General features: G+C 47.5%; 3 protein-coding genes and 1 long non-coding RNA gene across 5 annotated transcripts; 1 reads left to right on the top strand and 3 right to left on the bottom strand.

Moving 5' to 3' along the window:
* Positions 1-5,411: 5,411 nt before the first annotated feature.
* Positions 5,412-35,329, bottom strand: LOC116967496. Its single transcript, XR_004410234.1, has 2 exons — positions 35,041-35,329; positions 5,412-5,727 (listed from the first exon to the last, which is right to left on the bottom strand). It is a non-coding gene; the product is annotated as an uncharacterized LOC116967496 (long non-coding RNA).
* Positions 24,210-24,810, bottom strand: LOC116967495 (coiled-coil-helix-coiled-coil-helix domain-containing protein 2-like). Its single transcript, XM_033014110.1, has one exon. It carries the CDS (start codon positions 24,778-24,780, stop codon positions 24,355-24,357), a length of 426 nt encoding a protein of 141 aa, XP_032870001.1. The 5' UTR covers positions 24,781-24,810; the 3' UTR covers positions 24,210-24,354.
* Positions 35,330-35,343: 14 nt separating the features above from the next.
* Positions 35,344-40,200, top strand: nefm (neurofilament medium chain). Its single transcript, XM_033014109.1, has 3 exons — positions 35,344-36,447; positions 36,880-37,004; positions 38,518-40,200. The coding sequence occupies exons 1-3, from the start codon at positions 35,395-35,397 to the stop codon at positions 39,689-39,691; spliced, it is 2,352 nt and encodes a 783-aa protein (XP_032870000.1). The 5' UTR covers positions 35,344-35,394; the 3' UTR covers positions 39,692-40,200.
* Positions 40,201-61,080: 20,880 nt separating this feature from the next.
* nefl (neurofilament light chain) lies at positions 61,081-65,354 on the bottom strand. Of its 2 annotated transcripts, none has more exons than XM_033013745.1 (4): positions 64,286-65,354; positions 63,853-63,977; positions 62,651-62,912; positions 61,081-61,687 (listed from the first exon to the last, which is right to left on the bottom strand). In XM_033013745.1, the coding sequence occupies exons 1-4, from the start codon at positions 65,327-65,329 to the stop codon at positions 61,487-61,489; spliced, it is 1,632 nt and encodes a 543-aa protein (XP_032869636.1). In that variant the 5' UTR covers positions 65,330-65,354; the 3' UTR covers positions 61,081-61,486. The 2 variants fall into 2 exon arrangements, with proteins under 2 accessions (XP_032869636.1, XP_032869637.1); XM_033013746.1 differs by having other exon boundaries at positions 61,081-61,683; positions 62,653-62,912.
* Between the last annotated feature and the right edge of the window lie 755 nt (positions 65,355-66,109).

Here is a 66,109-nt window from a genome sequence, read left to right as displayed (position 1 = left end):
TTTTCTATGTTTCTATGTTTCTATCTTGGACGAGCCTGTCTCCGTGATACAACACTATGATTCTAGGCCTCTAGTGGGCGGTGGCTGAGTTTGACCCGCTGGTGTTTGACTCTAATGTGATGACTTGGCGTGAGAGCCAGTCTGTGCCCGTGGCATAGTTGAACGTGCTGCCTTCAGGCAAGCTGATGTTGGTGGGACGCCCACTGGCACAGTGGTGCCAATGCCTCGCACCTCCTGTGAACTTGACCTTGTGGCCGCAAGCAGGCGAGATTGAACACCCTTGCTGTGAAGGTGTGCGTTTCCCCAGCTCCTCCCGTTTCATTCCTCACCCCAGGGATGTTCTGGTAGGTCAACTGACCTTTACAAATGACTCCTTTGTGTGAGTAGGGATCAAAGGGAAGGTAATGGATGGACAAGAGAGGATGTTTCCACCAGTGGGAGAGTCTCAGACTAGAGGTCACAGCCTCAGAATGAATGGACGTTCTTTTAGGAAGGAGAAGAGGAGAAATGTATTTAATCAGAGGGTGGTGAATCTGTGGAATTCTTTGCCACAGAAGGCTGTGGAGGTCAAGTCAGTGGATATTTGTAAGGCAGAGATAGATAGAGCTCTATCTGAGTCTGAAGAAGGGTTTCAGCCCGAAACGTCGCCTATTTCCTTCGCTCCATAGATGCTGCTGCACCCGCTGAGTTTCCCCAGCAATTTTGTGTACCTTAGAGATAGATAGATTCTTGATTAGTACGGGTGTCAGAGTTTATGGGGAGAAGGCAGGAGAATAGGGTTAGGAGGGAGAGATAGATCAGCTACGATTGAATGGCGAAGTAGACTTGATAGGCCGAATGGCCTAATTCTACCCCTGTCACAGGATCTTATGAATAGGTTGCAGGTTCCAGGAATGTGGTTCATGGGATTGCTTTGTGAAGGAAGGAACTGCAGATGCTGGTTTAAACCGAAGATGGACACAAAAAAACTGCAGTAACTCAGCGGGTCAGGCAATATCTCTGGATAAAAAGATTAGGTGATGTTTTGGGGTCTCCAGACTGAAGGAGGGTCTCGACCCGAAACATCATCTGTTCCTTTTCTCCAGAGGTGCTGTCTGACCTGCTGAGTTACTCCAGCTTTTTGTGTCTATCTTTGATGAGATTGCTATGTTGGAACTCACATGGACTCAATGGGCCGAATGGCCTCCTTCTGTAGTTTAGTTTGAGATACATCATGGAAACAGTCCCTTCGGCCCATCAAGTCCAAGCCGACCATTCGTATTAGTTCTATGTTATCCCACTTTCTCATCCAACCCTTACACAGTAGGGGCTATTTACAGGGGGCCAACAAACCCACACGTCATTGAGAAGTGGGAGGACACCAGAGCATCCAGAGGAAACCCACGCGGTCTCAAGGAGAATGTGCAAACTCCACACAGACAGCACCCGGGGTCAGCATCAAACCCGTGTCTCTGGCACAGTGAGGCAGACCTCTGTGGCCCCTTTCTGTAATGGGGAGAGTGAACAGTCTCCTATTCGACGATTTGATTTATCTCAATTGCTAATTGCAAAATAAAACCAAGCTGACACACTCAGTCATGTCCTAACAAGTATTTCTGCAGAGTAGGTTATATTAAGATGTATGTACTTGATTCTTACTTGATTGGTTTTGTCCATCAAAGAACAAAATCTAGAAGAGCACAATTCCAAGGTTTGTTTTATTACTGTTCTGCATTTAAATTAATTCACATTAACCAAATCCTCTAAATATTGCACTTGGGATGTTTCATCCATCTGTGGAATTCTGTGTATCGAGGTTAGCATGGAATGCATCAAGAAGCACTGTCGTGAAATCGTCATTCCCTGTTAGTTTCACATCGCCCAGAACTGGAAGCAACCAGGGATGAAGTTAATGACTTTAGACTTTTAGAGATACTTTAGACCAGGGGTGGGGAACCTTTTCATGTTGGAATGCCCCATTATGTGAGCTGTAATCTAATAAGTCCGCATCCAAGAAACTTCAAATAGATATACTTCAAAATGTACATTATTTTGTTAAAATAGTCCTCACGACTAACTAATGTTATAATTTTGGCCGTCAGTCGGGGAGGATTATTTCGTTGAATCTTCTTCTAACTCTTTGGTATTTTAAATACGTTCATTTTAAGGTTAAAATAAAAATAATAAAAGATGAACAAAAACATATTAATAAAAATAAAAGGATTTGTTCTACAAAATTTGGATTCATTCAAAAGGCCGTACTTAATGGCCTAGAAGGCCGCACTTAATGGCCTTAAGTCCGCAGGTTCCCCAGCCCTGCTTTAGACTTTAGAGATACAATGCTGAAACAGGCTCTTCAGCCCACTGGGTCCGCGGGGGCCAGTGATCACCCCGAACACAAACACTACCCACACACTAGGGACAATCTACAGCTTTTATTGAAGCCAATTAACCTACAAACCCACACGTCTTTGGAATGTGGGAGGAAACTGGAGCACCCAGAGAAAGCCCACACGGTCACAGGAAGAACATAAAAACTCCGTACAGACTGCACCCGCAGGATTGAACCCGGGTCCCTGGCGCTGTAAAGCAGCAACTCCACCACAACTCCACGCACCGCGCTGCCCCTAATGTTCCAGCATGAAGGCCATTCATCTGGAGGGTTCTGAAGAAGAATCTATGACCTGAAGCGTTTTAACACCGTATGGCTTCTGAATATTTGCAGCATTTTTCATTTTAATGTTTCATCCATCTAGCATCTGCATTCTTCTCTTGATTTTCTTTCCCTGGAAATTTACCAGAACCTGAATAAGGTTATCACCAAAAGCACAGCACTTAACCTCAAGGCTGGCAGCACTTCAATATTCTGTCCTTAAAGTAACAGATATGTCAAGCATGCTTAGCAGCAACATAACACTCCACGAGATTGCACAGAGTAATGTCCTGCTTAAGAAACGGCTGATGATCCAACTCACTCTGAACAATACCTTAAGATCTTAGTCTACGTGACACTTTGTTGCCTCCTACGTGTAAAATGTGCTTCCGATTTAATGTATTCTGGTTGGGTGAGTCTGTGGTCACAAGATAGGTATTATTGATCAGGGCAGAGAATGAGCTGAATTTCAATGAAAACTATTAAATATTTCTGGAATTAAAATGTAGTCTTTGTAATGATGATAATGAAACTATTGGATTGCTGTTAAAACCCCACATGTCCTTCAAGAATGGTTTGGTTTGGTTTGGTTTGGTTTAGTTTAGTTTAGTTTAGAGATACAGCATGGAAGCAGGCGAGGTTTGGGGAGTCCAGAACCAGGGGTCACAGTTTAAGAATAAGGGGTAGGCCATTTAGGACTGAGATGAGGAAAAACCTTTTCTATGTTTCTAGGTTAGGGTTGTGCAGGGTGATTCAAGAACCGGATCGTTGGGAAGAAGCTGGAGGTTCCGGTTCTCGGGTTTCTGTACATTCTCCCCATGAACCATGAATGGTAAACGGAACTGTCCTATCACCAACTAAAATGCAGTCCTGACCTGCCATCTATTTCAAGGGAGGCCCTCGGACTATCTTTAGAGATAAAATAAGATAAGATAGAATTTATTTGCCACACAGCCAGGGTCGGTGGAATTTGGGTTGTCAGCAGCGATACAATAATAAAGAACACACAACCACAATAAAAATGTAACACAAACATCCACCACAGCATTCATCACTGTGGTGGAAGGCACAACATTTGGCCAGTCCTCCTCCATTTCCCCCCTGTGGACAGGACCAGAGTGCAGAGTCAGTCCAGGATCGGCTCTTCCTCACTTTAATAGGACTTTCCTGGAATTTATCTTGCACTAAACGTTATTCCCTTTATCTTGTACTTGTAAACTGTGGATGGCTCGATTGTAATCATGTATGTGCAGGAAGTATCTGCTGATGCTGGTTTACACCGAAGATAGACGGAAAATGCTCTGGAGTTTGACCCGAAATGTCAACTATTCTTTTTCTCCAGAGATGCTGCCTGACCCACTGAGTTACTCCAGCATTTTGTGTCTATATTTGTTGTAATCAAGCAGTCTTTTCATTGAAGATAGACACAAAAAGCTGGAGTAACTCAGCGGGCCAGACAGCATCTCTGGAGAAAAGTCTCGCCGCAAAGAGGCTTTTCACTCTACCTCGGTACACATGACAATAAACTAAACTAAACTATTCTAAACTAAACTAAATTAAACAAAACTACTTGATGATCCCATTGAAGGGCAGACGAGACTCAATGGGCTGAAGGTCCTCCACCAGATACTAATCTGGTTAGTTACCAGATCAATAATGCTATCAACAATTAGTTATCAAATCAATAAAGTGTGCCAACCCAGTGTATCAGTAAATAAGGCTTGGATCACCTTGCTACAATTTGCATTGCTCAGCTGAATTCAGGATGTGTTTGACTGTTTGGCTGTGAGACAAGAAAGCAGATCTCGTACCTATCAATGTACTTTGATGAATTGATAACCCTGCTAGATTGGCATGCCTTTGTTGCTTGCTATTCTGAAGTACATGTTCCTGCATCATTGCGAACAGAGTGTGGAAATCATTTCCACCTCTGACTGTTGGTTGAATTTCAATGTTGCCTCCTCAAAATCTGGTCTGGTTTCTACCAGGAATGTTTGCGACTTGCTCAGCTGTTTTGTTTTGTTTTTTAAAGAGATGCAGCGCGGAAACAGGCCCTTCGGCCCACTGAGTCTGCGCTGACCAGCGATCCCCACACACTAACAGTATCCGACACACCTACGAGGGACAATTTACAATCATACCAAGCCAACTGGTCTACAAACCTGTACGTCTTTGGAGTGTGGGAGGAAACCAGAGATCCTGGGGAAAACCCACGCAGGTCATGGGGGGGGAACGTACGAACTCCGCGCAGACAGCGTCCGTGGGTCAGGATCAAACCTGGGTCCCTGGCGCTGTAAGGCAGCAACTATACCACTGTTCCACCACGCTGACCTGTTGTTCTTTGACATCAGGACCTCTCAGTTTATGGGAGCTCTGGCCCTCAGCTACCACCAGTGACCCAGTGACATTTTGGCCTCAACCTTCAAACCGTGCCTTCACAGTAATGCCCCTGTCCCACTTAGGAAACCTGAACGGAAACCTCTGGAGACTTTGCGCCCCACCCAAGGTTTCCGTGCGGTTCCCGGAGGTTGCAGGTGGTTGCCGGAGGTTGCAGGTAGTGGAAGCAGGTAGGGAGACTGACAAAAACCTCCGGGAACTGCACGGAAACCTTGGGTGGGGCGCAAAGTCTCCAGAGGTTTCCGTTCAGGTTTCCTAAGTGGGACAGGGGCATAAAGCTGCCAATAAAGCATTACAATGATATTTCCTGGAAAGATAAGGTCCATGGCCTGCTTGCTGCTCCAGGCAACACTGGGAGAGAACTACAAGGACGTTTTGAAAATATATTTCACACATGTTTTATTTTAACCATTTTGCTGATTAGACAGAGAAGTATTTTGGAGTTGTGAAATGCAGCCAGTAAAGGTGTTTCAGTAAAGGAACTCCCACCCACAGATGTAACAATGGGATTGGGGTCATATTAGGTTCCTCAGCCAGGCTGACTCCTTTAAATCCTCCGATATAACAGCTCAGGGTTTCATTCTGGCCTGAAGAAGGGTCCCGACCCGAAACGTCGCCCATCCATGTTCTCCAGAGTTGCTGTCCGACCCGTTGAGTTACTCCAGCTCTTTGTGTCTTCTTTCATTCTGGCCTCTTGGCTGCATAGAATGTTGGAAGAAAATAGTAGTTTAGATTAGTTTAGAGATACAATGCGGAAACAGGCCCCACCGAGTCTGCGCCGACCAGCGATCCCCGCATATTAACACCATCCTACACACATTAGGTACAATTTTTACACTTACCAAGCCAATTTACCTGCATACTGTACCTGTATGTCTTTGGAGTGTGGGAGGAAACCGAAGATCTTGGAGAAAACCCAAGAGGTCACGGGGAGAACATACAAACTCCGTACAGACGGCACCTGTAGTCGGGATCGAACCCGGGTCTCCGGCGCAGCAAGCGCTGTAAGGCATCAACTCTACTGCTGCGCCATCGTGCCGTCCTTAGTAGACTGCATTGAGACTGCATCCTTCTGCAGTTGTACAGAGCCCTAGTGAGACCACACCTGGAGTATTGTGTGCAGTTTTGGTCCCCTAATTTGAGGAAGGACATTCTTTCTATTGAGGGAGTGCAGCGTAGGTTTACAAGGTTAATTCCCGGGATGGCGGGACTGTCATATGCTGAGAGAATGGAGCAGCTGGGCTTGTACACTCTGGAGTTTAGAAGGATGAGAGGTGATCTCATTGAAACATATAAGATTGTTAAGGGCTTGGACACGCTAGAGGCAGGAACATGTTCCCTATCTTGGGGGAGTCCAGAACCAGGGGCCACAGTTTAAGAATAAGGAGTAAGCCATTTACAACGGAGATGAGGAAACACTTTTTCTCACAGAGAGTGGTGAGTCTGTGGAATTCTCTGCCTCAGAGGGCGGTGGAGGCAGGTTCTCTGGATGCTTTCCAGAGTAAGCTAGATAGGGCTCTTAAAAATAGCGGAGTCAGGGGATATGGGGAGAAGGCAGGAACGGGGTACTTATTGGGGATAGAAACATAGAAACATAGAAAATAGGTGCAGGAGTAGGCCATTCGGCCCTTCGAGCCTGCACCGTCATTCAATATGATCATGGCTGATCATCCAACTCAGTATCCTGTACCTGCCTTCTCTCCATACCCCCTGATCCCTTTAGCCACAAGGGCCACATCTAACTCCCTCCTAAATATAGCCAATGAACTGGCCTCAACTACCTTCTGTGGCAGAGAATTCCAGAGATTCACCACTCTCTGTGTGAAAAATGTTTTCCTCATCTCAGTCCTAAAAGATTTCCCCCTTATCCTTAAACTGTGACCCCTTGTTCTGGACTTCCCCAACATCGGGAACAATCTTCCTGCATCTAGCCTGTCCAACCCCTTAAGAATTTTGTAAGTTTCTATAAGATCCCCCCCTCAATCTTCTAAATTCTAGCGAGTACAAACCGAGTCTATCCAGTCTTTCTTCATATGAAAGTCCTGACATCCCAGGAATCAGTCTGGTGAACCTTCTCTGTACTCCCTCTATGGCAAGAATGTCTTTCCTCAGATTAGGAGACCAAAACTGTACGCAATACTCCAGGTGTGGCCTCACCAAGACCCTGTACAACTGCAGTAGAACCTCCCTGCTCCTGGATGATCAGCCATGGATGATCAGTCATGATCACATTGAATGGCGGTGCTGGCTCGAAGGGCCGAATGGCCTACTCCTGCACCTATTGTCTATTGTCTATTGAAACTATTGAGAAGAGGCTTCTGCCCTAGCCCAAATAGTATTAGTGTTGATTTAGTGTAAATTGGTAGTTGATGGGTGGTGCAGACTCGATGGGCCGAAGGGCCTGTTTCCATGTTGTTTCTCTCTATGTTTAGTTTAGTTTTGAGATACTGCGCGGAGAGAGACCCTCCAGGTCAGATTTAACTGTCTGTCTGAAGGAGGGTTCCAACCCAAACTGTCACTCGTTCCTTTTCTCCTGGCCGTTGAGTAAAATTCAAGAGCTCTCCCGAGTTAAAAAAAAATTCAAACTCGTGGTAAGTACGTAGAATGTACGTAGCGGGTACGTTGGAGCTCGGGGACGTCTCTTAGCAGCTAGTAATGCTAACGGCAGATACTTGGTAAACGGGGTAAGCTCGGGAAGACTCGTGAAGATTTTTTAACATGTTGAAAAATGTCCTCGAGAGCCCCGAGTACATACGAGCGACTATTACCGTCATTCTCCGAGTTCGAATTAGGGGAAACTTGGGAGAACTCTTGAATTATATTGTACAGTGGTACAGGCCCATTCGGTATAAACAAGCATTTGCAGTTCCTTCCTACAATCTCCATCTCACCGAGTCCATACCAACCATCAATCACCCATTCACACTGATTCTATGTATTCCCCTTTCTCTTCCACTCCCGACACACTGCGGGCAATGTCCCGACACACTGCGGGCAATGTTACAGAGGGTCAATTGATCTACGGACCCACATGCCTTACAAACAAGACCTACAAAGGGGGCCCTTCGGCCCAACGAGTCCGCACCGACCAGCGATCACCCCATACACTAGCACTATCCTGCACACTACAATTTCACCAATGCCAATTAACCTACAAACCCGCACATCTTTCAAGTGTGGGAGGAAACCAGAGCACCCGGAGGAAACCAATGTGGTCACAGGGAGAACGTGCAAACTCCGCACAGGCATGTGCTATGCCTTTATGACCTACAATCCACAATGTGCACAGTTGGATTTGTGGAGCTATAGATGTCATTTTACAGGTCGGAAGGAGTTCACTTCAGCCCAAGGAGTCTAGATGTACTTCTGGACCAAGTACATATTGGGCTGCAGTTAACTCCTTCTATCCCGTAAAATGACATCTATGGCTTAATTCCCCCATTAATCTCCCCTGAAGCCGTATCCCCCCATTCCCATCATCTCGCCCACTCACCTCCTTCGGAATGAGTGAGGGACCCGGAGCATCCAGGGGAAAACCCACACAGCCGCAGGAGACCATGCGAGTTCCTTGCCCACGGCAGATATATCTCACAAGATGACCTTGATCTGTCTGGTTGGAATGAATCCCTTGGCAACACTAGTATCCAGGGATGATGTAACTCCATGCCAACCAATGTGCGGAAATTTAACAACCTGAATTTTTTTCCTTATCGTGAGAGGCGGCTGCAAGTGCAACTGAAAATGAGAGGAATAGCTTGGAAAATCAGAGCATTCTGTAGGACACAGTGCTGGAGTAACTCAACTCTCTGGAGAACATGGATAGGTGACCTGCCAGGGAGAACATTCCCAGTTTGTCCGAGCTCTCCTTAAAACTAATTCCCTCAAATAATCTGTTCACCTCCCCTCCTCCTCCTCACCTTCAGACTGATTGTACGAGGGAGGGGGGAGGTGAATTGGTTATTTAAGGGTATTAGTGATGAGGAGAGACCCTTCTTCAGACTGATTATAAGGGGGGAAGAAGAGGTGATAGGTTATTTAGGTTATTAGTGTTAAGGAGAGACCCTTCTTCAGACTGATTGGGGTGGGGTGGGGTGGGTGGGGGGTGGTTGGGGTGGGGTGGGAGCGTGACAAGGGTAAAGGTCGACACAGGTGAGGGGGATAGTTTTATGTCAAGCAGATATTTGGAACAAAAGCCAAAGATAAGAACAGTCCACCCTGTCTCAGGCCATCTGTTGCTGGCACCCAATAGTCCTGGTCGCTTCTCACCTCCAGCTCTTCACCCCCTCCCCACCTCTTACTTTCAGTTTGACGATGGGTCCCGACCCAAAGTGTCACCCATCCTTTATCTCCGGAGATGTTGCCTGGCCCTGCTGAGTTAAGGGCCTGCCACACTTGGGCGTCATTTGCGCGTCATTTACGCGACAGGCCGGCAGTGACTGACGCGCGACTGTCGAGCGAAAATCGTCCAGCGGTACGACAGTCGCTCGTCAAGCGATACGTCACGCAGGTGGCGCGCGAGGATTTTGAACATTCCAAAAACCTGGTGCGATCGGGAAGCGCCACGCGTCACTGCATACGTCACCACGCCTCACCACGCGCCAACCAATATTTAGGATCTTGCGTAAAAGACGCGCAAAGTGGGACAGGCACTCTGGCACTTTGCATCCCTTTGGTGTTTATCTTGAGGCAGGTTGGGGGTGGGAAAGGATGGGGGGGGGGGGGGAGGTTATCCGGGGAACAGCTTGTCAACAAGAAATAGCTTGGAGAGTGAGGACTGGAGATCGTAGACCCTAAGACCCAAAATAAAACAGCTCATGGAGTAGTAAGTTGGTTTATTGAAGACCTTAACAATATGCTCTGTCAGAACCCAAAATGTTTCCTGGTGCGCACTGGTAAAGCCGTCAATAAGCCGCCGTGTTCGGTAGATTCACCATTGATCCACATGTTAAGCCAGATACAGTACGGGTGTAGCACAACATAGCACAGAATCCACCACCTACAGAAGGGGCTGTGATGAGAATAACACATCTTCCGACTCAAGGAGTAAGCATTTAACATCGGAAGCAAACATCTTCGCCTGGAGATGGTGCCTCGGCCATTGGGAATAAGCTTGGTGCCGCTGTCAGTGTTACTAATGGATGCTTGCTGGTCCACTTAGACCTCTCTGGAGAGGAAGAACCGTCAGCATTCTGCACCACGCTCTCCAATCTCACGCCGAGCATTGGAGACAAGGAGCCCAATCAATAGTTTGTGATTTACGACAGCCTTATTTTTTTTGAGGAGCTGGGAAGATGTTTCAAAGTGAAGTTCCTATTACCTGCAGGCCGCTCCCCTACACCCGCACCACCAACCCTTTTCTCAATTCCGGAGACCAGCTCGCAAAACTATCATAAGGTCATAAGCAATAGGAGAAGAATTAGGCCATTCAGGCCATCAAGTCTACTCCGCCATTCAATCTATCTCACCCTCCTAACCACATTCTCCTGCCTGCTCCCCATAACCTCTGACACCCGTCCTAATCAATAATCTATCTATCTCTGCCTTAATCTGCCTCTATCGATCACTTCCAGAAGCTGGCTGCGGATTGTGCAAACTATTGGCTGGGACAGCAGGCTGAATATCGTCTTTGCTGGGAGAATTGAAAGCTCATAAGCTCGCAAACCCGTTGCCAAGATTCAGCCATCACATCTGGGCAACTCTGCCTGCGATCTATAACTCAAAGTGGCAAGCAATGCTTTTAGACGCTATGCTGTGCTCCATCTATCCAGTCTCTTGACTTTGAACTGTGAAATAACCGTCTGATTGGTCCTGTTACCCCGGACGCATTTTAGAAGCCTTTTTGTTTTGGAGGGTACAAATCACTCCTGAAGATTTTTGCCGCAGCTGAATTTTTGAGCTCCTTGTTTTTTTGCCGCAGGTGATGTTTTGAGCTCCTTGTTGTACAGTGATTTGATGTGAAGGCAAATCAGTCTTGTGGCCAGTGATCTCCTATCCTGGGAAGTCCAGGGTCTGGATGTGACTGCGCTATCCATCACAGCGCTACCCCTCCCAGGGTCAATGGGAACTCGTGTGGAAAGAGATAGGGAGTACAATTAATCAGATGTCTCTTTCAGAGAGCTAGCATGGGGGCAATAGGCCGAATGGCCCTTTTTGGTGCGATTACAAGAAAAGACAGATTCAATCTTCAGCTGGCTGCCTATGGACATGTGTGTTTGACATCTTCTCTTGCTTTACATTCCCCTCATTGATTCGAATCCTGTGTTTATACCAGTGTCAATCTAAAGCCAGCCTGCCTCGGTGTCTCAGGAAGCGGGTAGTAATGATTGACAGATGCACTGCCTGGAAAGGCAATGGAAGCTGATTGAACAATAATTTGACATCTTCATGAACGGGCACTTAAATAGGGAAAATGTACATAGTAATGTAGCACATGCAGTTTCAGTCGAGCTCTTTCAATGTGCCAGCACAGACAGAATGGGCTGAATGGCCTTAGATGGAGAATCACTTTTATTACGTTAGAGCAAAGGAAAGCTCTTACCCTCTTTGTTGCAAGAGGCAATAATAATAATAAGGAATGATTTGAACTGCCTCATCAACCAAACAATGGAGATCTTCAGGTCAAAATTCAGACTGCCTGACATTCATTTAGTTTAGTTTAGAGATACAACATGGAAACAGGCCCTTCGGCCCACCAAGTCCATGCTGACCACAATCACAAGGTCTATCCAAGACAACACTAGCGACAATTTACAGAAGGCAATCAACCTACAAAGCTCTACGTTTTTGGAGTGTGGGAGGAAACCGGAGCACCCGGAGAAAACCCACAGGGAGAATGCACAAACTCCGTACAGACAGCACCCGCAGTCGGGATCAAACCCAGATCTCTGGCGCTACAAGGCAGCAACTCTGCCACCCTTCACTATTGCAATAATTTAACATGGAGTCTAATCTTTCGATTGTTACTCAATATGCTTTGAGCCAAAGATCCTATAGCGAGCAAGATAGTCCACTCGACGAAAAAGACGTAGTACGGTCATGGGCAGATTCATGGGTAATTCTAGGCCCCATTTCCGTAACCGGCTTCCGTCTCCGCACCAAAGATCCCATAGGATACTAGTGCGGAGACGGAAACCAGTTACGGAAACATCCTCGTAAAAATAAAAGTTATTTGGGAAAAATCATCTCCTCATTTTCAGAATTTTAATTTATTAACACAAACTGTTCCCCCGGCAACGTTGATTACACTGCGAGTTGGGTCGGGTCGGGTTACGGAAATGGATGAAATGGATCCGTTGCGCACTACACATAAGCCCATTGCATTTAGCAGGAGTGGTCTATCTTGCTCCGGTATAGGATCCATGCTTTGAGCTGCAGAGCTGTGGTCACAAAGTGGCTGCAATAATTAATGCAGGGATTTGCAATGAGAAGCCAAGATTGTCGAGACATTGATTGACGATAAGACACACCTTGGATTGTCTTTAACCTAGAATTGATCGACGTAGAGATTAAAGGAAGAAAATTTGCTACATTGTCTAAACCTGAACCATAGAGATGCGATAAGTAAGAGTGAGGCAGCAAGCCAAAGTCAGCCTTGACTCAGCAGTTCGCACTCCCACATCCTCAGGCTGGAGGCTGGAGATGGAGATGCATATCAGAGGGGCTGTGGCACAACAATAGAGCATCTGCCCCACAGCTCCAGTGACCCAGCTTCAATCCTGACCTTGGGCGCTGTCTGTGTGGAGTCTGCATGCTCTCCCCATGACTGTTGTTAATTGGCTCCTGTGAATTGTCCCTAATATTATAAGGTCATATGGTCATAAGTGATAGGAGCAGAAATAGACCATTTCAGGTCAAGACCCTTCTTCAGACTGATGTCGGGGAGGGGGGGGGGGTGTGTGAAAAAACGTATCTAATTTTAAAGAGCCCTTGCTTTCTCCCTCCTTCCCTTCCCCCTTCCCAGTTCTCCCACGAAGCCTACTGTCTCCGCCTCTTCCTTTCTTTTTCCCGCCCCCCGACATCAGTTGTACCTCGAAAGTCTAAAGTATCAAGTTACAGGGATAGGCCCTTTGGTCCATAATCTTGAAGGGCCAAATGGCCTACTCCTGCACCTATTGTCTATTGTCTATAATGTTCACAAAGGTTACACGAGTTGCACTGGCCCTTTGTACATAGAATATATCCACTCAACTCTACAAATGTCTTGACCTAGCCACACTGTACAGTAAATTATTGACTGGGTGACACCATGAATGTATAAAAGCCACGCTCTGTTTTGCATTTCTTGCATATATTTTTAATGAACAAAGTTTACTTTTGAAATAATAAAATCGGTATAGATTTAGGGAGAGGTGAGGGGAGATAAAGGTCATGAAATCGCTGCTTTGTTGAATGCTGATTAGATTAGCCGATGATTCATATCTTACTGTGTGACCTGATAAAGGGCTGGATGCTGGTCATTTAAAATTGAGGTGTATGGTATTTTCTTTTGGCTGAGGGTGTTACATATCTGTAATCCTCTTCCCCGTTTGGGCTTGAAGGTTAGGTCATTGGACGTCTTTCGGTCATTTAAGGGGGGCACAGTGGTGCAGCGGTAGAGTTGCAGCCTTATTATGCCCCTGTCCCACTTAGGAAACCTGAACGGAAACCTCTGGAGACCTTTGCGCCCCACCCAAGGTTTCCGTGTGGTTCCCGGAGGTTGCAGGTGGTTGCCGGAGGTTGCAGGTAGGGGAAGCAGGTAGGGAGACTGACAAAAACCTCCAGGAACCTCCAGGAACCGCACGGAAACCTTGGGTGGGGCGCAAAGTCTCCAGAGGTTTCCATTCAGGTTTCCTAAGTGGGACAGGGGCATAACAGCGCCAGAGAGACCCGAGTTCCATCCTCAACACGGGTGCTGTCTGCACGGAGTTTGTACGTTCTCCCTGTGACCACGTGGGTTTACTCCGGATGCTCCGGTTTCCTCCTGCATTCCAAAGATGTGCAGGTTTGTAGGTTAATTGGCTTTGGTAAAAATTGTGATTTATCCCTAGTGCGTAGGGATAGTGCTGGTGCACGAGGTGATCACTGGTCGGAGTGGGCTCGATGGGCCGAAGGGCCTGTTTCAGTGCTGTATCTGCAAAGTCTGAAGTCTAAAGCAGTGTTTATGTCGGAGGTCGATAACTTTCGGAAAGATTGTAGAATTGAGAACCATCGGGAATGGGCACTGAGGAGTTGAGGGCTCAGGTGGAAGGTCGGCCATTTTGGTATTGAATGTTGGTTCAGGATTGAAGGGCTGAGTGGCCTTCACCTGTTATTCTGCTCAACCTGTTGACAGGGCATCTCTGACCAGACTTCACTTTGGTCACATCATTATGCTTGGCACGGTTTACTTGCATTAAATTCTTCCGTTCTGCCAGAAGCTGATGTTGAAATAATTGTCTCACTGTTTAAGAGTCAGGTTGGATGTTGGGCATGTGGTGAGGATCAAGGAGACGTACCCGTCTGCATAAAGATGAACACACAATGAATCACATTCTCAGAGGCCGCCATTCCCAAGGCCACAGAATAAACCTCATAATTCATAAGGTCGGAAATTTGCGTCCTTAGCAAAACATCCAACATTGCTACGGCTCCAGAAAAACAAACCGGCCTTCAAAATGGATAGTGAGATCAAAACACTGCCCGATCCATCACAGGTACTGATCTCCCCACCCTTGCAGGGATTTACAGGAGTCGCTGCTTCATCAGAGACCCACACCACTCTGACCACGCTCTCATTGCACCCCTGTCATGGGGAAAAAGGTACAGGAGCCTGAAAACTGTAACGTCCAGGTTCTGGAGCAGCTTCCTCCCTACTATTAAACATCAGACTATTAAACACTGCAACCTCCAAATAAGTTCCAAACTACATAGACCTGGGGGCATTGTTTTTGTCTTTGCACTAATGTTGTTTATTTTTTAATTTATCTATCTATCTATCTATCTATCTATCTATCTATCTATCTATCTATCTATCTATCTATCTATCTATCTATCTATCTATCTATCTATCTATCTATCTATCTATCTATCTATCTATCTATCTATCTATCTCTGTGTGTGTGTGTGTGTGTGTGTGTGTGTGTGTGTGTGTGTGTGTGTGCGTGCGTGCGTGTGTGTGTGTGTGTGTGTGTGTAAGTTTGCATGTGTGTGTTTGTTTGACCGTGTGTGTGCGTGTGCCTATATGTATATGTATATATAGGTATGTATGTGTATGTAAACACCTTTGTAATCAAAGACCTTTCCCACCTCAATCATTCCTTCTTCTCCCTGCTCCCACACAGGGAGCAGGGAGAAACAGACCATTTTTCCATAAGGTACCGAGGTTTCGGCCCGAAACGTCGCCTATTTCCTTCGCTCCATAGATGCTGCTGCACCCGCTGAGTTTCCCCAGCAATTTTGTGTACCTTCCATTTTTCCATAAATTTAGTTTCGTTTAGTTTAGAGATACAGCACGGAAACAGGCCCTTCGGCCCACCAAGTCCACGCCGACCAGCGATCCCCACACATTACACTACCCTACACACACTAGGGACAATTTATACATTTATACCAAGCCTATTAATCTACAAACCTGTACGTCTTTGGAGTGTGGGAAGAAACCGAAGATCTCGGAGAAAACCCAGGCAGGTCACGAGGAGAACGTACAAACTCCCTACAGACAGCACCCGTAGTCAGGATCGAACCCGGGTCTCTGGTGCTGTAGGGCAGTAGCTCTATCACTACGCCGCCATGCTGCCCATGGTAAGGGTGCGGTCAAGCTAGGGTACTCCCCCCCTTTGCAGACATTGGACTTTGTCAATGGAATAATTGCACAACAATGCTGAGAACTGCACTCCATATCTTTCCCTTCGCTCTCCCTGTTATACTTGAGTTTGTGTTCGTGTATAGTATCATCTGATTTGATTAGATAGCATGCAATACACAGCTTTTCACTACATCGGTACACTTATCAATAATAAACCTAAACCTCATGTCAATATTTGTAATTATTTAGCAATTGGATGGATATAAGGTTATAAAGTCATAGAGAGACACAGGGTGTAAACACATCCCATAGCCCACTGATTTCATGTCAACAATAAGGCAATTGATCTAAAATAATTCTACCATTACCCATTTTATCCACCCCACATTTGGTTCACTAATTTAGTTTAGTCTAGTTTAGAATACTTTAGTTTAGGGATACAGTGTGGAAAAAGGCCCTTCGGCCCACTGCATCCATGCCGACCATCGATCACCCTTACATAGAAACATAGAAAATAGGTGCAGGAGTAGGCCATTCAGCCATTCGAGCCTGCACCGCCATTCAATATGATCATGGCTGATCATCCAACTCAGTATCCTGTACCTGCCTTCTCTCCGTACCCCCTGATCCCTTTAGCCACAAGGGCCACATCTAGCTCCCTCTTAAATATAGCCAATGAACTGGCCTCAACTACCTTCTGTGGCAGAGAATTCCACAGATTCACCACTCTCTGTGTGAAAAATGTTTTTCTCATCTCGGTCCTAAAAGACTTCCCTCTTTTCCTTAAACTGTGACCCTTTGTTCTGGAATAAGTTTTACACTAGTTTTATCCAACATACTTGGGACAATTTACAGAAACCGATTAACCTACAAACCTGCGCGTCTTTGGAATGAGGGAGGAAACTGGAGCACCCGGAGAAAATCCACGCGGACACAGGGAGAACTTGCAAACTCCATAAAGAGAGCACCAGTAGTCAGAATCTAACACGGGTCTCTGGCAACTCTACTGCTGCTCGACTGCGCTGACCAAGATATTTACTGAGGATAAGCATGCATTAAATCAAGAACCAGAGGGCATAGGTTTAAGGTGAAGGGGAAAAGATTTAATAGGAAACTGAGGGGCAACGTTTTTACACTAGGGTGGGAGGTATATGGAACAAGGTATCAGAAGAGGTAGTTGTGGTAGGTATTAACACAACGTTTAAAAAACATTTGGACAGGTACAAGGATAGAATAGGTTGAGAGGGATATGGGCCACATGCAGGCAGGTGGGACTAGTGTAGATGGGGCATGTTGGCCAGCGTGGGCTGAAGGGCCTGTTTCTACGCTGTCTGATTCTATGACTCTATCTATGACATTTTCCCCCTTCACCTTAAACTTTTGCCCTCTGGTTCTCGATTCCTTTACTCTAGGCCGAGACTGTGTGTGCCTACCCGATCTATTCCTCTCATGATTTTATACACCTCTCTAAGATCATTCATCATCCTCCTGCGCCCCAGGGAATGGAGTCCCAGCCTGCTCAACGTCTCCCTGCAGCTCAGACCCTCGGGTCCTGGCAATGTCCTTGTAAACCTTCTCTGTGAGGCATGATATTTAAAGGGGCCAATCACAGAGACCAGGGTGGACATCTCATCTCTGATGCTGCCCCATTAAATGTTACGGCTTCACAGAAACCGCAAACATAAAAGCGGTTTGGTGGATGAAAATGCCAGACAGTAAAATCCCATGGAAAAGCCAGGAGTCAATGACACTCAGCAATGGCACAAATTTGCTGCAGTCTGCACAAAGCCAATTTTTAACACCACAGCACGCTTTTTTTTAGAGTTGTGCAAATGAAATTCTTGGCTGAATGCGCGACAAACATATATTGGCAAAAACATCTGACTGGGCTAGTGAGAAATCGCAGAGGAACACTTTGCCTGCACACGTTGTGATTCATTTACCAGTTGCTTTAACACTCGGGTACAAAGGCGTCCTTGCAAATTTCATAATTTTAAAGAGCATCAGAGAGACCGCTGCAGCTATTTCTTCACAGCATAAACACCTTCAGAAAGTAGACACCGTATCAGTTAGCAGAAGTCTGTGCACAGCAATGATCAGAGCTTAATCATTGATCATTGATCAGCAACAGGCCCTTCAGCCCACGCTGACCACCAGTTCGGTGATATCCCACTTTCTCTTTTTCCCCTACACATCAGAGGCGATTTTACGGAGGCCCATTAAACCACAACCCCGCATGTCTGTGGCAATTGGGAGGAAACCGGAGCACCTGGAGGAAACCCACTAAACATTATGCACTTTATCCTGTATCTGTACAGTGTGGACGTCATGACTGCCATCATGTATAGTTTTTTTCTTTGACTGGATAACACACATCAAAAAAGCCTTTCACTGTATGATGGTACATGTGACAATAATAAACTAAACTAAGCCTAGAGATGCTTGTGAACTGGAACATGAGATACATCAAGATGTTGCGTGGGATGAAGTATCTAATTTATGAGAGACCAGATAGGTTAGATCTGTTTCCCTTGCATTAGAGGAGGCTAAAGAGGTACCCAATAGTGTGATAAAACCCGATGAAAGACTCAGATTTGGATGTGTTGATGCAGTCTGAGGAAGGGGCCCGACCTGAAATCTCGTCTGTCCATTCACTGCACAAAAGCTGCCTGACCCTCTGAGTTACTCCAGCACTTTGCATTTTGGATGTGGTTTGAATATACTGAGGAGGTTGTTTTTTGCTTCAGGTTTCCTGCACCTACAGTGTTTTGCTTTGGGATGGGTCGGCCATTTTGTTAAAATTATGCACAAAGATTCCTGAGTTATGAGTGGTGTCCATGCATGCGAGAGGGCCGTTTGTGAGCAGAAGTGATGAGTGTATACGTCACTGCATGCACTAATGCACAAACACACACACACAGACAGATATAAAAACGGCCATACATTTTTATATCTGTCTATGTGTGTGTGTGTGTTTGTACGTGCATGTGTGTGTATGTGGGTGTGTGTATGTGTATGAGTGTATGTCTGTGAATGTGCATGTGGGTGTATGTGGGTGTGTGTATGTGTGCATGTGCATGCATGTGTATGTATGTGCGTGTGTGTGCGTATGCGTGTGTACATGTGTGCATGCACGTGTACGTGCAAATGTTTGTGAGTGTATGTGTGTGAGTGCACATGTGCATGCATGTGTATGTTTATGCATGTGTGCGTGTGTACATGTGTGCATGTGAGTGTGTGTGTGTATGTGTACATGTGCATGCATGTGCATGTGTATGCATATGAGTGTGCGTGCATGTATGTGTGTGTGTATACATGTATGTGCATGCGTGTGTACGTATATGCAAGTGTGTGTGTGTGTGTGTGTGTGGGCGTGCATGCTTGCGTGTGTGTGGTCTACCAACAGTTGTCGGGGATTTTAATCCTTGTATTTGACGTGTCGACACGTTTCGATAAAGTGAACACAGTGATTAATTTTTTTTTAAATTCCTCTTTGCCAAAACCACGATAACCCCCTGGATCTATTTACAACAAAACAATTAAATGAGACATTATTGTTCGTGGGATTGCAGTGATGAGCAATAAAACCAGGTTGTTAAAAGTAGTGTCCGACCCGCTGGCCTGGATCCAAGTTGTCTACACTCTTGTTACAAAGTGCTGGTAAAACAGCACTGCGGGTACAAGATGGATGCTGGCGAGGTGCGGAGAGACTAAGGAGGCCACAACCCCCTTGGATAAATGTGTTATAATAGCCACCATCACCCGTGCACTAGTTCTATGTTATCCCACTTTCGCATTCTGTACACTGGCAGCAATTTCCAGGATTGCAGCATCAGTATACAAATCATTAAAATATGAAATCGCTGGCAATTAATGCAATATGTTTATTGAATCTCGGTTGGGTGACAGTGGAAAAATGTAAAGGGCCTTTACATAATGAAAAGGATTCACCAAAGACAAACTACAGTACTTGAATGATACAGCACCTATAGCTTTAACCCTAAAAGTTAAAATTGAATAAACTTATTTTCCACTGGGAAAGTAAAACTGAAGGTGACTCCATTTAGGCTTTATAGATCATGATGAGTTTGAAAGGGTAAGTGTAGAGACTCTGCCTCCTCCTGCAGTTAAGACCAACACTGAGGGCAATAAATGTTTAATAATGATTCATAAATATTTAAGAATATCACTGACAAATTTATTATGAGATGCAAGAGCTACTTCTTAATCCAAGGGCAGTACGGATGTGGAATATGTGTGTATGTGATATGGATATGGATTCCCAGAGGGAATGGTTGAGGTGAATAGCAGGGAAGCATTTAACGGGAAGTTGGGTGAATCCTCATGGGAGATTATGTAACAATAGGTATAAAACTAGCAGAGTCAATATACCTTGATACCATTCAAAGTGAGCTCAGAGTAGAATATTAATTTTAAACAATCGTTAAATTCATCGTCTAATTGCTATCATTATAAGCAGGTAATAATAGTTGGTAATAATAGCAGTCTGAAGAAGGGTTTTGGCCCAAAACGTTGCCCATTTCCTTCGCTCCATAGATGCTGCTGCACCCGCTGAGTTTCTCCAGCATTTTTGTGTACCTTCGATCTTCCAGCATCTGCAGTTCCTTCTTGAACACAATAATAGTTGGTCTCTCGTTTATTGTTTGGAGCCTTCTCGGATGAATGAGCTATGTTACATTATCTTAGGCCGCATTTTTTTGTATGGAATAAATATTTTATCGTTCCATCGACAGTGGGTTTCAAGTTGGGGAATTGAGGTGCGGTTAGGATGTAGCTGTTGAAAACCCGGAAGGATTTGGAATGGGTGAATACGGAGACTATTCCCACTGATTAAAGATCTCACATCCTGAAGCTACACACAAAAAGCTGGAGTAACTCAGTGGGACAGGCAGCATCTCTGGAGAGAAGGAATGGGTGACGTTTCGGGTTAAGACCCTTCTTCAGAGTGGTTAGGGATAAGGGAAACGAGAGATATATGCTATATTTAAGAGGGAGTTAGATGTGGCTCTTGTGGCTAAAGGGATCAGGGGGTATAGAGAGAAGGCAGGTATGGGATACTGAGTTGGATGATCAGCCATGATCATATTGAACGGCGGTGCAGGCTCGAAGGGCCGAATGGCCTACTCCTGCACCTATTTTCTATGTTTCTATGTTTCTATATAGACGGTGATGTAGAGAGATAAAGAACAATGAATGAAATATACGATGATAAAGGAAAGCCTGAAGGCGCAGGTTTAAAACAATTAGGAAAATGCTCTCGGGGAAATACGTTGGATATAATGTATAATGATCCCTGTAAGGGCAGCGGAAATAGATTTAGTAATAAGTTCTGTATTTACAAAGGGAATAAATGGCAAGGGAAGCACATTCACATCCAAATTCTCTGCTCAACAGCTGCACTACCCCACCACATTCTGGTCTGTAAGCCAAACACTTATGAATTCTCCAAGTGCACTTTAGATATCTGCATGCACAATATATAGCAACGCTGCACTTTTCACTCTTGCACTTTATTTTAACATTTTTAATTTATAATATTTTTATTGTCTGCTTCGTATAGTGTTTTTGCCATGTGGGAGCAAGGCACCAAGTCAAATTCCTTGTAGGTGTACATACATAAATTGCTTCTGATTCTGATGGAGCAGTGGTAGAGCTGTTGTCTTACAGCATCAGGTTCGATCCTGACCTCGGGTGATATTTGCACGGAGTTACAATTTGGTTTTATTGTCAAGTGTACCGAGGTACAGTGAGAAACTTTTGTTGCCTGCTGAAAGCGGAAAGTGGTAGGTTTGCTGCCTTACAGCACCAGAGACCCGGGTTCGATCCTGACCATGGGTGCTGTCTGTATGGAGTTTGTGCATTCTCCCTGTGACCACGTGGGTTGTCTCAGGGTGCTCAGGTGCAGTTGGGATCGAACCCGGGTCTCTGACACTGCGAGTGCTGCAAGACAGGATCTCTACCGCTGCACCACCCTCTTCCCTCAAATATCAGGTCATGAACTTTTTCAAAAAACCTATGTAGCTTACATCATACAGGCTGCCCTTATTGATCCTCTTTCTCGCTTCTGCAGACCTTTCAGTTATATTAGTTGGAATCAACCATCCCATAACAAATCCACCCTGACTGCCTGCAGTGTAATGCCCCTGTCCCACTTAGGAAACCTGAACGGAAACCTCTGGAGACTGCGCCCCACCCAAGGTTTCCGTGCAGTTCCCGGAGGTTGCAGGTGGTTGCCGGAGGTTGCAGGTAGCGGAAGCAGAAAGGGAGACTGACAAAAACCTCCGGGAACCGCACGGAAACCTTGGGTGGAGCGCAAAGTCTCCAGAGGTTTCCTAAGTGGGACAGGGGCATTAATGCAGGGACAACTTTCCAATTTGTTCGTGCTGCCCTTAAAAATGGATTCCCATACTTTTTTCACCACTGGAGTTAAATTAAATCTTTGCTGTAATTAGGTGTTTCAGTTTGAAATGATGTATGACATTGGCAGCTCTCCAATCCACCAACACAGCTCATGAGTCAGGTGACCAGCCTCGGTGGATTCATTGTTTTATAGGCTTCCTTGAACAGCCTATAAATCAGATCATGCTAAATGATCTCAATTTCTAGGCATTATTTTAACCTGGAGCAGCACCACATAGAAAGAGGCCCTTTGTCCCACAGTGTCTGGGCTGAATATGATGCCAAGATAAACTAATCTCATCCACCTAAACCTGATCCATACCCCTCCAATCCCAGCATATCCATGTGCCAAATTAAAAGCCTCCTAAATGCCGCGATCATATCTCTCTCCTCCCCCACCCCTGGCAGTACATTCCACACCCACCACCCTCTGTGTAAAAAACTTGCCTCTCACATCTTCATTAAAAATTCCCCTCTCACCTTAAAATTGTGCCCTCTAATCCCTTGACATTCTTAGCTGGGAAAATAGTTATGACTGACTGCCCACCGTATCTCTCATAATGTTATACACTGTTAGGACTGAGATGAGAAACTCTTTTTTTCACCCAGAGAGATGTGAATCTGTGGAATTCTCTGCCACACAAGGCTATGGAGGCCAATTCACTGGATGTTTTCAAGAGAGAGTTAGATTTAGCTCTTAGGGCTAAAGGATTCGAGGAATGTGGGGAAAAAGCAGGAACGGGGAACTGATTTTAGATTATCAGCCATGATCATATTGAATGGCGGTGCTGGCTCGAAGGGCTGAATGGCCTACTCCTGCACCTTGTTTTCTATGTTTCTATACCTCAATTCACTGATTTCAAACCACAGGGCCTGTTTTCATCAAGGCCGGCAGTCACAAGACTCAAGTTTCTTTGCTGCTGGTCATTGTCAAAAACATTCATATGGATGCCACCCACTACATCCCCTTCACTAATCTTGCCTGTGATTATATCCCAAAAAATCAATTAACCAAATCAACGCCATTTGTCTTTGCAAATCCATGTCAGACCTCCTTAATGATCTGAAACCTCTCCAAGAGCCTATTATTTTTTCCTTGCTTATTCAGTGCCTTTACCTTTAGATCCCTCTGGAACGTGAAGAAACCTTCGGCAGTAGCCATCTCATGGAGACCACACTCTCCGCCGGAGGTCTGAGTTTCATTCACCAATGGTTTGATGAAGTCATTCATTAAATGCATTCTGTTGCCAGTGTCAAAGAATGCGTGAGCCAGGAATTCCTTGCCATCTAAGTTTATTTGATCATGGCTTGTGAATACAGCCGTTTGCTTCAAGGTCAGACCTTACAATGAATGGATCAATAAAGGTTTTGACTGAAACGAATAAAAACCCCTTCATTCTGAACTCTAAACTCTAGTTTAGTTTAGTTTGGAGATACAGCATGGAATCAGGCCCTTCGGCCCACCGAGTCTGTGCCGACCAGTGATTGCCGTACACTAGCACTATCCTACATGGTAGGGACAATTTACAATCTTTACCGAAGTCAATTAACCTACGAACCTGTATGTCTTTGGAGTGTGGGAGGAAACCGGAGCACCCGTGGAAATCCCACGTGGTCACGGGGAGAACGTGCGAACTCCGCACGGGCAGCATCCATAGTCTGAAGAAGGGGTTCGGCCCGAAACTTTGCCTATTTCCTTCGCTTCATAGATGCTGCTGCACCCGCTGAGTTTCTCCAGCACTTTTGTCTACCTTCGATTTACCAGCGTCTGCAGTTCCTTCTGAAACAAATCCATAGTCAGGATTGAACCAAGGTCTCTGGCGCTGTAAGGCAGACTCTACCGCTGCGCCACCGTGCCGTCAATGACCAACATGATTGGCCAACCACAATCTTACTGCCGTGCAACCAAGCAGTTCAATTTACCAACACTTGGGGCAGTTTTGACAGCTAATCTGGAGGTGTGTGTTTTCGCACTTCTTTTTTTTTTTTTTTTTTTTAAATCATTACAAGACATTTTATTCACATCTAATGACAATACATTAGTCACAATTGTGACCCCGTCACTGAAAATGTGTGGGGCATAACAGGAATCTTCATAATCTCTTCTCTTCACGCTGCAGTCTTTCAACAGGTAACTTCTACTTTAGTTAATACCATATGCAGACCTGCATTGCTTCAGCACCTCATTGAAACCGTCGCACAGTGTTAGATCGTGCTGGTTCTGGGCACACTCCAGAAACTGTCTCATTTCAAACAGGCAGGGTCTGTTCTCTGGGGCTTGAGCTTGAGTCAGAGGCGTTGCCTGCTGGGGTTCCTGGTAGGTGACATCTGCCCTGGCCGGCTCCGAGCCACTGCCACCGCTGAAGGCTCCGGTTAAGGCGCTCCCCATCACATGGCCCACAGCCGAGCCCACCGCCACTCCGGCCGCTGTAGTGGCCATCTGGGCCATCATGCCGGGTTGCCGGGGCTGGGCCACGGTTGGTGCAACAGCAGTTTGAGGGAGGCGAGCAGGGGGAGGGGCTCGGGCAGGAGCAGGCCGGCTCAGTCGGCTGCGGCTTCCGCGGGGCATGGCGTCGCCGGTCTGGTCTGGAGCTCAATCAGGGAGTGTTTTCGCACTTCTGTGCCTCTTGCCTAATGGGAGAGGAGAGGAGAGGGTGTGTCCAGGTTGAGACTGGTCCTTGTCTATGCTGGTGGCCTTGCTGAGGCAGTATGAAGTGTAGATGGAGTCAATGGAAGGGATGAGCCATGATCAAACCACAGAGTAATAATAATAATAATAATAATTTGTTTATAGGGACAGTGCATATTAATGACCATTTGCATGTAAATATGCGAGATTGTAGCCAACCAGTAGCTAATTTCCGTCTCTAGTCCCAGGCAAAGGTAGGTGAAGTGTCTTGCCCAAGGACACAACGACAGTACACACTCCAAGCAGGATTCGAAGCGGCCACCTTCAGGTTGCCAGCCGAACACTTAGCCCATTGTGCCATCTGTCAGAGTAGACTCAATATGGCTCCTTTGTCTGATGCTCTTATGGTTTCAACGTCCTTGTGCCCTCCCACCCAGCTGCTCTATCTCGTCCAGCTTTTGGTAACAGTAGCAAAACAGCAGCAGTTTGTTTGTTTCATGCATTCTCTCTCAGCAACAGTTCCGTTTAACCGACACATCTACCCAAGTTGCCTGGGGGAGAAAACAGAGCCAATTATACGGCCCTGTAATGTGCAGCACTCCTGACAGGGCCATGTGGGTACTCATCCATACATACAGTAATGTTAGCTAATTGACAAAAAACATCCCTGTAATAGATACAGGATATTGTTCCCAGTGGAGAATTTGAGCCAGTCAACCGTAGCCTAATTACTGAGCAAACTTTTCTGCGTTTTTCAAGGTTTCAGCTGCTCTCCTGTGACCAGGTGCATCTGTGGAGGGGAATGACGAGGGGTCCTGACCCGAAACATCGCCTGTCCGTCCCCTCCACAGATGTGTTTAAGAAGGAACTGCAGATGCTGGAAAATCGAAGGTACACAAAAATGCTGGAGAAACGTTGCCTATTTCGGGACGAAACGTTGCCTATTTCCTTCGCTCCATAGATGCTGCTGCACCCGCTGAGTTTCTCCAGCATTTTTGTGTACCCTCCACAGATGAGAAAAAATATTTTTCACACAGAGTGGTGAACCTGTGGAATTCTATACCACAGAAGGTAGTTGAGGCCAGTTCATTGGCTATATTTAAGAGGGAGTTAGATGTGGCCCTTGTGGCTAAAGGGATCAGGGGATATGGAGAGAAGGCAGGTACAGGATACTGAGTTGGATGATCAGCCATGATCATATTGAATGGTGGTGCAGGCTCGAAGGGCCGAATGGCCTACTCCTGCGCCTATTTTCTATGTTTCTATGCTAGACAGAAAAAGCTGGAGTAAGTAAGCGGGCCAGACAGCATATATAACCATATAACCATATAACAATTACAGCACGGAAACAGGCCATCTCGACCCTTCTAGTCCGTGCCGAACACGTATTCTCCCCTAGTCCCATATACCTGCGCTCAGACCATAACCCTCCATTCCTTTCCCGTCCATATAACTATCCAATTTATTTTTAAATGATAAAAACGAACCTGCCTCCACCACCTTCACTGGAAGCTCATTCCACACAGCCACCACTCTCTGAGTAAAGAAGTTCCCCCTCATATTACCCCTAAACTTCTGTCCCTTAATTCTCAAGTCATGTCCCTTTGTTTGAATCTTCCCTACTCTCAGTGGGAAAAGCTTATCCACGTCAACTCTGTCTATCCCTCTTATCATTTGAAAGACCTCTATCAAGTCCCCCCTTAACCTCTGGAGAAAAAGAATAGGTGACGTTTCGGGTCGAGACCCTTCTTCTGATGCTGCCTGGCCCTCTGAGTAACTCCAGCACTTTTGGTCTACTCCAGCATGAATTAGTTTAGCGATGGAGCATGGCAACAGGCCTGACACCCCACCGCTCACTCCAACGTGACTGCCCAGAGCAGCACTGGGTGAATGCTGCATTGTTGAGCCCGCTCTGTTGCAGACCAGATGATAAACCAAAGCCTTGCTTGCCCTTCTCCAGTGGACCTTTAGGATCCCATTGAAGAGAAGTGGAGGGGAGGGGAGGTGATTTTCTTTGGTGTTCTGTTATCTATCCTCTGACAACAGATTAATATCAGTAATCGATATCTCAGGGGACCTCACTGTGTGTAATTGCCTGCCACATTTCCTGCTTTCGAGGTAATTGGCAGCAAAGTGCTTCGGGACATTCAAGAGTCATGAAAGCCAGGTGTTAAATAAATGGAAGGGCCTTTCCTTCCAGATGCTGAGTCACCAATTGGTTCATCAGCCGGTTTTTTTTCCAGCTCAGAGGAACTATATGAAGGGGTTAATGAATTATTTAGCCTCTTTGTTTGGAGGTCAGCCGAGTTGTTCATCTGACTCCAGCAAGCTTAAGGACTTAATTCCTTGAAGCACAGGAGGATGAGGGGTGACCTTATAGACGTGTGTAAGATCATGAGGTGAATAGATGGGGTGAATACGCTTGTACCCAGTGTAGGGGAACCATGAACCCCATTTAGGTGGTGGTGCCGCATTTATTGATGGCTAGGGGGATGTGGGAATCTCAAGAGGGAAACATTTAATTGCGGGGAACTGCGAAACTGGTTAAATGACTAGGGTGGAGGACTCGATGGGCCGAAGGGTTTGTTTTCCCGCTGTGTGTTTTTTTCCGTGACTCTGACAACAACAAACAACCAGCAATGCATGGTAGACAAAAGTGCTGGAGAAACTCAGCGGGTGCAGCAGCATCTATGGAGCGAAGGGAATAGGCAACGTTTCGTCCCGAAACGTTGCCTATTTCCTTCGCTCCATAGATGCTGCTGCACCCACTGAGTTTCTCCAGCACTTTTTGTCTACCCTCGATTTTCCAGCATCTGCAGTTCCTTCTTAAACAGATAGTTACAATAGATCAAAATGCACCATGATTGCACTTAAGATCTTTTATTTATATATATATATATATTTTAAAGAAAGTAAAGAACGTGAGAAAGAGTCGTGATAGTGCAGGAAAGTGTTGAAAAAAATAAGCCCATTAGATTAGAGAAAGAGTTAGGGAAGAAAGTTAAGAAATAGACCCTAGACAAGAAAGAAAGAAAGATAAATAATTGTTCTATTATGAAAATTATAACGCAAAAAGGGATATACCAACCATATTTTTCATCCCCCATTACCAGATCCTGGCACCATTTATTTTTTAAATTACTGTTGCACCTTATACTTGTAGTAAGTCAATAAATGCAGACCACGTCTTTTGGAAGTGGTCTGATTTGCCTGCAAGGAGGAGTCTCATATCTTCCAGGTGTAATGTTTCGAACATATTTGAGCACTTAAGATCTTACAGCTCATAAAAAAGAATGTTAAATGCAAATTCTTTCGGGGTGTTAGTATTTTGATATTTTGAATAGTTTACTATCAAATGAGCAAACCTCCACATAATCTGTCAGGGTATCTGCAAAGTGAACATACGGGTGTGAGAGAGAGCAGTTAATGCAGTTCTGCAGTTGCAATCATTCACTAATGTCAACATCTTCCTCCCCTTTAGAAAGACATTCAATTCATTTTGAATCCAACCTGCATATTCTATTAATTCAAATCGATTAATGTATGACTTCTGCTTGAAGAAATTACCATAAATGACATCTATGTCCAGAACAAGGGGTCACAGTTTAAGTCCAGAACAAGGGGTCACAGTTTCAGGATAAGGGGGAATTCTTTTAGGACCGAGATGAGAAAAACATTTTTCACACAGAGAGTGGTGAATCTCTGGAATTCTCTGCCACAGAAGGTAGTTGAGGCCAGTTCATTGGCTATATTTAAGAGGGAGTTAGATGTGGCTAAAGTGATCAGGAGGTATGGAGAGAATGCAGGTACAGGATACTGAGTTGGATGATCAGCCATGATCATATGGCGGTGCAGGCTCGAAGGGCCGAATGGCCTACTCCTGCACCTATTTTCTATGTTTCTATGTTTCTATTCCTGTTATTCAAATCAGCACTCCAGTTAATTATGAACGTGGTTTAACTTGTTGAGATTAAAGTCGTGTGCATCAGAATGGTGTGTTGATTTGATGACAATATTCCCCCAACACAGCAGTTGTGCCGTGTTGGGACTGCGAGCTTGCTGACTATTTTTTTCCACAGTATCATATTCCGTTCCATGTTCACCTTGCTGCTTGTCAAGCAAACATTAGTATGCAAAGGCGTAGCTGCCAGCGAACGCTTGCTGCCATCATTCTTCTCTCAGGGGTGGGATCTGAAACCTGAGCTTCATGATGTTTTTGAACCTGACCACAGGGCAGTATAATAGACTCACAGTCTGTCCGCTGTTTCCACAACACGGCGAACCAGCGGCCATGCTTCCTGCATTATAACAACAAGTGGAGCCGCTGCCGTCCCGGCCCCATCCTAACCTCCGGTGCTGTCTCAGTGGAGTCTGCACGTTCTTCCGGCGACCACGTGGGTTTTCACCGGGTCAACTTGTTCCTTCCCACTTCCCCAAGAGGTGTTTTCTCCAGAGATGCTGCCTGGCCCGCTGAGTAACCAGCATTTTGTGTCTATCTTTGGTATAAACCAGAATCTGCAGTTTAATTTTATTACAGGTTGGTAGGTTAACTTGGCATTTTAAATTGCCAGTAGTGTGCAGGTGAGCGGTGGAATCAGGGCTGGGGAGGTTAATTGACTGATTGAAAGATGCAGCATGGATACAGGCCCTTCGGCCCACCAAGTCCATGTCTACCATTCACGCTAGTTCTATGTTATCCAACTTTGCATCCACTATCTACACAGTAGCAGAAATGAACAGTGGTTAATCATCTTACAAACCCGCATGCCTTTGGGATGTGGGATGGGAGGAAAGCGGAGCACCGGGAAGAAACCCATGTGGACACAGGGAGAACTTGCAAACTCCACACAGACAGCAGCTGAGGTCTAGATCGAGCCTGGGCCACTGGCGCTGCGAGGCAGCAGCACTACCCGATGCTGAGCCGAGTTGATGGGAATGTAAGGAGACAGGGGAAATTGGTGGAAGAAAACATGTACTTTGTGAGCGAGCACAGACTCGATGGGCTGAAAGGCCTCCGTCGATGTCGTGAGGAAATATAGAAACACGGTTCAGTGTGAATTGCAGCCGCTAATTTGTACACAGTAGGCTCCCACAGGTGGTAATGTGATAATATCAGACAATAACTAGTCAGAGAGATTTTACCGAGGGATGAACCCCTCTGCCCTTCTTTGAAATAGAAGAATTGGATCTCTTACACCAGTCTGGGAGGGCAGACGGGGCAACAGCTAATGCCTCACTCAAGGGACACTTCTGCTGACAAACCCAGTACACATTGCTGAAAAAAAGTCCACAATGTCAGAAGTACTGTCTTTCAGCGGCAGCTCAGTGGCACAGAGGTGGAGTTGCAGCCTCACAGCACCATAGACCCAGGTTCGATCCTGACTACGGGTGCTGTCTGTATAGAGTTTGGACGTCCTCTCTGTGACGGTTTTGGCCGGGTGCTCCGGTTTCTTCACACACTCCAAAAACGTGCATATTTGAAGGTTCACAAAAATGCTGGAGAAACTCAGCGGGTGCAGCAACATGCGTTGCCTATTTCCTTCGCTCCATAGATGCATGCTGCTGCACCCGCTGAGTTTCTCCAGCATTTGTGTGTACCTTCGATTTTCCAGCATCTGCAGTTCCTTCTTAAACACGTGTTTGAAGGTTAATTGGCTTCTGTAAATTGTCCCGGATAGTGCTAGTGTACGGGCTGATCGCTGGTTGGCGCAAACATGATGGGCCAAAACAGTTCACTTCCACGCTGTATCTGTAGAAGCTTCTCAGATCCCTGCCTGCTCCTATTGATGGGAATTAAAAAAATCTCATGGAACTATTCAAAGAATCGTAGGATGGATTTTAGCAGATGTCCTGATAATGTTAATCCCCCAAAATCAATGATTCCATTGGAAGTTTGTGGAAGATCCTGGGAATATATTATCCATCATATCTCCAGAAGAGAAATTGATCCACAAATCACACAATGGTCATTAAAGATATAAACCATATAACAATTGCAGCACGGAAACAGGCCATCTCGGCCCTTCAAGTCCGTGCCGAACACTTATTCTCCCCTAGTCCCATCTACCTGAACTCAGACCATAACCCTCCATTCCTTTCCCGTCCATATACCCATCCAATTTATTTTTAAATTATAAAATCGAACCTGCCTCCACCACTTCCACTGGAAGCTCATTCCACACAGCTACCACTCTCTGAGTAAAGAAGTTCCCCCTCATGTTACCCCTAAACTTCTGTCACTTAATTCTCAAGTCATGTCCTCTTGTTTGAATCTTCCCTACTCTCAATGTGAAAAGCTTATCCACGTCAACTCTGTCTATCCCTCTCATCATTTTAAAGACCTCTATCAAGTCCCCCTTTAACCTTCTGCGCTCCAAAGAATAATGACCTAACTTGTTCAACCTTTCTCTGTAACTTAGTTGCTGAAACATTCTAGTAAATCTCCTCTGTACTCTCTCTGTTTTGTTGACATCCTTCCTATAATATAGATTGACATGGTTCAGTAAAAGCATTAACTTTTGGCCAGTGTTTAAAGGCCTAATGGCTGTAGGGAAGAAGCTGTTCCTGAACCTGGACTTTACAGTTTTCAGGCTCCTGTACCTTATTTCCGATGGCAGGGGTCAAATTAGTTTGCAGAGTATAGATGGAGTCAGGTGTATGTGAAGAGAGATTGGACAGTAGAGACTTTTGTTCCCTGGCAGAAGCCAGGGTTCCTGTATATCCCTGCATCCTTGCACCATGCAGCTCTGCAGCCCCGTGGCATACACCCTTGCAGCACTGCATCATTCATCACCACGTCCCCTGAATCACTGCACCATACTGCGGTGCATCTGTGTGGTGCACCATACCTCCCTGCACTCCTGCATTATTTATCCCTCTGTCAACAACTGCATCACTGCATCACTGCACCACAACTCCCTGCACCAAGTGGCATCAAAGAGCTTTGGTCTTCAGACACACAGTCTGAAGAAGGGTCTTGACCAGAAACGTCGCCCATTCCTTCTCTCCAGAGATGCTGTCTGTCCCGCTGAGTTATTCCAGCATTTTGTGTCTATCTTCCCTGCTCCATACATCCCTGCAGTTCTGCACCATATATCCCTGCACACCTGCATCCGATATCCCTGCACCAATGCATTCCTGCTCACCTGCACCACTTACTCCTGCACCATACATTGCTGCACCCCTGCAACATATCTCCCCGCAGCTCTGCACCATATATCCTTGCACACCTGTATCCTATGTCCTTGCACCATATATCCCTGCACACCTTCATCCTATATCCCTGCACCAATGCATTCCTGCACCACATACTCCTGCACCATACATTGCTGCACCCCTGCAACATATCTCCCCGCAGCTCTGCACCATATATCCCTGCACACCTGCATCCTATATCCCTGCACCAATGCATTCCTGCTCACCTGCACCACTTACTCCTGCACCATACATTGCTGCACTCCTGCAACCTATGTCCCCGCAGCTCTGCAGCATATCACCCTGCACCATTCTTCCCTGCAGCCCTGCGTCGAGTATCTTTGCACCACACGCCCCAGCAGTCCTGCGTTGTATATCCATACAACCGTGGAAGGGAAGCTGGATAAAGCTGAGGGGGGGGGGGAGGTGGAGATAAGGTGACTCTGAGGGGGATGGGATGGTGGGTCTGGACTGTTCCCTGTCGCCGGCATGTGCCATGCTGCGGAATTCCACTTCCCACAAAACCAGTGCAAACCTCAAACTCAGGCAACGTCTGCATCCGACCCAGGCTTAAAGTGCGAGCATTTACTGCTCTCAAAGTGAGATTAGAGCGTCTTTATATCTCCGAAACTGGATTTGATGATGGGGTTTGCAAAGAAAAGTGCTTCTGCAAAAGTTTATAAAAAGAGGGAAAACTTGCTTTTCGCTGGTGTTAAGATTCAAGCGCACTTCGATACATTTTGTCCCGTTGAGGAGTATTTCCCCATCATAATATCTGACAGTCATATCTCGGTTCGCTACCGTGCCATGTTTAAACACCTCTTTGAGCACCTTGTGATACCACACAATGAACCGGAGTTCATCTCTTATTATCCCGGGGAAGTAGGAATCGGCCGCGTGTCCTCTGACTTACACTAAGACTGATGCCTCAAGCATCCCCGGCCGTCTGAGTTAAGAAATCACAACCGTTCTTGTTCGCCTCTCCATAATAGAATTCTTCCTAAAATCAATCCCAAATTCCCGGGACATGCCACTTGACCCCCAGCTCTGTCAGCCGCAAGGACAATGTTCTGCCCATCTACCCCTCCCGGTCCATCTCCGACCAGTCCCGTACACGCTTCACAAGGTCACCTCACACTTGCCAGCTCATTGCTCTCTCCCGTTAGAACGCCCATATTCCGGGAATCGAGTTCCCATAGCACTGACCCATAGCGCCAATCTGATGCACCAATCTCCCCAACCCTAAGTGGACCAGCTCTCTTGTTCCTCGTGGAGAGAGAGAGAGAGACTGAGACAGACAGAGAGGGAGAGAGAGACAGAGAGAGACAGAGAGAGAGAGACAGAGAGAGACACAGAGAGAGACACTGAGAGAGGCAGAGAGAGACAGAGAGAGAGAGACAGAGAGTGACAGCGAGAGAGGCAGAGAGAGACACAGAGAGAGAGACATAGAGGGAGACAGAGAGAGAGAGAGAGAAAGAGAGAAAGAGAGAAAGACAGACACAGGGAGACAGAGAGAGAGAGACAGACAGAGAGAGAGAGACAGACCGAGAGAGGGACTGAGGGAGAGACAGACAGAGAGAGAGACAGACAGAGAGACAGGGGGACAGAGGGACAGAGAGAGAGAGCGAGACACACACACACAAACGGGGGGGGGGGGGGGGGGGGGGGGGGGGGTGCAGGTGAGCTCTTTGTTGACGGGTTATGGAGATGTTTTCTGCCTCGCCATCCCACTGAGCCCCAGGTTAAAGGCGAATGATTTTGACTGCAGTGTGTGTGTGTGTGTGTGTGTGTGTCTGTGTGTGTGCGTGTGCGTTTGCATTGAGGCGTTTTATCGCCCTCCTTCTCCCCTGCATTGCAACAGATATTGATTTCTCCCCCCATCGCCACACCCTGAGATTTGCAATGAACCAACTCGAAGGCGACAGCAGAAGAAAAGGCAATAACAATCCGTGTCGATTTATCGCCGTCTCACAAGCACGGGCGAAGGGGGAGGGGGGTCGGGGGGGGGGGGGGGGGGGGGGGGGGGGGCGGGGAGGGGCGAGGAATCGCAGGTCTGCTGGGAAGAAAGACGGAGAGGACTTCCAATCGGCCTGTGTGTCCCCTTCAGTACTTTAGCTGAGTACTTGAATTTGATTAAAGACAGAGTCGCGGTTCTGCACGAACCCTGTCAGATCTTGAAGGCACAGACCTTGGGAGGCAGGGAGTGGGGAAGAGAGGATGGTGAAGGGGAGGGGGGTGGGGGGGACGGAGACACTGAAGCCAGATGACATTAGAAGAGTGCCCCACCTTGCTGTTGATGCATCAAGGCCATTTTGTCCACCACCCGCTGTGCTGGTCCTCGGCGCAGACACACACACACTCACAGGCACAGGTTCGCCGCCCAAACTCCCCAATCCTCGCCCCTCTCCCACCCCACACCTGGGACCATGCGCTTTCTGGAGATGAGTTGTCTGCAACTATTGTTTGAAGTTCTCCTTATTGGGGGGGGGGGGGGGGGGGGGGGGGGGGGGTTGAGATAGTTTTAGACAATCCCTATCTGGGACATATTTCCCCAAACACCTATTACACAATTCAGTAAAAACTCATCCCACTGACCCCGCCCTTTGCTCCCCGCAAACCCAGTTCGTTTTGGGTTCGATTCCCTGATTCCCACTTCGCCCATGTGGCAAATCTGTTCAATTCAACCTTCAACGAACTGTCCGACATCCAATTGCTGAAATCTGAACTTCCGACGGGCTTTTCATTGTAACTGCATAGCATTTTAACGCCAGTTATTCCGAGACGGACCCCGCAATTTTTCTTTGTTAAATATCAGTTGCCGGGCGACGTGGAGAATAGAATTGGGCCCATCACCCCGTAAACACATGAAATGTTATAACGAGTGTAATTTGAAGTTGATTTTGCGCGGTTCGCCTCCCCACCCCCGGTTATATTTATGGGGCTGTTTACAAGATTCAACCTGTCGCAGCGCGTTAATGAGATGGGATTTTCATGTATGTGGCTTACCTTAAACGGGATAAAATATCGACATCCCCGTCTCCTACTGCGGGAGGTCGGTCCGGCCCAGTGGGAATGTATTTTAAATTAATTTCACACCCTTATTAATTGGGGTTTATCATGTGAGATTTTAACGCCGGGCCGGGCGGAAAGCGGCCATTCTTTCTTGGCTGCCGCCCAACACACGTGGAGCGTCTGGGAGGGAGGAGGGAACGAGAGAGGAGCCCTCCCCTCTCTGATCCTCAGCAGATCAATGAGCCCCTTTTCTTGCCTGCTTAGCGATTATCGCCGGGGTATATAAAGGCAGGCGCGGCCACACCGAGTCCTCATTGTGAACAGCTCCACTCGTAGCCACTTGTCAAGATGAGCTACATCCTGGAGACGGTCGGCAACCAGCCCTCCTACCGGAGAGTGGATACCAGGAGCCTGAGCAGCCGCGTCAGCGCCTCGCCCTCCAGCGGTTTCCGATCTCAGTCCTGGACCCGGGTTAGCCCGAGCCCTGCGGTCTCCAGCTCGCCTTCCTCCTATCGCCGCATCGCCAGCGTCCACGCTCCCCGGGCTTACAGCTCCTCCGACAGCCTCGACTACAGCCAGGGCAGCGCCCTGAACGGAGATTACAAAGCCATCCGCAGCAATGAGAAAGAGCTCCTGCAGGGACTCAACGACAGGTTCGCCGGCTACATCGACAAGGTACACTACCTGGAACAGCAGAACAAGGAGCTGGAAACCGAGATCCAAGCCCACCGCCAGAAGCAAGAATCCCACTCGCAGCTCGGCGACGTGTACGACCAGGAGATCCGCGAAATGAGGTCGCTGGTCGAGCAGGTGAACCATGAGAAAGCCCAGATCCAGTTGGACTCGGGGCACTTGGACGATGACCTGAACCGCCTCAAGGATCGCTTCGATGAGGAGGCGCGCCTGCGAGACGAGACGGAGGCCACCATCCGCGGGCTGAAGAAGGAGACGGGCGACTCGTCGCTGATGAGGATGGAGATGGAGAAGAAGGCTCAGTCCCTGCAGGACGAGGTGGCCTTCCTGCGGGGCAACCACGAGGAGGAGGTGGGCGACCTCTTCACCCAGATCCAGGCGCCCCAGGTGACGGTGGAGAAGAAGGACTTCCTCAAGTCCGACATCACCTCGGCGCTGAGGGACATCCGCTCGCAGCTCGAGGGCCACTCGACCAGGAACATGCAGCAAGCCGAGGAGTGGTTCAAGTGCCGCTACGTCAAGCTCAACGAGGCGGCCGAGATGAACAAGGACGCCATCCGCGTGTCCCGCGATGAGATCGGCGAGTACCGGCGCCAGCTGCAGTCCAAGAGCATCGAGCTGGAGTCGGCGAGGAGCACCAAGGATTCCCTGGAGAGGCAGCTCACTGACATCGAGGATCGCCACAACTCCGACGTGGCCAACTACCAGGTAGGGAGCCGGGCGAGGGGGGCGAACACAGCGGGAAACCTGTTGCGGATCCTGCGGATATCTATGTACACCCTTTGTCCAGGCAGCCCTTGGATGTACTTATCCTCATGCCCCTGTCCCACTTAGGAAACCTGAACGGAAACCTCTGGAGACTTTGCGCCCCACACAAGGTTTCCGTGCGGTTCCCGGAGGTTTTTGTCAGTCTCCCTACCTGCTTCCACTACCGGCAACCACCTGCAACCTCCGGGAACTGCACGGAAACCTTGGGTGGGGCGCAAAGTCTCCAGAGGTTTCCGTTCAGGTTTCCTAAGTGGGACAGGGGCATTAAGGTAGCATTAGATTCTAAAGTAACGCTGAAGAATATATTTTGACTTGTCTATGTGTGTGTGTGTGTGTGTGTGTGCGTGTGTGTTTTGTGTTTTTCGCGTCCAGGAAACCGTGCAGCAACTGGAGAACGAGCTCCGCGGCACAAAGTGGGAGATGGCTCGTCACTTGAGGGAATACCAGGACCTGTTGAACGTCAAGATGGCTCTTGACATTGAGATCGCTGCCTACAGGTATGGAGGTCACGTCAGGGCGTTCGCTGACGCAGCAGATGGGCTCGGGGTGGGGAGGGGGCGCAAAGATTTTTGCCGGTCAACGGGGAACATGGGACCCCAATCTGTCAAGCATCGCCAACGTTTCTCTAGTCGATGTAACAGCCGCGACCCCCTTAGTATCCATCCCTCGTAGTATTGCGAAAGGTGTCCCTTGTTCGCTTTGTAGTCTTTCAGCACAAAAGGCAGGGGGTTCGATCGAGCAAGGATACAAAGGGGGCACATTATTATCAGCCACGACCACGCCTAGCGAGGGGGAGGGGAAGAAGTGGGGGTGGGGTGGGGGGAGGTGAAACTTCACCATTGCTCATCTGAAGAGAATATTATCAAACCACCCCTCCCTCCCCCGCGTAAAAATCTCCTCCTGACACCCATCCTTCCATTCAAATCCCTCCTCTTTACATCGGAAATAAACCAATGGAATTCCAGCGCGGTCTGCTTTAACTTGACGTTGAAATTTCCGCCTTAACATCCGTGCGGCGAATTTTACCTTTTAAGGTCTGCTTTGGGAATTTGGGTGCGGCGATGTTCTTTTGGGAAAGGGGCGGAATAAATCCACAGGGATTGACTGGGGGGAGGGGACAAGAACCCGCTTATTTTATATGCACTTCATCCGCCAAAGCAATGGAAGAGTAAAAACGCTGCAAGGACAGGGAATGGTTCAGATATGTCCGAATAAAGCGTTCCCGGAATGGATGGGTTAACTCAACAAAGTTTCTTTTGGGAATGTATTTCTCTTTGTCGCATCTTTTCCGCCACTATCCCGGATTACATTACAAGCCATTGCATTCAAATTCTAACAAAAACAAAAGACACACAGTGCTGGAGTAATTCAGCGGGTCAGGCAGGCAGCATCTCTGGAGAACATTGATGGGCATCGGTTCGAGTCGGGACTCTTCTTCGGACTGGTTGTAGTAGCGGGGGAGAAAGCTGGAAGAGAGAGGTGGGGGCGGGGCAAGGTCAGGCAAGTGATAGATGGAAGAGAGGTACAAAAATGCTGAGTAATGTCCCTGTCACACTTAGGAAACCTGAACGGAAACCTCTGGAGACTTTGCGCCCCACCCAAGGTTTCCGGAGGTTTTTGTCAGTCTCCCTACCTGCTTCCACTACCTGCAACCTCCGGCAACCACCTGCAACCTCCGGGAACCGCAAAGTCTCCAGAGGTTTCCGTTCAGGTTTCCTAAGTGGGACAGGGACAGGCAGCATCTCTAGAGAGAATAAACGGATGACATTTCGGGTCGAGCCCCTTCTTCAGATACAGGTGTGTGTGGGGGGAGGGGGGGGGGGGGGTGTGATTCACAGATGGATGGACAATGGCTGGAGCGAAAGGAGCAAAACAGTTCCTTGTGTGTGCATGCAAACTCCACAAAGACTGCTCGGCTGTATTAGCTTGGGTTGTCTCGCCGACCGGACAAGTTGCTGATTCCCGCGTTACCACTCCCATGCTAATCCACATTCAACCTCTCGTTTGCAGAAAGCTTCTGGAGGGCGAGGAATCGAGGTATACCTTCTCCGGCAGCGTTACTGGCCCTTCCATCCCGTACCGATCCCCGTCCACCCCCACGCCCCCTATTAAAGTGCAGAAGACGAAAGAGGCGCCGAAACTGAAAGTCCAGCATAAGTTCGTGGAAGAGATCATAGAAGAGACGAAGGTGGAGGACGAGATGGCGGAGATGGGGGACTTTGACTTGGCCGAGGCGGTGAAAGAGGTCAAGGCTGTAAAGAGCCCAGACGAACAGGAGGAAGAAGAAGTCGAGGAGGTGGTGGAAGAGGTCGTCGTTGCCTCTGTGAAGGCCAGCGTTCAGGCAGAGCCTGAGGGCAAGGTCGAAGAGGAGGAGGAGTCAGAAGAAGCGGAGGAGAAGGAAGAGGGGGGAAAGAAGGAAGATGCCGAAGGCGAGGAGGAAGATAAGAGTGAAGAGAAAGGCGGCGATGGCGAGGATGAAGCCGAGGGGGAAGAAGAGAGTGAGGTCGTGGAGGCGAAGATTGAAAGTGTGAAGGTGGCGGAATCGAAGACTGTCCCGGCGAAGGATGAGATCAAGGAAAAAGCCAAGGATGAGCAGGAAGAGGAGGAAGAAGATAAGGAAGGAGAGGCTAGCGGAGAATCTGACAAAGAGGGCGCCGGCGATGCCGTCAATGGAAAGCAGGAAGTCTCTAAAAAGGAGGAGGTCAAGGCGGATGAGAAGACAGCTGGCCAGAAGGTCGAGAAAGCGGTAGAAGAGAAAATATCACCCAAGGAAGAGAAACCACCGAAGGAAGTAGAAAAAACAGAGATCAAGGAGAAGATAGAGGAGATGAAATCGAAGGATGAAGGCACCATTATCAACGGGGTATCCGATGATAAGGGGGGAGACTCGGATGGCAAAGAGGAAGAGACCCAGGTGATCTCCAACGGGGTGGACAAAAGCCCCACCAAGGAAGACGCCTTTGACGTGGCCATTCGCCACACGAAGACTGGAACGACCACCATCCACAAGATATTGGACGATGGAGACGGGACCACCAAGCAAATCAAGGAAATAACCAAATCTGTCACGGTGACCCAGACGGTGGAGGAGGTGGAAGAGGTCGTTCAAGAGACGATCGTGTCCACCAAGACGGTAGAGAAGACCTCGCACTCTGTGCTGGTGAAGGAACAGGACAGCGAATGAGCGGGTGCCTCATCTGGCGGAGGGATGGGCCCGACAGCTAAAGATGCATGGGTGTGGACAGCTTACATGGCCTCAAGCAGAATGGGTTATCCCGAGGGGGGAGACTCCAGACTACCCGTCTTTTTCCTTTGTGCACTAGAAGAAACTGCATGCAAGTTAACAATGTGCCTCCACAGTGCGGAGAACCTTTAAGGAACACCGGACGAACGATCACAACACAACCGCAAACCGAAAATGCATGGAAGAAGTCTTCACGCGACCAAGATATGTTCTCTCAATCTGTTGGGGGGGCGCTTTGAGAAAGTCTAAAGATGTATTATGCAAAGAATAAACTGAGCCAAACCTTAAAAATCCTTAGCCTTAAACAGCTCATAATGATTAATATATGGTTACCTCACGAGTGCTATTAAAATTGAGGAAGGGTCGGACGATAATTCACCATTATGCCACAGTTTATCACCCCATGTGAAACCACTGCAGTATTTGCTGAATAAAAGACATATTCCAAACCCTTGTGCTTGGTTCATTCAGTTAAAGCGGTTCTGGGACGCGACGGGGGGCAGCTTGCTGCCGGCAATGGGGTGGATTGGGATTCAGGGGGGCAGGGTGATGTCCCACGATCGGACTTTGAGAAAAATCATGCGGTTGGCGCCGCAGTAAACCGAGAGATTGGCAACGTCGAAAGAAGTTAGTGTGCAGTCGAGGAGGATTAAAAAAAAATTTTTTAGCAAGAGGGTGGCGAATCTGTGATACAGATTCATTGATACAGACGGCTGTGGAGAGCTAGACATTGCGGGTTCTTGGTAGTAAGGACCTCAAGGGTTACGGGGGAGAAGGCAGGGGAATGGGGTCGAGTGGCTAAAATAGATCAGCATCGATTAAATGGCGGAGTAGATTCGATGGGCCGATTGGCCTGATTCTGCTCCGTTGTCTTATGGTCTAATGGGCTTCCTTGCTGAAGCAGTCCGAGCTTCCTACCGCACTATAAACAGGAGGATCGGGCATCATTCTCTAAGATGCGCCTGTTTACATTTCGAGACGTCAGTGGATAGTTGATAGAAGAAGCCAATGTACCCCAGGTGCTGAGCAACGCTTAGCCGTTCTCAAATTAAATAATAGTCCAAACGTGTGAAGATCAGCCGGCGGATGGTCAAAATTGTTACGTGAGATTCCTGATTTGGATCTGATATTTTGACTTTGACCCTTGTTAAAAATGTTCAACAATTTGTGTTTCGAAATTCACAAATTGTGTTTCGAGGATAAAATCAAGGGAGGCGGACTTAGCTGAATGAAGCGACGCAGAGGGGGTAGTATTGGGTGATGGCTATTCCACCTCAAAATACACTGGAGCGTTCCATTTCAATGTGAAAATTGATTACATTTCACACCAGGTGAAAGTGGACAAAATCAGTTCCAGTGTTAACACCCACATCCCCATACCTTTTCCTCTCATCCGCGCCCCATCCCTCGGGCCCTGAGCAAAGGTCTGCGCGTCTATGCTTTGAACCGTTGATTGGGTCCAGGAGAATTCCAGTGAATAGCACAAGGAACCAACTTCCCTTCAAAGCAAAGATCCAACTTATCAGTGGGAGCACGGATTGGTATTCATTGATATCTGGATGGTTTCATTCACGCCTAACCCTACTCCAGACCCAAACGCCTTTGTAATGCAGCAGAACCACACATGACGTTCACTTCAATTACGTTCAAGTAAAAAAAATCAAAATTCATAGAAGCTAATACATACCGCTATATCTACCATTATATATTGAAAACTGTATTGCCAATTAGTGAGGTCCAAATAGCGGGATACGGGTAAAACGGGGGCAGGTGAGACTGGTGTACATGAGGCATCTTGGTCGGCATGGGCAAGTTTGACCGAAGGGCCTGTTTCCATGCTGTATGACCATATGACCCTCCTCCTCTCGCCACAGATGCTGCCTGAACTGCCGAGCCCATCTAGCACACTTTTGTTTTACCGACAAATGTAAACGTTGCAATGGCAATCATTATATTTGCAAAGAAAGTATCCCAAAAACTCAAAATGACAGCAATGAATTGTACCTCGGTACACGTGACAATAGCAAATTAAACCGAAATTAAAAGTTCCAATTGCGATATAATTACATCTCGTGTAAGGAACATAATATCTGCTGCAGTTTCTAGAACGCTGCAGAAGAGGTTGAAAATGCTGCCGGCCCCCCCCCCCCCCCCCCGGCTTGTAGTAGATTTTAGGCCTTTCAGGTGCCATGTAAAAGCCGGCACTCAGACCTGAGGAAAGTCTGCCCCTTCTGGATTGCCGTAGTCAGTGAAACTGCGGATGTTGATTTAGATTCGCCGCAGTATATTCGTGGCGTGGGGGTTCAAAAGAACTGCGCCAAAGAAAGACGTAAACATCCCAGGAGAGGTGTATCTTTAATTTGGAGATAGTATTGCGGAATGGTGGGCGGTTAAATCTCCAGCCACTGTTGCAGCTAAGGAACGTTTTCCATTTTAATCTATGGTTTGTTATTCTAACTGTTTAAATAACATCAGATGGTGACTGAATTGCATCCCAGGGGGGTTGCTGTTGGTTCTACAAGTGTACGAGCGTCCAACTTCCCTTCCTGAGTCCCTACAAGGCAAATCCGGTCCTCCCCCCAGTCGCGGCGGCCTCATTTTTTTCAGCACTTTCGGTGAGGGACAGGGGCAACATTTCAGCAACGCAGAAACTGCAGATGCTGCAATCTTAAACGGAGGACAGAGTGCTGGAGCAACTCAGCCGCTCAGGCAGCGGCCGTGGCCGTGGAAATAAATGAACTCACGGCATTTTAGGATGAAACCCTTCTTTAGATTCACATATACGCACTGCACTGCCGGATCTGGAACAGGCCAAGACATACGTTTAATTTAATTTAATTTAATTTAATTTACGCCCAATACTTTAATTGCCCTCTCGGTAAAACAAAAGTAGTCGATATGATCAAGAGAAAGTTAGATAAAGCTTTTTGGGCTAACGGAATCAAGGGATATGGAGAGAAAACAGGAATGTAGTACAGATTTTGGATGAATTGCCAAAATCATATTGAATGGTGTTGCTGGCTCGAAGGGCCGAATTGCCTACCCCCGCGCCTATTTTCCATGTTTCTATGCTTCTAATTGTGCTAGAAAGCTCGGCTGGTCAGGCAGCATCAGAGAGAGAAGCCAGGTCATAGGGTCATACAGCATGGAAACAGGCCCTTCGGTCCAACTTGCCCACGAGGACCAAAATGTCCCACCTGCCAGCGTTTCCCCCATATCCCGCTATTTTTTTTCATATCCATGTACCTGTCCGAATTTTATTTTGTTATATTACCCACTGCATCCCCTGGCTGTTTGTCCACAGTTGTCCTTCAGGTTCCTATTAAATCTTTCCCTCACAGAGTTAAAGTCAATCCACCAGCATTTTTTTAAATCTCAGGATTCCAGCATCTGCAGTTTATTGTATCTGCCTTTCAGAAGGCGGCGGCACGGTGACTCAGCGGTAGCGTTGCCGCATTACAGCGCCAGGGACCGGGGTTCGATCCTGACTACGGGCGTTGTCTATACGGTGTTTGTACGTTCTCCCGATGACCACGTGGGTTTTTTTATCCGGATGCTCCGGTTTCCTCCCACACTCCTTTACGCATAGACTTGCGGGTTTGTTGGTTAATTTGCTTTGTTAAATGTTCCCTTGTGTGTGGGATAGTGTAGTGTGCGGGGATCGCTGGGAGGCTCGGATTTGGAGGGCCGAAGGGCCTGTTTCCGCGCTGTATTTCTACACTGAAAAAAAATCACTAAACCCAGAGTTTTTCTTAGTGAGCCTGCTGTCAGATGTTGGGAAACGCCCGGTCTAATACCTGATATGTACAGTTGGTGCCTAGTTCCTTTTCACTGTCGATAAATTCTGCTGGACCAGCTGAATATTAGCACCATCTTTACTTCTCTTGTTTCAGCACTTTCTGTGCTGGACAGAGACAAGGGCCACCGTTCAGCACCACAACGGCATGGACGGCGCCACTCGCCGAGGTGGAACCCGCCCAGTATTTGTGTTGGAAGGAACTGCAGATAATAATAATAATAATGGATGGGATTTATATAGCGCCTTTCTAATACTCAAGGCGCTTTACATCGCATTATTCATTCACTCCTCAGTCACACTCGGTGGTGGTAAGCTACTTCTGTAGCCACAGCTGCCCTGGGGCAGACTGACGGAAGCGTGGCTGCCATTCTGCGCCTACGGCCCCTCCGACCACCACCAATCACTCACACACATTCACACACATTCACACACAGGCAAAGGTGGGTGAAGTGTCTTGCCCAAGGACACAACGACAGTATGCACTCCAAGCGGGATTCGAACCGGCCACCTTCCGGTCGCCAGCCGAACACTTAGCCCATTGCGCCATCTGTCGTCCCAGATGCCGGTTAACACCGAAGTTAGACACAAATTGCTAGAGTAACTCAGCGGGACAGGCAGCATCTCTGGAGAGAAGGATCCGCGTATTGCGACCACGGACTCTGTAGCCCGTCCCTTTCCGGGAAATCTGATCAATGTTCGGCTAAAAATAAAGCATAAATCAATGCGAATAATTCCAGTAACTGCAGCTAATTCAGTGGCAAGGCTCATAGATCCAGAAGTGGCGCAGGGGTAGAGTTGCCACGTTACAGCGCCAGAGACCCAAGTTCGATCCTGACTACAGGCGCTGTCTGTACAGAGTTTGTACGTTCTCTCCGTGACCGCGAGTGTTTTCTCCGAATGCTCCAGTTGCCTCTCACACTCCAAAGGTGAAGGGTATTTGGCTTATTTGGTAAAATGGTAAATCGTTGCTAGTGTGTAGGATAGTACCGCTGTACGGGGTGATCGCTGGTCGGCGCGGCCAAAATGGGCCAAAGGACCTGTTTCCGCGCTGTATCTCTAAAGTCTAATGTAAAAGTCCAAATCTGAAAGATTTGCCCGGGGGAAGTGTGTAAAACTATGAGAGGCATAGATAGGGGTAGACGGTCAAAACCTTTTCTTAGGGTGCTAATGTCACAGACGAGAGGGCATACCTTTAAGGTAAGAGGGGAAAGGTTTAAAGGAGATGCGCGGGGCAAGGTTTTTTTTACACAGGTACTGAGTGCCTAGAACGCGCTGCCTCGGGTAGATCTCGGGTGGCAGATAGGACTGTGGCGTTTAAGAGGCTTTTGTATAGGCACGTGGATATGCAGATAGTGGAGGATTATTGATCATGTGCAGGCAGATCTAAATCATTTAACTTGGCAACGTGTTAGGCACAGATGCCGTGGGCTGCAGGGCCCGTTCCTCTGCTGCATTTTCCGATGTAGGAACAAGGAAGTGCAGGTGCTAGTATACAAAGAAAGACACGAAGTGCTGGAGTGACTCAGCGCGCTAGGCAGCATCACTGGAGCACATGGGCAGGTGACATTTCGGGTCTGGGCCCTTCTTCTGACCTGCACTTTTCTAGATTCGGTGAAGGCTGGAAAAGCCTTTTAACAGAAGCTACCTTCACCTCCTAAAGTTGTTTTCGCATCTAACATAAGCTGTTCGACATTGGACTGAATGGCGTCAAGGAGTCAGAGCTGAAATAAAGTATTAATAATGTTTTGTGGTTGTTATTTCGAATATTAAATACTGGCATTGTATGTTGCTGTCTCAAGGTTAGCCCCCCCCCCTTTTTCCTCCAGAATTGTCGTCCCACCCAACTCCACGCCCTGCAAAATTCCACCGAGAGATGATCCATTGTTGTCGCGCGTTTGCGCAGCGACCTTGAAACGACTGCTGCCCAACACGGGCCTCAGACCGGGCACCGCCTCGCCCGCACACCGCAGGAAAAGAAACCTAAAACAAACACAGACTTCTGAATGTTGATTTCTCTAACTTCAAGTAATCCCTGCATTCCCCCTCTCTCCATCCCTCCCTCCCCTCCACCCAAGTGGCACCAAGTCCCCGTTCTCACCTAGCAAACAACTAGTTTCCTTTATCATCGTAACTTTTTTTGTTTTGCATATATTTCATTCATTTGGCCTATTTCTCTCTACGCCACCGTCTATATCTCTCGTTTACACCCCCCCCCCTGACTCTCAGCCCGAGGAAGGGTCTTGAGGCGAAACGTCGACCATTCCTTCTCTCCAGAGATGCTGCCCGAGTTACTCCAGCATTCTGTGTCTACAGACGCAGCACAAAGTTTAATTCACTTTGAAATACAAGTGTGGGTTACTCCCGGACCGCATCGCTACTCAAATCGCAGATGTCTGTTCAGAACAAGGTCTAATCCTAGTTTCTCCCATCCCCCCATCCCCATCTACACCGCCCTGATCCCGCAACGCACTGTAGGGAGGGGAGGGGGGGGGGGGGGGGGGGGGGGGGGGGGGGATGGGAGGGGAAGGGGAGAGGAGGGGAGGGGGAGGGGGCTTGGGGAGAGGGGAAATCAATTACAATAGTTCGCTCAGATAAATATCCTCAAATCGCATTTAAAATAATCATTGCATTATTTCTCTGTGACAATTATCCTTAAATAGGGAAAACAAAACAGTGAGCAATCTTCCGCTCAGATAAATATCCTCAAATTGGCAGTTTACAGACTCGCGACTGTGTTAATTAGCGCGTTTGGGTTCTGCCTTACGATAATTGCCGTTCTGAAAATGTGCTTCCAAATGAGACGTCGATTTTTATCTGCAGTGATTAACATAGCCACCCCCTCCCCCCTCCCTCCTCCCTCCTCCCCCACCCCCCGCCTCAGCCCTGCAGAGGGTTCTGCTCTGGGTTGTGACATTAATAGTTAGCCAGGACGCATCTCCGGAATTTTACAGCATTGCAGGCTTTTAAATTATTAAACGGACGCAAGTCCCACCAAAAAGTTTGATTCTCATCCGTGCAACACTCCCGCCTTCCTCTTAGCTGTGGCAAACGAGCGGAGGGTCTCTGGTTAGTTCTTTCTGTAAAATAAAACTTGATGTTCCCGAAGTTAATACTTTGCCTGTTGTTGTTGCACCAATTCTTCTGATCACACCACGCGTACACAGACACCGCTCATTGGTTGATAGAGCCCTGGAAACTGACGTGCAACTAACAGCTGGAGTCTCAGCTGGCCCGGAAACAACTCTCCCCCTTCTCTTCCACCACCCTTCCCCCCTCCTCTCCCCCCTCTCTCCCTCCCTCATCCCTTCCTCTGTCGCTCCCTCCCCCTCCCCCTCTCCCCCTCTCCCTCCTCCCCACTCCCCCCTCTTCCTCCCATTCCCCCTCTCTCCCCCTTCTCCCCCCTCATCCCCCCTTACCCCTCTCTCCCCTCTCCCTCCTCCCCACTCCCCCGCCTCTTCCTCCCCTTCCCCCTCTCATCCCCTCCTCTCTCGCTCCCCCCTCTCTCCCCTTCCCTCCTCTCTGCCCCTGCATCCCCTCCTCTCTCGCTCCCTTTCCCTCTCCCTCCGCACTCCTCCCCCTTCCCCCCTCTCTCCCCCTCTCCCCCTCCCCCCCCATTCCCCCTCTCTCCCCTCACTCCCCCTCTCCCCACCCCTCATCCCCTCTCTCCCCCCTCATCCCCTCTCTCGCTCCCTCCCCTCTTCCTCCCCTCCTCTCCCTCCTCCTCTCTCCTCCCGCTTCCTCCCGCTTCCCCCCCCCCCCCTCTCCCCCCCTCCCCTCTCCTCCCCGTGTCCCGCGGTGTGTTGATGGCCCTAACGCAATCCTTATATTAACCGGAGATGCAATCTGTCCCTTTTCAAAAGCCGTTATAAAACACGTTATTATCACACGTTGTAACAAATAATAGAGAATTTTAAGATTGTCGGTCAAAATGTATAATTCCAATGTTTCCCTATCATTTGACATGTCCCCTATCATGCCTTTTCCAGCGTTCTCCCCTTACTACAAACAGTCTGAAGAACCAAAGTCATGGAGTCATCGTCATCGAGTCATAGATTGTGGAAACAAGACCTTCGACTCAACTTGCCCACACTGGCCAACATGTCCCATCTACACTATTCCCATCTGCCTGCGTTTGGTCCATATCCCTCTAAATCCATCATGTCCATCAAGTACTGTCTACTTGTTTCTTAAACGTTGCAATAGTCTTTGCCTCAACTACCTCATCTGGCAGCTCGTCCCACACACCCACCACCCTCGGTGTGAAAATAGTTACCGCTCACCTTCCCATCCTCTTTCCCATTCACCTTAAACCAATGTTTCTCGATTCCCCAACTCTGGGCAAGATTCTCTGTGCGTTTACCCGATCTTGTCCTCTCATTATTTTATACACAGGGTGGTGAATCTGTGGGATTCATCGCTACAGACGGCTGCGGAAACCAAGTCATTCGGTGGGGTTTTTTTAAAGCGGAGATTGATATTAGTAAGAGCGTCAAATGTTGTGTGGGGAGAGGGCAGGAGAACGGGGTTGAGAGGGAAAAATAAATCAGCCACGATCGAACGGCGGAGCAGACTCGATGGGCCGAATGGCTTAATTCTGCGCCTATGTCTTATGGTCTAAAACGCGGTCTGTCCGTTCCCTCCACAGATGCTGCCTGGCCTGCTAAATTACTCCAGCAAGTATTATGTCTTTACTCAATATATATCCCAGCATCTGCAGGTCCTTGTATCTCAATATTTTGAAGTACTTTGCACCATTTCTGACAGGCGTTTTAATATGCTGCGGATTGCAAATGGTGGGGGCGGAGGGGGTGAGATTAGGATTTCCGGATATTAACCCTCCCCGCAGTAACCCTCCGCACCACCCACCCACCCACCCACCCACCCACCCCCGGTCCGCTCGCTGGGTGCGTGAGAGAGGGGGAAAGAACTCCAGTGCCTTGGGGCTGCCGGAGGGAGCGGGCGGATAAAGCCCTAGTCTAGTCATTCCAGGAGAATTGCTGCAAAATGTGCTGCAGTCATGGTCTGTGACGCCACGGGCTTCCCCGAGATCCGCAGGATTTAAAAGGGTCGCGCCCCTCCCGCGTACCCACCGCTCACTCATCATCTTTGCCACAAATTCAGACAATTAATTAATTTATCCGCTCGGCATTCCCCTTTTCCCCTCTCTCCATTTCTCTCTCTCTCTCCCTCTTTCTCTCCCCGTCTCTCTCCCTCTCCCCACTCGTTCTCTCTCTCTCTCTTTCTCTCTCACCCTCTCTCTTTCTCTCTCTCTCTCCCTCTTTCTCTCCCCCGTCTCTCTCTCTCCCTCCCTCTTCCTCTCTCCCCTCATTCTCGCTTTCTCTTTCTATCTCACCCTCTCTCTTTCTTTCTCTCTCTCCCTCTTTCTCTATCCGTCTCTCTCTCTCCCCTCTCTCTCTCTCTCTCCCCCCCCTCCCTATCTCTCTCATTTAGTTATTACCGCGTGTCTGTGTGTGAGGATATTATTTTCACATTTGTGTTCACAAACACAGTCGCGCATACTTTTAACAATAACGTGAGTGGAAAATAATTGAAAGGGAAAACGAGAGAGAGAAAGAGAGAGAGACACTGGCACAGAAGTAAACAACAGCGAGCATTTAAAATCAACAGAGGGTGGAAATCAATGCAGTCCAGTGGTGTAGCAATCTTGCATTTAACTTGGCATCGTGTCCTGCACAGACATTGTGGGCCGAAGGACCTGTTCCTGTGCTGCACTGCTCTATGTTTTATTTATACAGCAGCTTTTAATTTGTGGGGGGAAATGTCAAACTGCTGCGTTACAGTCGACTCAGACAGCATTTGCCTCGAAGCAGAATGTGACACAGAGACTGTGATTAAATGTTTGTTTCAAGATTGTTTTTTTTTGGGGGGGTGGGGGGGATCTTTTCGGAAGCGAAGGGAGTGGAGAGACTTGGAGAGGGAATTTTAGATCTTAGAAACATAGAAATATAGAAACATAGAAAATAGGTGCAGGAGTAGGCCATTCGGCCCTTTGAGCCTGCACCGCCATTCAATATGATCATGGCTGATCATCCAACTCAGTATCCTGTACCTGCCTTCTCTCCATACCCCCTGATACCTTTAGCCACATGGACCACATCTAACTCCCTCTTAAATATAGCCAATGAACTGGCCTCAACCACCATCTGTGGCAGAGAATTCCACAGATTCACCACACTCTGTGTGAAAAATGTTTTTCTCATCTCGGTCCTAAAAGATTTCCCCCTTATCCTTAAACTGTGACCCCTTGTTCTGGACTTCCCCAACATCGGGAACAATCTTCCTGCATCTAGCCTGTCGAACCCCTTAAGAATTTTGTAAGTTTCTATAAGATCCCCTAAGAGCAAGTGGGGGTGGATGTGGTCAGTAATGAGTTAGTTGGGGGAGGGGTGAAGGTGTGTGTGTGTGTGTTTGTGTTCAAACACCAGACTGAGATTTTTCTTTAAATCGAGTTATTAGTGCATGGGGAAGCCATGAAAGACGGAGAGGAAACACTGGAGCTCTGACCTCGGGTTAATGGAGGTTGAAGTGTAGGATTTGGGGCTCTCTAGGCTGGAAGCTCAGACGACACAGTGTGAAAAGAATCATGGACAAAGCCACATGAATTGTCCAGGAAATGTCTGGCTTCCTAAAGGTTGTTCCAAGCGTGATCTAATAAACGTAATAGAATTACCCTGAATACATTCGTCTTTTGTCGCTAAATCAAATTAAACTATAATTCAAGACATCACAGACTACAAATAGAATCAGTAAATTCAAGTGCAACTTGTGTCCCAGCAACTAGCAATTTCAATCCTCCTTTGTCTTGCATTTGTTTTGCCTCCAGTTTAATTTACGTCGATTCTATTGACATGTTTGTCCTCTCTACCTCAAACAATTATTGCACAATGTCACAATATATTTACAACACTAATTAAAACATGATAGTATTATTAAATGATGGAAGCAGTTAATACATTTGTCATTCCAGCTTTCCTGTGCAGTGTTTTGAAGGAGCTTGATTTTAATGCATTTCTTTTTGAAAAATGTACAAAAAGAATTAAAAAAAACTTCAAATGTCAAGTCAAAGGCCATGCAATGACTGTTAAGTAGCAATTGATCTTCCTGACATTGGCAATATTTGCAGGCCCATGTCAACAAACGCAATAAGCAAGAAAAATCGACCCTGAGATTGGATTATTGAACACACAACCAAATGAAAGGGGCCATGATCAGTGCCTTACATTGAAAGTCTCAGCCCTCTTCTGTTTTTAGTATTGCTTGGAGGGTTGCCTGTTAATTTTAACTTACTCTACGTGTTGGAACCACGGTGATGAATTTCTCAGAGTTGGTGTTTGCAATGTTGTTAACATGAGCCCTCAGTGATATTTATGCTTGGGGTTAGCATCGCCTCCTCAGCAATCAATATGGCATTTGACTCTAGGCTTTTATCATTTAAAATGCCACTGAGGGAGTGGTGCCATGTCAAAAGAGCCATATTGCAGAGAATTTAAGCCAAAGCAATCACTGCCTCTTATGTCAATGTAAAACATTTAAATTACCAGCACAGTTGGAACCTGGCAGTTGCCTAAAGTGTTTCATTTGGTTACAGTGATTGAGATAAAGCTGAAGAAAATAACGTTTTATTTGTTTAGTTTAGTTTAGTTTTTTATATATTTTTTATTAATATTTTTATTAGAAGCAATGTACAGTAGTATAAACCGTGGCATATAACATCATACATTTTGTGTACAACTTCTTGTTTTAAATTCGGGCCGAAACGTTGCCTTTTTCCTTCGCTCCATAGATGCTGCCGCACCCACTGGGTTTCTCCAGCACTTTTGTCTACCTGTGTTTCAGTAATTAATGGTTACTCATCTTAATGTCCTTTCATTCACTTTCTGACAGATTAAAACCAAGTGAATAAAAATGTTTTCAATAAGATTAATTATTGGACTGGTCAACTACCAATAAAGAAGGGAATGGACATTTTTAACATTGTTGGCTGACTGTTATAAAATAAAACATTGATTCCAAGTGATCCTGAATGAGAAAGGTGTGCAGGAGTTCAGAGTATTGACATTAAATGAGGAAAGTGCTTGGACACAAAATTCTGGAGTAACTCAGTAGGACAGGCAGCATCTCTGGAGAAAATGGATAGGTGACGTTTTGGGTCGGGATCCTTCTTCAGACTAGCCATGAAGACTTCCAAACTGCAAAAGTACTGACTAAGATTTAAAAATTTTAATAGTTCTGGCCAGATATAGAGAAAGGTAATAAATGTATGATTTAGTGTAGTAGCCAGGGCTAGGAAATATTAAGCTGCTGTGAATAATTCAAACATGTAATTTATGAGAAGCATTTTTCCCCAGCGAATGGGTAGAATATAAAACGTGCCTTCATAGACAAATGGTCGAGGCAGGTAGTATAGATGACTTCAGGGATACTGAGTAAGGTGAGGTAAAGAGACAATAGTCTATTGTGTTTAATTGTCGGCTTACCGGCAACGGAACAATGACATTCTTACTTGCTGTAGCTTTATAGGTCCATTAAGCACTTATAAGGTCATAAGGTCATAAGTGATAGAAGCAGAATTAGGCCATTCGGCCCATCAAGTCTACCCTGCCATTCAATTATGGCTGATCTATCTCTCCTAACTCCATTCTCCTGCTTTCTCCCCATACCCCCGACACCCGCACTAATCAAGAATTTATCCATCTCTGCCTTAAAAATATCCACTGACTTGGGCTCCACAGCCTTGCGTGGCAAAGAATTCCATTGATTCACCACCCTCTAACTAAAGAAATTTCTCCTCATCTCCTTCCTAAAGGAATGTCCTTTAATTCTGAGGCTATGACGTTTTAGTCCTAGACTCTCCCACTAGTGGAAACATCCTTTCCACATCCACTCTATCCAAGCCTTTCACTATTCGCACTTAAATAAAGATACAATAACTAATAACACAATGTTAACAATCACCCTAATGCTGGGTAACCAGAGCAAACTAATACAAAACCAAAGTCCATAGTGCAACTAAAATAAAGTCCATTGCAGAACATAAAAGGACACAAAGTGCCGGAGTAACTCAGCTGGTCAGGCAGCATCTCTGGAGAACATGAAGAAGGGATTCAACCCGAAATGTCACCTATCCATGTTCTCCTGAGATGCTGCCTGACCTGCACTCTAGCCCTTAGTGTCCATTTGTGTATTAACCAGCATCTGCAATTCCTTGTTTCCACATCATAGAACATAATTACTGAGATGGTGGTTAGCATTGTGCAGTGTTCAAGAACCTGATGGTAGTTGAGAAGAAGCTGATACTGAACCTGGAGGTCACGGTTTTCAGGCTCCTGTAGGTTCTTCCTGATGGGAGTACTGAGATTGAGATCCGCACTCTTCTAAAGTCCAGACACAGGGCATTCATGTCCGATGATACAGTGGCCTACATGAAGTCCAGATACGACCTTGGTAAGGCCATCAAAAAGGCCAAAAGGGACTTCTGCTCCAAACTGGAGGATGAGACAGATGTTCGGCAGCTGTGGCGGGGCCTGAATGCAATCACCTCCTACAAGGCAAAACCAGGAGGCAGCTCGAATGTCGGTGAAACATCACTCCCTGACGAGCTCAATGCGTTTTACGCACGCTTTGATAGGGAGAATACTGATGTGCCTTCCCGATCCCCCATTCGCTGTGATGGCATTTCAGTCTCAGTCACAGAGGCCGATGTCAGGAAAGCCTTCAGAGGGGTGAACCCCCGAAAAGCACCTGGTCCTGATGGTATACCCGGTCGTGTTCTAAAAACCTGTGCGGACCAACTGGCGGGAGTTTTTACGGACATTTTCAACCTCTCACTTCTGAGGTCTGAGGTCCCCACCTGCTTTAAAAGGGCATCAATTATACCGGTGCCCAAGAAGAGTAAGGTGACGTGCCTCAATGACTATCGACCAGTGGCACTAACGCCGGTGGTGATGAAGTGCTTTGAGAGGCTGATCATGGAGCAAATCAACTCCTACCTCGACAAAAACCTGGACCCACTGCAGTTCGCTTACCGCCACAACAGATCAACGGTGGATGCGATCTCGCTGGCCCTCCACTCCGCACTGGACCACTTGGACAACAAAAACTCATATGTCAGGCTGTTATTTATCGATTACAGCTCGGCATTCAACACAATCATCCCCTCCAAACTGGTTACCAAACTCGCAGAACTGGGTCTCTGCGCATCCCTCTGCAACTGGATCCTCAACTTCCTCATCCACAGACCACAGTCTGTTCGTATTGGTGGAAATGTGTCAGCCTCGATAACAATCAGCACGGGAGCACCTCAAGGCTGCGTGCTCAGTCCCCTGCTGTACTCACTCTATACCCATGACTGCGTAGCCAACCACAGTGCGAACTCCATCATCAAGTTCGCTGACGACACCACTGTTGTGGGACGTATCACTGATGGGGATGAGTCAGAGTACAGAAGAGAGATCGAGCAACTGTCCATATGGTGCCAGCGCAATAACCTGGCCCTCAACACCAGCAAAACCAAGGAACTGATTGTGGACTTTGGAAGGAGTAGGAGGGGGACCCACAGCCCCATTTATATCAACGGGTCGATGGTTGAAAGGGTCAAGAACTTCAAATTCCTGGGCGTGCACATCTCTGAAGATCTTTCCTGGTCCGAGAACACTAACGCAATTATCAAAAAAGCTCATCAGCGCCTCTACTTCCTGAGAAGATTACGGAGAGTCGGTTTGTCAAGGAAGACTCTCTCTAACTTCTACAGGTGCACAGTAGAGAGCATGCTGACCGGTTGCATCGTGGCTTGGTTCGGCAATTTGAGCGCCCTGGAGAGGAAAAGACTACAAAAAGTAGTAAAAACACTGCCCAGTCCATCATCGGCTCTGACCTTCCTTCCATCGAGGGGATTTATCGCAGTCGCTGCCTCAAAAAGGCTGGCAGTATCATCAAAGACCCACACCATCCTGGCCACACACTCATCTCCCTGCTACCTTCAGGTAGAAGGTACAGGAGCCTGAAGACTGCAACAACCAGGTTCAGGAATAGCTACTTCCCCACAGCCATCAGGCTATTAAACCTGGCTCGGACAAAACTCTGATTATTAATAACCACTTTCTGCTATTTGCACTTTATCAGTTTATTTATTCATGTGTGTATATATTTATGTCATGGTATATGGACACATTTATCTGTTTTGTAGTAAATGCCTACTATTTTCTGTGTGCTTAAGCAAAGCAAGAATTTCATTGTCCTATACAGGGACACATGACAATAAACTCACTTGAACTTGAACACTTGAACTTGAGCCTGGTGTGAATCCTTGATTATATTACCTGTCACGGGTTATTGATAGGGGACGATCAGCCATGATCACAATGAATGGCGGTGCTGGCTCGAAGGGCCGAATGGCCTCCTCCTGCACCTATTTTCTATGTTTCTATGTTTCTATGTAACTGGACCTATCATTAAATTCATGGACAGATGTACAGAATGTAGATAGTTTGGTGAGGACATCAGCTTATACCTCATATTGGTTCAATCTCCATTTCTCACACAACCAGTCTAGTATTTATACTCTTGAGGCCTCAGCCAGCTCAGACTGATGGACAGTGCAGTCTCTCAGCCAGAGTACATCTTATATCCTCCATCCATACAACACAGTTGCTGGGTGTCTGTATGACTTGTACAACTTGCAATACAAGTTACATTCAACATCCAGTACTGACCTCAAGTCAGCAAGATAAACTTAATTCATTCTTTCTTATATTGCAGATTGGCTAACGAGTGACTGACATTTTTGTCATGAATATTATGCACAGTTTAACGCATAAGTGATAAGTATTTAACTCAAACAGCATGATTTTTTCAATCTCATGCAATCTGCTCCACCGCAGTAGTTGACTGTCTTGTTGTACATTCATCACCTGTGGGTAACTTTTGTGGTGAATCTCCATCTGTGGCCTTTGTATCTCAGCCTCTTCAACCATCTGCTCCATACTGGGTAGATGGAACCTTTCCATCTGCTCTCATTTCTGGTATGTTAGTGGCACCAGGGGCTAAATAGAATACACGGCAGGGAAAGCGACAGTCTTCGCCCAACAAGCCCACAGCAGTGATTATCCTGCACTGGGATCTCCTGCAAACCTCAATCCGCTGGTGTTACCACCAATGGACGAAATATGGGTCACAATGAGTTACTGGAGGGAAATTGATGGCCTGATTGAATGGTGCCTGAATAACAATCTTGCTCTCAGCATCAGCAAGACTAGAGTCAAGATTATTGACTTCAGGAAGGTGAGGCCAGGGATCCATGAATTGGTCATGACAGTGGTTGAAAGAATCAACAGCTTCAATTTCCTGGGCGTGCATCTCTTAAATCTGGCCTGGGCCCACCATATTGATGCAAACACAAAGAAAGCTCATCAACACCCTCTCAAGGTTGAGGGGGTTTGGTATGTCACCAAATACTCCATTGATCTTCTACAGGTGTGCAATAGAGAGCACACTGAAGACAGACACAAAATGCTGGAGTAACTCAGTGGGACAGGAAGCAGCTGTGGAGAGAAGGAATGGATCCATTCGTAAAGGAACGTCCAGGCCCATTCCTTCTATCCAGAGATGCTGCCTGTCTCACTGAGTTACTCCAGCATTTTACGTCTATCTTCGGTTTAAACCAACATCTACAGTTCCCTCCTTCAAATCAGAAAAGGTTCTGAGAAGATTTATAAGGATTTTACCAGGACTCGAGGGTCTGAGCTATAGGGAGAGGTTGAGCAGGCTAGGACTCTATTCCCTGGAGCGCTGGAACATGAGGGGTAATCTTACAGAGGCGTATAAAGTCATGAGAGGAATAGATCGGCAAGAAGCACACAGTCTCTTGCCCAGAGTACGGGAATTGAGGACCAGAGGGCATAGTTTGAAAGTGAAGGGGAAAATATTTTATAGGAACCTGAGGGGTGACTTTTTCACACAAAGGACGGTGGGTGTATAGGACAAGCTGCCAGAAGAGGTAGTTGAGGCAGGGATTATCGCAACATTTAAGAAGCAATTGGACGGGTACAAGGATAGGAAAGGTTTAGAGGGATATGGGGCAAATGCAGGCAAATGGGACTGGTGTAGATGGGGCATGATGGTTGTTGGTCCCTTCTACTTCCCTTCCAAAATACCGCCACTGGGTTTGCAGCAGCTCGAGGAGAAGGCTCTTCATTACCTTCTCAAGGGTAATTCAGTATTACTGGCAATTGACCCAAAAATGAATAAAGAGTAAAGATTAGTAATGGTTGACAGGAATGTTAACATTGTTGAGCATTATGAATGCTTTATATCTTGTTATATATTATGTTATATCTTGTGAATATTGGCCTGTGAGGCAGCAACTCTACCGCTGCGCCACTTTGCCGCTTATGTCCCACTTGGTAACCAATTTCCCCCACAGGTGGTTGGGTGGGGAGGGACGGGGGGACGGGGGGGTGATGGGAGGGGGGGGGGGGGGGGGTGGGGGGGGGGGGGGGGGGGTCGGGTGGGGTGGGGGGGTTCGGGTGGGGGTGACATCAATCAAGTGTATCCTCCCACCCCCATCCCTTTAAACATCGTGTGCCAAGCTCACTGGCAGAAACCAACGCACAAATGTCATTGAGGGGACACCAGACAAAATGTTATCGTTCAGCTGACAGATATTGATGCTGGTGCTGCCAGTATTTTTAAAGTTAATTTGCAGGATGAGTGCATCGCAGGCAGGGTGAAATTTATTTCCCATTGTTAATGACTCTTGAGAAAACCACTCTCTATAACCGCTGCAACCCTTTTGGCGATCGTACTGGTGGGATTTCAACCCATTAGCATTTTCCCGGTCATGCTGCTGCGAGATACAGTACATGTAAGTGGTGCTCTTGTGGCCCCTCTGCTTTTATCCTTGAGGGCAGAGTTCATGGGTTTGGTAGATGCTATTCACGAGCCTTTGGGGACCAACTGCAATGTATTTTATAGTTCCCACACTGCAGCTATGGTGTGCGGGTGGTGTAGGAGGTAATCAATGTTTATTCTGGTTTGTCGAGTGTTATTTCATAGATTCATAGAGTGATACACTGTGGTAAATGGCCATGCGGCCCAACTCGCCCACACCAGCCAACATGTCCCAGCTACACTAGTCCCACCTGCCCGCGTTTGGTCCATATCCCTCCAAACCTGTCCTATCGATGTACCTGTCCAACTATTTCTTAAACATTGGGATAGTCCCAGCCTAATCTGCCTCATTTGATCTCCCTGAGGAAGGCTAGACTTGCTCCAGTGGAACCTCAAACTGGGTTGGCCAGCCTATTCCATGCAGACATGTTAGGATGCTTATCACTAGAGTTTAGAAGAAAGAGTGGATGACTAATTGAACCCTACTAAATTATCACAGATCTAGATATTCTGCAGCAGGAAGTGTTTCCCCTGACAGGAACAAGTGATCACATATGGGATAGGATGTTTTGGGACAAAATGGATATAGAAACATAGAAACATAGAAATTAGGTGCAGGAGTAGGCCATTCGGCCCTTCGAGCCTGCACCGCCATTCAATATGATCATGGCTGATCATCCAACTCAGTATCCCGTACCTGCCTTCTATCCATACCCCCTGATCCCTTTAGCCACAAGGGCCACATCTAACTCCCTCTTAAATATAGCCAATGAACTGGCCTCAACTATCCTCTGTGGCAGAGAGTTCCAGAGATTCACCATTCTGTGTTTTTTTCATCTCGGTTTTAAAGGATTTCCCCCTTATCCTTAAGCTGTGACCCCTTGTCCTGGGTCAAATAAATATATTTATTTATTCAGAAAATGGAGAGTGCCTGGAAGATTGTAAATGTCAGATGGTGAAATTTGCCACCACAGTCAGTTCCAGAGATCTAATCAATTACTAGATTTTAGATGGACACAAAAAGGCATTGAGAAATATAGAGACAGAAGAGGAATCGAGAATATGACCAATTATTTTTGTGCAGCATGGTGGAAAGGTTGGTGGGTGGCATGGTGGTGCAGCAGTAAAGTTGCTGCCTCAGAGTACCAGAGACCCGGGTTCGATCCTGACCTCGGGTGCAGTCTGTGCTGGAGTTTGTACGTTCTCTCGATGACTGCGTGTGTTTTGTCCAGGTGCTCTGGTTTCCTCCCACACTCCAAAGCCATACAGGTTTGTAGGTTAATTGGTGTCCGTAAAATTGTAAATTGTCTCCAATGTGTAGGGTAGTGCTAGTGTAGGGGTCGGCATGGACTCGGTGGGCCAAAGGGCCTGTTTCCACGCTGCATCTCTAAAGTCGAAAGGTCTGAAGCCCTGTACTTGCTCTTCATTTTTTAAAATATTTCTATTGAATGTGGACAGATCATTTACACTGGTGACAGATAGGAGTACAGAGTGATGTGTTTCATTATTCATGGAAGAACCTACTTGATAATGCACTTGTCCGTTCCCTGAGGGCTATTACCCTTCGCTGGCTGGAGATTGGCTACCAATGATGAAAATGAGGTCAGCAAAGCTGCTTTCACTATGTGGGAGATGTAATGTAAGAGGTTGATTGATAATTTCCCAGGAGTTTTTTGCCTGGCCTTTGTTACATGAGTTTACAGAATTGGTTGGAATAAATGCTTTGGAGTCACTTTGTTTAATTACAAGATGACTGAAATGAACAGCTGTTTGTGCTACTTCTGACATTGCTTCATATTAAGTTTATATAAAAACTTTATATAAAGTTTATATAAATACTAAGATTTAGTCTTTGATCAAAGAAGAAGAAAAATTGGCATCTACCTACAAACATTTGTTTGAGAGTGAGCTGAGGCAATGGTTTGCTAATATTGGTTTTGGTCTCTAGAATGATCTCTCCAAACTGCTCCTCCTTTGAAGATGCATCAACACCTAAAACCTTCTCAAAAGGTATTGGGGTCAAATTATCTTCAATGTCTCTCATCTAAAGTAAGCGGCATTTGGACTTTATTGTAGACTTTAGAGATACAGTGCGGAAACAGGCCCTTCAGTCCACCAAGTCCGTGCCGACCAGCGATCACCCCGTAGACTAGCCCTATCCTCCCACTAGGGACAATTTACAATCTTACCAAAGGCAATTACCCGCCAAACCTGTACGTCTTTGGAATGTGTACGGAGACACCCGGAGCACCCGGAGAAAACCCACGCGGTCACAGGGAGAAAGTCAATCTTCCTACAGCCAGCACCCACAGTCAGGATCGGACCTGGATCTCTGGCCCCATAAGGAAGCAACTCTACCGCTGTGCCACTGTGCTGTCCCTTGGGATATGTTATGTCAAAGATATTTTATACTATATTAAAGATATTTTGTAAATGAGATAATTAAGACAAACGCAACAGGATCAGATGAAGTAGACTGCTTCAAATTGGACAGTCTTTTCCTCTCCAAATCCCCTGCCTCTGAGTCACCCTAATGCATTTGGTTTTGCCCATATCCTTGGATCAGTGAAACTCTTCCCCCAGCTTGCTGATGTTCAACTAATGTGTTTAAGAAGGAACTGCAGCTGCTGGAAAATCGAAGGTAGACAAAAATGCTGGAGAAACTCAGTGGGTGAGGCAGCATCTATGGAGCGAAGGAAATTGGCAATGTTTCGGGTCGACCCTATTTCCTTCACTCCATAGATGCTGCCTCACCCGCTGAGTTTCTCCAGCATTTTTGTCTACCTGTAACTAATATGTTGTTGTTTTTCCCTCATGTGGATTGTCTATTCCATGTTACCCATCTGTTAGATGTGGATGTCCCTGGAAAGACCAGCATTTATTCCCAATGCCTCATTATCCTTGAACTGTGTGGCTTCCTCAGCAATTTCAAAGGGCCAAATTGTATAGTTATGCCCCTGTCCCACTTAGGAAACCTGAACGGAAACCTCTGGAGACTTTGCGCCCCACCCAAGGTTTCCGTGCGGTTCCCGGAGGTTGCAGGTGGTTGCCGGAGGTTGCAGGTAGTGGAAGCAGGTAGGGAGACTGACAAAAGCCTCCGGGTGCTCCGGTCTCCTTACACACTCCAAAGACGTACAGGTTTCCTAAGTGGGACAGGGGCATTAAACAGCACATTAATCTAGTCCCATTTGTCCATGTTTGATCCACATCCCTCTAAACCCTCCCTATCCTTCGGGTGAAGATGGCAGGCATTCATATCTAAATGGCATCATCAAACCATCTGTGCAAACCAGTGGTGACTAACACTAACATTTAAAATCCAGATTTAATTCATTAACTGAACGCCAATTGCCCAGGTGTCTTGGTTGGATTTGAATATATCTTTATAACATTAATCTGGGTTACTCAACCGATAATCTATCAAATTTAACCAGATTCCATAGTTATCAAGTTATCTGCTCAATCACTAGTGTTGTGTTCTTGCCACCCATTTTATTTTTGATCATTCAACCATTAGTTTATGAAATGGTTCCGCGTGAGTGCCTTAAATGGGTTCAGTCGGTGAGGGCATCTCTATAGTGACTATGTATGTGAGATAGTAAAACAGATCAGACCTTTCTCATTTTGTTCAGAGCTGTGTTTATTGTTAGTTGCACCATCCATTGTGACTCAATCTTTTGCAAACATGTCATATTGTCCTGTGTTACTTTTGTAAATAATTGTACATTTTTCCTTGCTTTGATAGTGATTGTATAATGACAATACAACATTGCTTCAGTATTTCTGACCCGCGGGTCAGTTAAATTCAGTGCATGGCTCGCATTCCTCATTAACCATGCTTACACATCACTAAGTTTACAATCTGCACAAGCATTTCGTTATTTTCTTACATTGTGAGCTGAGTCAATCTTAATACATAAAGCATGAACTTTCACTAGAACATTTTACGTTGCATCTTTGGCTCGGATGGCTGGGATTAGTTCCCATTTTACAACTCAACACGTTATATTCTGTCTTCATTCAGCATCTTACTTCTTTTCTTCCATCTTCGCTGCACTCTTACCATTAACCGCAGCTCCATTCATCTTGCTTTCTTCCTGCTCTTCACTCTCTCCTTCCTCATCCTTGTCCTTCTCTTCACCCTCTCCTTGGGCCTCATCTTCCTCCTCCTTCTCTTCTTCCTCTTCACCGTTTTCCTCTCCAACTTCCTCTTCCTCGTCCTCACCTTCGAAAACCAGAGATCAGTGTTAGCGGCCGGCCAGTGATCTGTTCCCTTTGCAGCGGGATTGAGTGGTAATTGAGGGAGAACTATAACTGGGATAGTGTGGTGGGATTTTTCCAGCTGAGAGGTCAGAGGAGCTCTCTTACTCAGAGCCTCATCTCTCCAAGTGGATCACACCCTCGGCACTGAAACTCCGAGCAGACATGGGCTCTCGTGCTGTAATGGGGAGTGGGACGAACCCACCACCTAATGTCAAGGGAGTGCTGCCAACATTTACTGCTAGCATTTACAGTATTTCGAGAGGGCTAGAATATAAAACCAGGGATGTAATGCTAAGGCTTTATAAGGCACTGGTCAGACAGAACATGGGGCCCAATATCTGAGGAATGGCTTTCGAGAGGGTTCAGAAGAGGTTTACAAGAACGATCCCAGGGCTGTTTGGGTTAACATATGATTGACGGTGCTGGGCCTATACTTGCTGGAGTTTAGAAGGATGAAGGGAGGGGGCAGGGGTGGGACCTCTTTGAAACATACCGATTAGTGAAAGTTCTGGATAGATTGGATGTGGAGAGGATGACTCCACTAGTGGGAGAGTCTAGGACCAGAGGCCATAGCCTCAGAATAAAAGGACATTCCTTTAGAAAGGAGACGAGGAGGAATTTCTTTAGTCAGAGGGTGATGAAGCTGTGGACACCATTACCACTGAAGACAGGGGCAAAGTCAATGGATATTTTTAAGGTGGACATTGATCGATTCTTGATTAGAAAGGGTGTCAGAGGTAATTGGGAAAAGGCAGGAGAATGGGGTTGAGAGGGAAGGATAAATCAGCCATGATTGAGTGGTGGACTTGATGAGCCAAAGCGAATAATTCTGCTGCTACATCTGATGAACATGAACTGAGTCATGGCTGCCATCGAACTGTTGGCACTGGGTCACTTCTGCCCTTGAGGTTCCACCGGTCAAGACTCTTACCTTCTTCTTCATCAACCTCATCTGCTGGAGGCTCCATCTGAGCTGAGTACGCCTGGACTTGTTGCATGACTTCCTCCTCAGCCTGGCTGCTGGAATAGGCACTGAAGATGGTGGGCCTGCTGGACAGCATGTACGAGCTGCTCTGCATGGAGTAGTTGGGGCGGCTAAACATGGCGGCACTCTGTGTGTGGGCATAGCCACTGATCATGCCGCCCACGTTGGAATAGTTGATCCGCGTCTCCTCTCCCTCCAGCAGTTTCCTGGATCGCGGCACAGAAATTCGAAGGGGTTGCTTCAAACATTCCCAAAACATTGTCTCTCACCCCCCCTCCCCCCCTCAATGGCCCATCAGCAAGAACCGGCTGCCCCCTAAGCAGTATGTCGGTGGAAATGCCTCGTTTGTTTCATTGTGATTAGTGATTCCCCTTCCACCGCGCTCACAATAACCAACGATTTGATCCCAATTCCCTTCCTCATGTTTGTTTTGGCAACTATCTAAACCCCTGCGCTCGGAGTGAACTGTGCCTCGCCCGCCTGTGGCGTGGCCTGTAGATACTATTGAACGCTGGCACAGCAGAAATATTCAACCGACTGGGAGCTGTGCTGGGAATTCTCTGCTCGGGAGAGAGTCGGGATAGGGGGAGAGAGAGGGGGGTGGGGGGTGGAGCAAAGGGGGCGATCCCTAGCATCAGAGGCCAACTCAAATGCACGCATCTCAGCTTTGTATTTCTTCCCTGCAAATCTTCCAGCGACTGAAGGCTGCGGGTCTCCAACGTTAATGACTAAACAGCAGCTTGTTCATTGTCCTTCCCTGGAGAGAGCACAGCATGAGGCCAGTGCGGTACATGCGCCACGCCCAGTACTGAATGGCCGCACACAAATGGTGCAATGCGGGTTCCTGGTGGGACGGGGAGGGGGGGATGGGGGGAGGGGGCGAGGCGAGGTGGCGGCCCTCAAGAGTCTCTATTCGCTATGAAAAGTGGTCCTGAATATCGCCGAGGAAGAGCCCCCAGCCAAGTGAATGCAGAACGGTGAACCAAATTTCGAACCACCCATTGACTTATCTCCCGGGACCCCTAGTCTGAGATACTCCCCTCCCACCCCGGTGCCCGAGTTCCCAGGGCAGCGAGAGCTATTGGAGCCCCCTTGCCTCCGGGAACAAATTGTGCCCCCCTGGAGCCAACCCCCTCCCTCGTTTACCTGTAGGCTGCGATCTCGATGTCCAAGGCCATTTTGACGTTGAGAAGGTCTTGGTACTCCTTCAGGTAGCGGCCCATCTCGTTCTTGGTGTTTCGGAGCTCATTTTCCAGTTGGCTGATGGCATCCTAAGTGCAGAGAATGGAGATGGTCAAGGGACACGGCACGGCTCATCCTCTCCACCCCAAACATCTCCCTCCCGCTTCTCCCCGATCACTTTACCATATCCCACCCCCTCCTTCCATTGTGTGTTTCTGTGAGCGTGTTTGCCACCCCCCTTACTCCAAACCACCCCTCTCCCACTTCCGGGTCTCTCCTTCTGTTTCTCCATTTTTTTCGTCCTTCCCTCTATCCTCTCTCCCCGTTGACCTTGAACCCTTATCCTTCTCTCCCACCCCCCTCCCTCCCCTCCCCTCTCCCCGCTCCAAGTCTTTACCTGTAATGAGCTGATCTCCCCGCCTTGTTTCTCATCCAGTTCCTGCAGCTGCCTTTCCAGCGCTTCGTTCATCCCCCTCACGCCGTCTATCTCCAGGGTCTTGGCTTTCACCATGCGCCGGTACTCCACTACCTCGTCCTTGGCTTGCTTGGTGGCGTCGTGGTCCTTGGACACGGTTTCGCTCAGCACGGCGAAGCGGCTCTTGTACCAGTCTTCGGCCGACTGCATGTTCTTGGCGGCCACCTTCTCGTACTGCCCGCGGATCTCCCGCAGAGCGGAGGACAGGTCGGGCTTGGCCATGTCCACCTCCACGGTCACCTGCGTGTACTGGATCTGGGCCTGGAGCTCGGCGATCTCTTCCTCGTGGAGCTTCTTCAGGAAGGCGATCTCGTCCATCAGGCTGTCGATCTTCTTCTCCACCTCGGCCCTGGCCAGCGCCGCATCGTCGGAGCCCTTCCTGGCCTCCATCAGCCTGCCCTCGGCATCCTCCCGGTTCAACACCTCTTCCTCGTAGCGGCTCTGGAGGTTCTTCAGGGTGTCCTCCAGATGGTCCCGCTCGCTCTGCGCCGCCTGCCTCTCGTGTTTAGCATCGTCCAACGCCAGTCGCAGGTCCCTCAGCTCCTGCTCGTAGATGCCCTTGCGGCGGGATGGCCCTCCGTGTTTCTGGCGCAGCAGCCCCAGCTCAGTCTCCAGCACCTTGTTCTGCTGTTCCAGCTCATGCACCTTCTCGATGAAGCTGGCGAAGCGGTCGTTCAGGTCCTGCAACTGGGCTTTCTCCTGGGTCCTCAGCGCCCTGAACTCACTGCTCACCACGGTGGCCTGGTTCAGGTCGAAGTTGTCCATCGAGGACATGAGAGAGGACGAGATGCTGTGGGCTTTCCTCACGGCGAAGGAAGGCGCCGAGTAGGTTGTGTAGGAGGGCTTCGCGCTGCTGCCGTAGCCGCTCCTGAAATGCTGGGCAGTTCCGTAGGTCCGAGGCATGGAGCTGTCGCCATAGCGCCTCCTGTGAGCGTGAAAGAAGGAGTCGTAGCTGGAAGTGCTCATGGTGCCGAATGTACTGAGTTTGGTCCGCAGCCGCCTATTTATACCCAGTCACATCACTGACGCAGCCTCTTTCACCGGTCAGGTCGATACTGTACACGCCCACTGACAGAAAGCTGACGGGCTCCAATCGCGCCGAGCAAACAAAACTGATGTCCGAATCAATGCAATTCTAGTCTCAGTAGAAATCTGATACAGCTACAGATATTCCACTCAAAATGGTGCCTTCTGCGGCAACTCGTTTCTGTGTTGCTGCCCCTATGTCTGCTCCGATTTGATTCCCATTACTGCTCTGGAACAAGCTCCAGCCCTGAAGCCCCTCTCGATCGCACCCCATATTCTGTTCCCCTGCACATAACCAGCCCCGTCCCCGTATCCCTGTGACCTGACCCTTGCCCCCCCCCCCCTCCCCGTTAGATACTTTAAAATTCTCTCCCCCCCCCCCCCATCCCCCACCCAGCGGCGCCTTAGCCGGGAGATTCCGTGAACACGGGAGCCTTCCTAACCCTAACCCCCACCCCACCCCATTCCCCCCTCCCCGCATTCCTTTGTCCTCCCACTACACAACGCTGTACGCCCCCGGGAACCGGTTCGAGTCCACGGCGTGTCTCTATGTGTAAGATTACAGAAGCGACCCAATTAAGGTGTTTGCAGCATCAAGGAGATTAGTTCGGATAGATAATGATAACACCGTGTCGGTGACATCCAGATCAAGGAGAGCTGGAGTTAAGCTTACAGTGAATTAAAGCGCAAATATTTTAATTGTATTTATAACACAGGTTA

Source organism: Amblyraja radiata, chromosome 39 (genome assembly GCF_010909765.2).
Source record: "Amblyraja radiata isolate CabotCenter1 chromosome 39, sAmbRad1.1.pri, whole genome shotgun sequence".
In the NCBI taxonomy this organism is placed as follows: domain Eukaryota; kingdom Metazoa; phylum Chordata; class Chondrichthyes; order Rajiformes; family Rajidae; genus Amblyraja; species Amblyraja radiata.
Note: the sequence above shows the minus strand (reverse complement) of the source record. Positions and strands in the feature narration are given on the sequence as shown.

Coding starts and splice junctions, on each gene's coding strand:
- LOC116967495 (XM_033014110.1), bottom strand. CDS start 24,780: ATGCCCCGCGGAAGCCGCAGCCGACTGAGCCGGCCTGCTCCTGCCCGA.
- nefm (XM_033014109.1), top strand. CDS start 35,395: ATGAGCTACATCCTGGAGACGGTCGGCAACCAGCCCTCCTACCGGAGA. Junction 36,448..36,879: donor CCGACGTGGCCAACTACCAG/GTAGGGAGCCGG, acceptor TTTCGCGTCCAG/GAAACCGTGCAGCAACTGGA. Junction 37,005..38,517: donor ATTGAGATCGCTGCCTACAG/GTATGGAGGTCA, acceptor TCTCGTTTGCAG/AAAGCTTCTGGAGGGCGAGG.
- nefl (XM_033013745.1), bottom strand. CDS start 65,329: ATGAGCACTTCCAGCTACGACTCCTTCTTTCACGCTCACAGGAGGCGC. Junction 63,978..64,285: donor GGGAGATCAGCTCATTACAG/GTAAAGACTTGG, acceptor CTCTGCACTTAG/GATGCCATCAGCCAACTGGA. Junction 62,913..63,852: donor ATCGAGATCGCAGCCTACAG/GTAAACGAGGGA, acceptor GCCGCGATCCAG/GAAACTGCTGGAGGGAGAGG.